The sequence below is a fragment of the Mercurialis annua genome, linkage group LG6 (genome assembly GCF_937616625.2).
Source record: "Mercurialis annua linkage group LG6, ddMerAnnu1.2, whole genome shotgun sequence".
Lineage (NCBI taxonomy): Eukaryota > Viridiplantae > Streptophyta > Magnoliopsida > Malpighiales > Euphorbiaceae > Mercurialis > Mercurialis annua.
This window is the reverse complement of record NC_065575.1, coordinates 44257362-44329450: the sequence shown is the minus strand read 5'-3', so window position 1 is coordinate 44329450 and position 72089 is coordinate 44257362. Positions and strand designations below refer to the sequence as shown.

Genomic DNA, 72089 nt, shown 5'->3' with positions numbered 1-72089 from the left:
AAAATAAATATTAATTAAATTCCGTATAAATGCACGGCCTTACGACTAGTATAAGAAAAATTGTCACTATTTGGCGAGCCACACTACGAGTCACGTGTGAAACATGTAAAACGACACTAGTATTTTAAGATGGAATAGATTGATACACAAACATAGAACCCACGTTATAAAAACTGAACAGGTGTTTGATTCAACCAGTAATTGCCGGTTTAACCGGTTAGAAAAATTATCGATAAAAATAATTTTTGTATGTGGCCTATGGTCGAAGAATAGGGTCAATCGGTTAAGTAATTATCAATTAAAAATAGATTTTATGTATGGTTTATGATTAAATTGGTTAAACAGCCGATTTAATTCTGATCAACCGGCCGATTGGATCAAAATTTTGATTTTTAGGATCAGTTGGCAATTTGACCAGACAGCTGACCGGTTATTCGAAGAAAATTCAAAGTCTTGTTTTTAAGGGTTTTTGATATTTGGGTGCCTCAAAGGCACCCAAAATTCTAAATCAGTGCCTCTTTCGGAATTAATTCCGAAAGAGTGCCTGGTCCCACCCGTTCCGCATTCTAGGAATGCGGAACAGGTGGTGTTCCGCATTCCTAGAATGCGGAACGGGTGGGCAGCTGATTAACTTTTGTTAATCAGCTGCTTAAGCACGTTCCGCATTCTAGGAATGCGGAACGTGCTTCCCCAATGATTGGGGAGACAGATTTGTCTCCCCAATCATTGGGGCTGCAATGATTGGGCACTAAATGCCCAATCATTGCAGAATTTTAATTTAAAAAAAAATACCATTTTAATATACACTATAAACTAAAAACAATTTAAAATAATAACGATATATTAATAATCGATTTAAATGCTTGTTTGATTTAACTGCTGATTTTAGCAAACATTTATAAAAAAAATTAAAAAATTGACGATTTAAATATTTATTTTATTTAATTAATAATTTTAACAGACGCTTATAAAAAAAATAACAATTTTCACAAACGATTATAATATACCGAATATAGTAAACATACAACATATACTAAAATACAAAAATCGATAAATAAAGAAAAATATGAAATCTAATCCTCATATCTACGAGTCCTCGGTCTCTGTACCCTCAAACCGTGAGTCTCTCGTCGGTGCCGCGAGCTGTCTGTGATCGAGTGAAACTGTCTGGGTACCGGAGGACTCTCGCCGCTATCGGAGGCGTCCTCGTCCTGAGCTGAATGCTGAACGTCTGCTGCTGGTGGTGCAGTACCAGTCTCCTCCTGTGTGGGCGGTAGAAGTCTAAAAGATGGAGGTGTGAGATCCGGTCGTGATAAAAGCTCCTCGTACGCCTCTGAACCGATCTCCGGACCGAATAACCATGACTCTGACAGTGTAAAATGTAGCTGTGATGGATCCTGGGCCTGGTGAGAAGAAGATGGCCGCGAATGTGACGTCGACGGCTGCTCATCCGAAGGCATCGTGGGACGGTAACACTGATCGAAAGACGTGAACGGTTGAGCATCTGTATATGGCGCTGGACGGTAATACTGATCTGATGCAGCAAACGGCGGTGGTGTGGTCTGCTGAAACGGAGACGCCGGTGGTGTGGTCTGCCGGAACTGAGACGCCGGTGGTGTGGTCTGCTGAAACGGACTCGTCATTTCTAATTAATAAACAGCAAATTTTGACACCGTTATATTTAATATGCGAATTTTAAATTAATAGCGTTAACATATCAATTGTAATTACTGTTACTTCTAATATTTTTTTTTAATATTATAAAATTAAATTAAACATATCCTAATATAATTGTATGCAATAACAATTTACAATTAATTTTTTTAACAATTAACAATATTTTAATAAACTATAATAATTTTTTTATATTAAACATACATTTCTAAATAACTATTAGGCTAAGATAACATTTTTCTACATTATAAACTTTTTTATACATGTATTTCTAAATTATAATTAAAATTTAATATTTTTCTATTATAATTAAATTTATACATGCATTTCTAATATTTACAAATACTAAAATTATTTAAAGCAATAAATAAAATAATTAAACGTACTAACCTCTTGTAGTTCTCCAAAATAATTAGTATTAAATAATATAACTCCTTAGCTCCAAAATATAGATTCGAAATAAAAGCACCTCGGTTCAAGATTTTTCCGCTCAAAATAATAACCGTCTCCCTCGAACTTTCATGTTTTAAGTATTTTTTGGTTTCAAATTGTGGTAAAGATCTACCTGCTGGAGAAGGCTTATATAGCCTTCAGAATTTAATGTGTTTCGCATTTGACAAATGCGGAACACATTAATTACCGTTGGGAGCTGTCAGCTCCCAACGGTAAAGTCAGAGTGTTCCGCATTCTAGGAATGCGGAACACTCTTTAATCAGCTGATTACACATTAATCAGCTGATTAATGTGTTCCGCATTCCTAGAATGCGGAACACCACATGGTCCGCATTTTTAGAATGCGGACCATGTGGGGTCAGGCACTCTTTCGGAATTAATTCCGAAAGAGGCACTGAATTGGAATTTTGGGTGCCTTTCAGGCACCCAAATATCAAAAACCCTGTTTTTAATTACTCCACTTAATATCTCTCCCTCCCTTTCTCCTTCACATAACAGCTCTCTAACTAACACTCTCTCTCTTCTTTAACTACCAACAATAATGAAAAGTCCCCACTCCGCCTACGGTGGTCGGAGAGCCAAGTCTGTCGCACGGTCAACGCCGGATCGCTTCCAATACTCATCCACCTCAGCATACTCCGATGCTTCCACCGTGAAAAAGCACCAGAATCCTCTGTTTTTAGCTGCTAAATCCTTAGCCGGAGTATTCATCTCCTGTTTTACACCGCCTGAGCCAGTCAGCACCACCACCTCCGATCATTTCAACGACTCTGAAGACTTTAAACCTCCTTCAGGTATATTCTAATCATACGAAGTGTTGCTAATACCTGCACGGGTTTGGTCTAGTGATTTAAGTATCAGCCATCTGGTGCGCTATGCTAGCGGATTTAAACTCCCGCTACGCCATTTCCCAATAAATAGAGTGGTTGGGACTGGGCGACTAACCATTATAGCCCGATATGCCAGATATGTGGGCTTGTAGGCAGTCCACATCCCGGGATTTGACAGGCTCAATGCAAAAAAAAAGTGTTGCTAATGTTTTTTCTTATGATCAGTGGTTTCAGATGGTGGTAGAGATAGAAGGAAAAGTTCAGGTAGAGGAACAATTTACGGCGGAAGTCCACGGAATTCGACAAGCGGAAAGGAGCCGGGGAGTCTCAGATTTACAATGAAAGAAATTTATAAAGCTACAAAGAATTTTTCACCTTCCCTCAAGGTTGGACAAGGTGGGTTTGGCACAGTTTATAAGGGTAGGCTTGAAGATGGTACATTTGTTGCTGTCAAGCGTGCCAAGAAGGTTGGTTCTTGGATTGGTTTTTTAAGTTAATAATTTTTGTGTTTTCTGTGTTACTAATAATACAATTAAACTATAAAAAAATGTGTTTGATTGAATTTTTTTTATTTTTTTTGGGGGAACAGAGTGTATATGAGAAACATTTAGGTGTGGAGTTTCAGAGTGAGATACAAACGCTAGCACAAGTGGAGCATTTGAATTTGGTGAAGTTGTATGGGTTTTTGGAACATGGAGAAGAAAGAATTATTGTTGTGGAGTATGTTTCGAATGGAACTCTAAGAGATCACTTGGAATGTGAGTTTTCCTTTTCCGTTTTTGTTTGCCTTATTTGTATCATTTCCTACGTCCTGGCAGAAAATGTTGCGCGATAAAAGTACGATATGTATCTAAGATAAATGTAGCGGAGATGAGAATGTTAAAATGAATGTGCAGTCATATAAAAAAGGATAGAGTAACTAATCAATGTATGTGGAGAAAAATAGGAATTAGTTCTACTAAGACAATTTACAAGAATATTGATTAAGATGGTTTGTAATGTGAGTCGTAGATCGGTTGATGTTCCAATTAGAAAGGTCGAACATTTTAAATCAGAGGGAGTGAAGACCAAGGAAATTTGGATAAAAATAATTCAAAATGACTTGACAACTATTGGCCTTTCTGAAGAAACTGCCTAAATCATTCCGAATAGAAAAAAAAATCCATGTAGTCTTCCCTAATTAACTTGAGATTTCGGCTATTTGATTTGATGCTTTTGAATATCCAAATTTCTTTCTCTAATAGTTGAAAAAATTGAATTCTAGCAGCAATAGGCTTTTGTAAACATGAGAATTGATTAAATAGATATCCAATGCGGATTTAATTCTTGTGTTTTTAGACTTACTAGCTAAACATGGTCCTTTTTTTTGACTTGGAAGCAATTGAATGCAGGCATGCATGGAAACGTTCTTCCTCTGGCTACGCGTCTAGATATTGTAATAGATGTGGCTCATGCAATTACCTATCTTCACACATACGCAGGTTTTGTTTTTGATTGTAACTCAGCTAGTTCACATTCATCAATTAGATTATGTAGTTCTTGTATGGCATTTTGAGAATTTGTTTGTTCTGTTTGTAGATCACCCAATTATTCACAGGGATATTAAATCATCCAACATTCTTCTCACGGAAAGTTTTCGAGCTAAGGTAGCGGATTTTGGTTTTGCTAGAATGGCAGCTGATAGTGATTCAGGTGCCACCCATGTGTCTACTCAAGTTAAAGGGACTGCTGGCTACTTGGATCCTGAATATCTCAAGACCTATCAACTCACTGACAAGAGTGATGTTTATTCATTTGGTGTCTTACTTGTTGAACTAGTAACCGGCAGACGACCCATCGAACCAAAACGGGAACTCAAGGAACGCATAACCACTAGATGGGTATGATTTGCTTCTTCCCCCTCTCTTCAGTTCCTCAATATCTATGTCAATCTCTGAGTTATAGGTAAGGGATAAGTTTGTTTAACTATCATAATTTAAAAAAATTCACAGATCCCTTGTGTGAAAAGTTGAAACCACAAGGTAGTTAAATAAACTTATCCAAATAGGTAATATGGCCGTAGCTCGGTCACAGGAACCATTGGTCTGGTAAGGGCACCTATGTTCGACGTTTTTTTACTTCTGTTCATGGAACGAGTAATTTTTTTTTTACTCCGATTTCGGTTGCTGTAATTACAGGCTATGCAGAAATTTTCCGAGGGATATGCAGTATCAACAATGGACCCAAGGCTGGATCGAACTCCTGCGAATAACTTGCTACTCGAGAAGATTCTCGAATTAGCCTTACAATGCTTAGCACCACGCAGGCAGAGCCGGCCAAGCATGAAGTATTGTGTAGAAATTTTATGGCGCATTCGTAAAGATTGCCAAGAAATTGCAGGTTCAGATTTTCGTACGTTTTCCTCAAACTCGAGTGGCCCTATCATTAGGGAAGAATAAGCAATAAGACAGGAACTTAATTCGCATATATGAAGTTAAACTCGCATCAGAAATTGGAATAAGTAACGCCTAAAACTCTAAGTGGCTGCTTTCTGATAGATGCAACTGATATAAAAGCGACGGTGCAGGCTCAGTATATGTAAAGGAGCCAAATTTTTCCCATCCATTAGTGAATTGAGCTGTATATAGAAATATGATTATATGTTCATAAATTGTATCTGATTCTTTTTCCTCTTCGACTCATGGAATGGTCTATATTTTTTTAGTAAATGCATTCACATAGAAGGATTTACATCTCATTTACCATTTATGAATTATGATTGATTCATACTTTTTTGTGTAATTTCTAATCATCCTCTGCCTTATAAGCCTATCTATAGACTATACAATGGAGATCAGCAAACGGAAATAATCGACAGTCCATGGCTTGGCCGGAAATGGTTCTGTTGATGCAATCAAAGAAGCCTTATTTCAGCACAAATGCCTGAGAACCTGCTAATTTTCTTGGAGTAGAGGCTAAATCTCACAAAATTCTCTACTCCACAGTCCCCTTCTTATACATGCCTGGAAAATGAATCTTGTCGGGTCAACGCATAGTTTCCGTCAGCAGGTCTTTCGTTCTCTATAATTACAGGATCTACTTTTGAACAGAGGAAGAAGAAGGAAGATGTGTATATGGTAATGTGCCACATGCTGGAAACCAATTTACAAGCCAAAAGTTAGCTGCGGAAAAGCGAGAGAGAGGAACAGCAAGAAGGTAAAAGAATGATCTATAATACCTGTGCCATATCCAGTAGCTTTCACTGCTTTCTAGTTTCCAGCTTATAGCTGCCATGGCCAGTGCAGTAAACCCGGCAAGTAAAAACCCCCACCGAAATCTCCTCACGAGTGTCTTCAATAAATTTTTGAACCATCCTCTAATGATTTGCCATCTATAGCAATAAGCAGTCAGTTTAATTTAGCTCGGTTTAACATTATAAAAAAATTACTTTTTTGGCTTGGTTTTGAAAGTAAAAAAATTCAGTTCAATTTCGTTACAAACCAAACTGGAAAAATAAAAGTGAACCAAACTGACAAATTTGGATCAGTGTGGTTTGATATTATAAAAAGAAAAAAAAAATTGGTGCGGTCTGATTCTGAAAGTAAAGAGTTATGTTCAATTTTACTACAAACCGAACAAACGGAAATTATAAACAGAACTGACTGTTTCGGTTCGGTTTGAATCACAAACAGTCATAAAACAGAATGGTGCCTAGCATGTGTTAGAAACTTAAGTTGAAGCATACAGCTTATAATATGTTTAAGTTGAAGCACAATTTACCATACCATACAGTATAATTAATCTAAATTGCATTTTCATTTCGAATAGATGACTAATGGAATTTGCCAATGGACAATTTGACATGAACTACATAATAACCTTATTATTACTTTAGAGAAAAGTACTCACCCGGCGGGCATGTTAAAACAGAGTTCCGTCGGAAATGAAAATGACCTAAAGTTTGTTGAGAACTCTATTAGCCAGCCGATAAGAAGACCAAGTCCCCCAATTGCCATCACAAGAATAATATTGGACGACCTGCAAAAATTTATCATGATTGGATTATTAAATTTAATTATGCCCCCATAATGCATCGCACATGCTTGAATTATGGCATACCTGGTAGCCTTAGTTATAGCCATCAAAGCTGTGAGAATGGCAACCACTGTCTGAATTGTCCGTTTATGAGCTTCATCGATAGTAGTTAGGTAAACAAAAGTACTCACCACGGCCATGAAGGAGAGCCAAAAATCCATGAACTGAAACAATAAAGTGCTGACAAATAAATAATATCACAAAACAAGTAAAAATAATAAGCATTTCAGCAATACAACAATGTTCTCAAGTTGCATTGAAATTTGTTACTGTAATTCTCATTTTGAAAGCCTTGTAAAATGCATTGCTCGACGTTGTATCGGAACAACTTATGAGCAATTCAGGTTTCTATGGGTGTCAAAAAAATGGAGTTCCACTTCACTATCATTAATTAAACAATTAATTGATACCTGTAAGACTCCGAATGATAATGCACACCAGGTGCCTACATCACATGCATGATACAATCCGCTTGAAATTCCACTACATGTGAATAAAACCCATTCCGCCAATGCCTGTATAAATCAATCAAATGTTGTTAACTTTCAATGTTTCCCTGACTAAAAAGTTAACGGGGAACTCAGGCGAAGAGATAATAATCTTCTCCGATGACATTGGAAATTACGTGAACCAGTCCCATAATAGAATTAAGAGGTTTACTGGTTCAGTGAGTGATGCAGCACGATAACATTAAGAAAGATCAATGATCTTGCTATGTCACTTACTTCTAAGAATTCTAGAGCTGGTAATTCAAACAAAATTATAATGGAGAGCTTTACCTTTTTCCGAAGAGCCCAATAAGCAGGAAGTATAGCTGCAGCATTTGATGCAATAAGAGCAATCGATTGTTGTATGTGCCCTACATTTGTTAGAGACAAAATCAGGTAAAACCTGCTATCAAATTCAGGCACATGCAAACTGAATATCTTAAAACAAGAAACTCTCATAAGCCACATCCCAAAATCATGATCAGAGCAACAAACTATCACACAACCATTTATTAGTATCTTGCGACCTCCAAAACTTAAAGGAAAGACCCAAAGCTTAAATCTAAATACAATCTAAACAAACAAACACCGAGGGGAGACATACACATAGCAAATCTTTCAAATCGTATGGCTCATATCACGAGGTCTCTGACAATATCTTACACTTTCTCTTTAAAGACGATGTTTAAGCTATAAGTAATTTGTGAACTTTCAATAGGTTCAGCTTAATTCTTCTGGAGATATTTAACAATATAGCATGGACAAACAATTTTTAGCTAAGAGTATGTACCTCGATGTGAGACAACTTGAACACTACAATCAAAACCTCCGTGAGTTCGATCACAGGAGCAAAAGCTGAAAAATAAAAAGAAAAGCATGATTCTAGGAGTAGGATAACAATAATAATAAATGCTCTAAATGAATTAGTGACTGCATACTAATTACACCAACAAGAATCTTAGGCAAAATTATTTATCAAGAAATGCAAGTTACAGATTAATGAACCAGAGGGTTATTTGCAAATAAAAGCTCAACCTTTCACTTTTTAGGAATTTAAATACGCCGTTTAAAACTTGGCAACCAACAACCCCACCTTTAATTTCTTGGCATTTCTGACCTAACGCCATAGTCCGGCATCATTTGTTCATTAAAGAACTGCCCAAATGGTGTCGCTTGGTGAAGAAAAAAATTGCTTTTGGGTGAGAAATGCAAAAAAAAGGTGGAGCTGTGGAATGCCAACTTTCAAATGTCGAGCTTAAATCGCTAAAAAGTGAAAAGTTGAGCTTTTATTTGCAAAAACCCTAAGCCAAAGTGAAAAGACTTGACAAAACCTGTATGATGTCAATCCACTCGCATCTAAAGCAACTTTGCATTCCCCATGAGAGGAACATCTATGTGGGCATCTCTCAACAGAAACAGACATGACGGTCTGGCTATTTGGACTACTGACTGTGGTATTTAAATGCCTCAATCCAAAAGTCCAAGTTCCTTCTTGAACATATAGTATGTAAAAATCAAGCTTTTCTTCACTTGAATTGTACAGCAAGAAAAACGGAGAGCTTTCGCTGCTTCTTGTTCTATCTGCGTAATAGTAATCATAATTGTCAAGAGATGGCAATCCGCCTACTCTAGCATATATTTCATGATTTATCTTCATATCTGATGTTAGTCGTACATGGATGTTTCCTCCAGCTGCACCACGAGGAATATTTAGGAGAAAATAAGTCCACATATTATCAGGTTCTCCACCATATGAGGCATTGCTTGCGAGGGGACCAATAGGAAAATTAGCCTGGAGACACTTTTCCAGTAATTGGCAAATAATAGGATTCGAAAGGGGAGGAATCTCTCCTGAGAAGTGTCTGCAGATAACAAGACTCAGACTGTAAACAAATTATACCACTCGTGTAGAAATTTCTTAGAGCATTAATAGAACAAAAAGGAGTATACAACAGAAGCTGTAATTATATGATTTTAAAAGTGAGGAAACCGACATCAACACTATGTAGTTCTAACATATAGTGTGTTATAATTAATTTGGGGAGAGCATTTATTCCTAAACGGTCTTACCTCAAGCATGTAGCTTTCTGATGTACAATTCAATCCAGCCTTCCCCGGTGGACATTGGAGCACTTGCGAAATAATGGAATAGCAGACTTGTGTACCGTGGCTTTGGCTTCCGCCAAGTGCTTTCGGTAAAATAGCAATAAACCAACGTCCAACTTTTGGTGAATGGATAACCAAAGGAATGTTATTTAATTCACCAGAATAATCATGTTGTGCTATTGTAGGCATTGCCCCATGCCGAACAAAATAAGTTAATTTAGTTTCACTAGCATTGAGAGTGTTATTTGTAGGGGTGGTACTGGAACTGACATTTTCTGCAATTATCATTAACTGCTCTGCTATCCCCAACATATCAAGCGAATACACTTTCATTTCATCTTCTCGATGGCATGAATTCTCAAAACTTTTGCAAGAAACCACACTTTCATTTGTATGAAAGTTGGCATCAGAAATATTTTCCGCAGTACTATAACTATCAGAAAGAGCACATGAAAGTGTGTCGATCGTCTGGTTGCAGTATTGGCCCCACATTGTCGAGGTTGTGCATCCTTCCACACTGACATTTGCACTGAAAGAGTATGCGGGGCTACGAACAATCTGTAACACCGGAGAATTAATTAAATATCTGAATGAAAGAATATGTCACACGGGAACTACTCATCATTGACTAGTTTGAATGAATGATACCATTTTCGATTGTGTCCTCGTAGGACCAATGCCATTGAAAATACCAAGATACCATACGCCAGGAGATATCTGAAAAGGGAAAAGTATACCAAGTGAATATTATAAAAATTATAGAAAGGAAAGAAATGACCAAAAGAAGAATCGTCACACATTGTGCATGCACGAATATGATAGAAAACCATATTGTTTTTTCAAATAAACATGTCTTCTACTGAAAGATAAGCTTGAGAATTTTGCTGTTGCAAATTTATCTGAAATCTATCACACACGGCCGAGAAAAAACATATGACAAACCTGCTCATTTGTCAACTTAACATTCATATTCTTCTGCATTGGATAGCACTGAATACTCTGCGGACCATCGGGAACTTTAAAAGATCCATTATAGAGAGGACCTAAAAAAGAAAGTTTACCATCATTTAGTTTGATTTCAACAATGCAATTTTAGTAATGTGACTGTGGATCAGCAAATTTACTCACAGGCCTAGCAATTAGCCCCGTCTTTATGGGGACAAAAAGAAAGTAAAACGATGTTCAGTTGTTAATCTAAATATTAAAATTAAAAAAGAAAAAGAGGTTCCTACAACAGAAGAAAAAAATAACGTTTTACTTATGCATCGCTTACCTAAATCAATCACAGAACTGTTTAAGACATCCGGCAAAGGAGGACTGCCGTCTCTAATGCATATCATTGGCAGATTGCTTTGAGGAACTTTTGACAAGCTTCTAGAATCCTGTACAATTCTTGAAAACATGAGCCGACGTAAAGGTGACGTAACGCGATCAAGTAACAGAAACAAATTTTAAAATCCGCATACTTCAATACATAATTAAGCCGTCGCCTCCATTTCATATCCATGATCATTAATTTGCAAAAAAAATTACTAATATTTTTTCAACGCAAGCAATTGGAATTACTAATAAACAAAAAATCTCAAAATCAGAAAACAAGATTCAGATACTCCTTTGTACTTACAATGCATACTTACAAGATCCACATCCGACTGCACTGCAATCGACACGGACGAAAACCACAGAGGCAATTCAACTGAAACAAAGCACAAAATCAGAATTCTTAATGCTGCAATAAAATTTAATTTTGACAATTATTTTAATCATAAAAAGTACACTAAAAATATCTCAGCTCATCACTGCTTATTAAGCATGAAACTAATTAATTAAAAACAGAAAGAAAAAAAAAACAATTACATTTATAATTAATTCAGCTCTACAAGACTCTGATCACATATAAAATGCTTGAAACATCATCAATTGACCATTAGAACGAGTGTGACACGCAAACATCAAATTTAAACCTTAAAAAAATTAATTAAAAACATAAAAAGACTGAATCAATCAAATTATTAAAAATAAAATATAATTGATTTCAATTGAGCTACGTACCTCTAATATAACGCAAATCATACGGCTTGACTGTAGATTTGGGGTATCTAAAACTTGAAAGAGTGAACGTATTATAATCATTTAATGGATAAGAGTAGCCAAATAGACATGAAAATAATAATAATAGAATTAAAAACTTATTACAGCAACAAGAACTGGAAGAACATGGTAAAAGAAAATTCGAATTGTCTGTTGCCATTATTTTTTTGGAGCAAAAAGAAAATTTAAAAAAAAATTAAGTAGAGATTAGAGAGAAAAAAAACTCTCCGTCATTATTTTATGATCTAAGCTTAGATAAGAGAGAGTACTAAGAGGAGTCTTTTTTCTCAGTTAAAAAATAACAAGAGAGTCCTTTTTATACCATTAAATTTTAACTTCGATGGACTTCTGTCTGGTTGATTGAGACTAGGATTCTAAGTGCAACCACGAGCATCTGTTGTGCGTGATGGTCACGCGTTTGGTACCTCTGTTTTTTCTAGAAAAAGACAATTAATAAGCTTATCAAAATATATTTTTAATTCAAGATTTGGTTTGGTAGGTGGGATTATGTGGAAAGGATTATGATGCTTATGAATTGGTGACTCATTCCATAAATACAAATTATTAATTATTATTTTCTCATTTGAATCAAGGTTGGAAATAGTTGAAAAAGAAAACAAAGTTGTTTGATACATTACAAAATAGAAAAAGAGAGTAGACCAAACATTTTATGTTGTTTGAATTAAGAAAAACAATGTAATATTATTATTATTATGAATTATTTAAACTTTAATATTTATATATATTTGAACTTTGTTTGTAATTTCTCCTACACATTTGATTTTTTTAGAATAACCCTCTTTACATAATCAATTTTTAATAATAACATTTTAATTTTATTAAATTTTAAAAATATGTCCCAGTTAATTTATTGTGTGAAGATATATTTTTATTATTTAAATAAAATAATAATTAAATGATATATGCGTTGGCAATATTATATATTATTTTAAATTGTAAAATTAAATTCTTCTACAACCGTTAAAAATTGTCCGTCTCCAAATGATGGATAAAAGAAAAGTCTATATATTGGGCGTGTAAAAGTCTCAACTAACTCAAAATTTTCAATCAAAATTATTTGAAAAGTTGAGCATAATAAAACCAATTGATATTCAAACCAAATATTTGTGAGAATTATTTATGAGAGGAATTAAACTCATAATTTAGTAAAATATTATTTAATAATTATATCACTTGAGTTGTAGCTTATGAATTATCAAAATATATATATGTGAAAAAATATTTATATGATTAATATTCAAAGTTAATCAACCCAAGCAAAATTAACAAAATTATTCGGTTCAGTTTTGACTATATGTAGACATTATTCATTGTAAAAGTTTCATATAATTCAATCTACATTCAGCCTGATTTGAAGAGAAAAAACTGCTTGATTTGCATTGAACAGACAATACTTTTTATTCAATTTTATAATTTATATTACATTTCAAATAGTTAAGTTTATTAACCTTTTTTATCAACAAAATTATTGTTATACAATGAAAAATTGTCAATTATATAGTGACAAAGAGAATGTTATTATCGATGAGATGTGGTTCGATTGGTGTAAGCGTTGGACAACAAACTATTAAATCTCACATGTCAAATTTTTTATAAACACTTCTCCTTTTCAATTATCTATATAATAAACCAGGGAACAGTCAAATTTACTGAATAACCTTTTCAAAGTTATTACTTATTGGTTATTCAATCATAGGTTTTATGGTAATTTATAATTTAATTTGTCCAATAATTATATTAATTAATTTGTGATGGAGTCTGCCTTCTGAACCGGTGAGTGAACCTGCAAAACAGGGTAGAAGCTAACCGGACGGTGGTTGTCCGATTAACTCTCCGATGCTAAAGTCAGTCTAGAGCTTTGAGCAGCGTTTTTGAGTATATCAATGTAATTGTGATTCTAGGCATACCTCGTGCTCCTTTTATAGTAGTCGAATATACCTAGTAGAGTTGTATTAGGCAGGTGAACCCTACTTTATAGGGATTCGGCCATATCGTAGAGATTCTCCTGATTTGTCGAGATCTACCTTAATCTGATAAGAGTCCTATTTAGGAACGTCTTTCTAAATAGTCTTATCTTCCTAAAGTAGAGCTTATCCTTCCATATGTAGTGTTTGTGTCCGAATAGGACAATGCTTCCATAATTAGTCGATTATCCGAATCCCGGACCTGACGCGCTTTCGGCGGATCATATGGGATTCGGTCTTTATGTCACCGATTCTAAAGAGATCCGGCATTTCCTTCATATCTTTCAGTCTTCAGGGGAGTCCGGTGTCGCCTGAGAGTGGATCTCCTGCAACTCGGCTCCATTATACTTACAGTAGGATTCGGTATCCATCATTAGCCCCCCCGCAAGTGAGCTGAAGTAGTTTGGCATTTATGCCTTAGTGGATTTTAGCTCTTTTGGAGCTGAGTTCTTTTATACGGGCGAGTCGTTTTGTATTCCGGGCGAGTCGTTTGGTATGTTTGTGGGCGACGTTTCATCTTTAGTAAGATTCTGCGTTGCCACGTGTTGTCCATCAGTAGAGGGTTATGACTGGATGAAGGACAAGTGTCTTCGTGCGCTATTAGTTGGTCCTTATTTGTAATTATGGGATCTCGTCTTTTCAGTTTCTTTGGTTTAGGCTATATAATTGTTCATTTTCTTCAATTTTCTTTCTTCTTTAACCTTTGCTTTCTCTGCAACTGCTTAAACCTTCGATTTCTTCAAGCTTTCTGTGGGTTTTCTTCTTCTGCTGTCAAGATTCCTCGTTTTCAAGTTGCTCCTTATCTTTCTTTTGATCCTGCGTATTTGCTTGCGAGGTATTTTACCTTTTCTCTAATTTAATTTCTTGGTAGTTTTTCAGTTTTCATTTTATTCCTTCTGTTCTTCTTGTTCTTCGTCTTGTTCTTCTTCTTTTCCTTTCTTTTGATCTTTTAGAGTTTTAATTTCATCATCATTCCGTGTTTCCCCCCCATTTTAAAAATTTTAAAATGTCAGAAGTAACTGAGGGGGCGAAGGGTGCTCGTGACGAGCTAGAATATACCCGGAGCTCCTTGTCAAGAGAGCAGATACTCGGTTATGCCGAGGAATTTAGCTTTCCCGAGCCGTATGTTATTCTGAGGCCGGCAAAATCGTATCGGGCGAATCATAGCACCGATTCGCCTTCCAAGATAGTAATTTTTCATGAACAGCTTTTAGCGGGTCTTAGGTTTCCCTTAGAGTCTTTAATCGTAGAGGTCTGTCATAATTTAGGTGTTCCTTTGGGAACTGCATCCGAACGCGATTCGCCTTCTTTGTTCTTTTATGGAATCGTGTAGGGTTCGGATGCAGGAGCCTTCGCTTGCTCTTTTTAATTATTTTTATGTTTTCTCCCGCCGAAAGGGTGAGGAATTTATTTTTGCTGGTGGTCGACCGAATCGATCTCTTTTTAGTCTTCCTTCTTCTTTGAAGGGTTGGACCCCTAAGTTTTTCTTGGTTCAGCACTCTTCTTTCTCCTCTTTTTCGCGGAGTTTTACTTCTAGTAAGGTTTCGCTTACTAATGTACCTGATCTGGATGATGGGGAGAAGGACTTCGCCCTGTCTTTGCTGTCGGATTGTCGTTTTGACAAGCCCAAGTATAGCGTTCTTTTAGAACAGTATTTGAGTCGCCGTGAAATACTTTTGGCGGGTCTTCCTTTAGAAGGTATTTTTCTAATCTCTTGTTGTTATGTTTTTGTTTTGTAGGATGTCGACTTCTCTGGAACATTTGCTTGACAATTTTCATGTCGATATGACTGTAGATATGGGCGAGGTCACCAGTGGCGTTCCTAATCCTTCTACAATCGCCGTGCCGAATCCGACGCCTGATTCGGTGAATCCTGATCTTGATCCTGCTTCTGGCGATCAAGTTCCTGCTGCGACTTCCGAGTCGCCTTTGCTTCCTTCGAAGGAATCAGCTCCTTCTCTGAAGGGGTTGCCTACCGGCGGTCAGAAGCGTCCTGCTGAGGACCAGGCTGGAGCTTCTGCCAAGCGTCCCAAGAAGAAGAAATCTTCTGGGGTGTCTTTCGAGGAGGCACCTCGGTTTGCGGCTTGGGCGGACGCGCAGGATCCGCCTCGACTTTCAAACGTCGCCATTCTTCATGCTTGCATGGAGAATGTTATGATAAAAGAGGACATTGAGTCCATTGATCGCGAACATGGCGATAATTTGGCTGAGTTCGCCTGTCTCGGCGGTTTTTCGGTATGCTTTTTTTTTTTCTCTTTTGTTTTATATTATGATTTGCTTCTCTTTTTTTCTTATTTGTTGCTTTCTTTCTCAGGTGGTCCAGTCCATCGCTGTTTTGGAGCGCCGCCGAAGGGATGCGGTGGATCAACTGAAGAAGCTTCAGAAGGATTCCGAATCCTGGCTCTCCGAGAGACAGAAGATGGAGGATGAGGCTGGCGAGGCGACTGGTCTGATCCAGCAGCTGAGGTCTTCCGTATCTACCAAGACTCGGGAGATTTCCGCTTTAGAGGCTCGGGTTCGAACTTTGTCCGAGGAAGTCGAGTCTCTACAGTCTTCTTCAGGTGCTCTCACTAAGGAGAGGGATGATCTGAAGAAAGAAGAGGAGCGTCTCCGCCGGCGATTGGGTGACTCTGGGAGCTTTTATTCCCAAGTCATGACTCAGTACCGGTTGGCGATCGGGGCAAAGCTGCGGGAGCAGAATCCAGGCGTCGATCTTTCTGGAGTCAATCAGTTGGATCCTGCTTCTTTGGCGAAGGAGGTGAAGGCGAAGCTCGATAAGCAGAAGCAAGATGCTCTGAAGAAGGCTTAATTTTTATTTTCTTCTTTTTTGTATTTTTTGCTTTTGCCTTATTTTTGTATTGGATCGTAGGCGGATCCTTTGTAATTTTGCTTCTGTTAATATAATGATCTTTTGACCATTGCTTTTCTTTAGTTGTAGAGTTAATCTAAACTCGTTTGTTATTTTGAGAAGTTAATCTAAACTTCTGCTGGTGTAATTTATTTGTAGGTCCGAACGGATCCTTTTATTTATTTGACTCGGACGAGTCTAAATTATTTTTTAACTAAGATTCAAACGACTCTTGTTAAATTGTATGTATTAGGTCTCGAGCGAGCCTATAAGATTTATTTCTCCAAATCGCCTTTTATTTCAAAAATGGAAATAAGTACAAGCCATGAATTTATTGATAATACTTTCTCAGGTGTTCTACATTCCAATATCTGGGTACCATGGACCCAGTTATTGTCTTTAGTCTATATGCGCCTTTGCCAGTAGCTTCTTCTATGATGAAGGGGCCTTCCCAATTAGCTTGCATTTTCTTTACTCCTGCGTTTCCTCTGCCAACTTCCGCGTTTCGTAAGACCAGATCGCCTCTTTGAAATTCTCTAAAATTCATTCTTTTGTTATGGTATTTTGCGGCTTGCTTCTTGTATGTAGCGGCTCGGGCTGCCGCTTCATCTCTTCTCTCCTCTAGTAGGTCTAGACATAGTCTTGTTCTAGCCTCATTGGTTTCTTCTTCTAGATAGTTTACTCTGATACTGGGTATACCAATTTCTACTGGAATTACTGCTTCAGTGCCGTAGGCGAGCCTGAAAGGTGTTTCGCCAGTTCCTTTTCTAGGAGTTGTTCTGTATGCCCATAGAACGCTGTATAATTCTTCTGCCCAGTTCTCCTTATACTGAGAAAGTCTCTTTTTTATTCCTTGTGCTATGGTTCGGTTGGTGACTTCTGTCATTCCGTTTGTCTGAGGGTGCGCCACCGAAGTAAATTTCAAATTGATCATTAGTCCTTTGCAAAATGCCTTGAACCGCTTGCAATTGAATTGTTTGCCGTTGTCTGCTATTACAGTGTGGGGTATGCCGAATCGGCATATTACTTCGTTCTTGAAGAATTCCTCTACTTTGGCTGCGGTGATGGTTGCGACAGGTGCTACCTCCACCCATTTTGTGAAGTGCTCTATTGCGACGATTAGGAATTTCACTTGATGTTTTCCCGTTTCGAACGGTCCGACTATATCAATCCCCCAAGTGGCGAACGGCCATGGGCTTTCCATTGATCCTTGAGGCACTGCCGGTACACGACTGATGTTGTCGTGTCTTTGGCATTTATCACATTTCTTGACTAATGCTTTTGCGTCTTCTTTGATGGTCGGCCAGTAGTATCCCTGGAGTATTGTTTTTCTTGCTATGGTGACTGCTCCTTCGTGCGCGCCGCATATTCCTTCGTGGATTTCCTTTAAGATGGATTCTCCTGTCTGAGGCGAGACACACCTAGACCATGGATGAGTTAATGAGGTTCGGTAAAGAACTCCATTGTGAAAAGAGTAGTTGGCAGATTTTCTGATGGTGCGAATGGCTTCGACTTTGTCTGTTGGTAACTCGCCGCAGTCTAGATATTTGATCAGTGGAGTCATCCAGGAGTCGGCCTCCTCGATTGCCATGACTTCTGTTTTTCTGGTGCTTGGTGATTCGAGAATTTCCTTTAGCTGCATTTTAGTGAATAGATCTCCAAGTTCTGACGCTGATTTGGCGATGGCGTCGGCTTCGGTGTTTTCCTCTCTCGGGATTTGAATGATTTCCCATTGTCCTCCTTGTGCTTCCAGCTGTTGGAGCTGTGTTTTGACTTGACTCAGGTATTCGATCATCCCTGTTTCTTTGGCTTGATATTCTCCCTTGACCTGATTTACCACCAGCTGGGAGTCGCTATAGATCTTTAGGATTTCCGTTCTTATTTCTAACGCGAGGCCGAGGCCTGCGATTAGGGCTTCATACTCAGCTACATTGTTGCTGGCGGCGAATTGGATGTTTACTCCATATTCGATCCTGATTTTTACGGGTCCTTTGAGGATGGCTCCTGCTCCAGCTCCTTTTTCATTCGACGCTCCATCTACGTGGAGTTCCCATATCAAGGCTGGTTTGGGTTGGCCAGTCTCGGTTGGAGTTATTTCTGCTACGAAGTCCGCCAAAGCTTGTGCTTTCAGAGTCGGGCGAGGTTCGTATCTTATGTCGTGTTCGCTGAGTTGGATGGACCAGTGGACTAATCTTCCGGAGGTTTCTGGTCGTTGGATCGCCTTTCGCAATGGTTGATTTGTTCTTACCACAACGTTGTGACTTTGGAAGTAGTATCTCAGCTTTTTAGCTGTGGTCAGTACGGCAAGTGCCATTTTTTCGATCTCGGGGTATCGTGTCTCCGCACCCTTCAGGACTCGACTAATGTAGTAGATTGGCTTCATCTCGTTATCTTCCTCCCTTACCAGCACTGTCCCGATGGTCTCGTGCGTGGTGTTGATGTATAGGTATAGTGTCTCCCCTTTCAGCGGTCTGCTTAGCAATGGAGGGGTGACGACGAACTTCTTTATTTCTTCAAAAGCGTTCTCGCAGTCTTCATTCCATTCAAATTTTTGTGTTCCTTTGAGGGCTTTGAAGAAAGGCAAGCATCTTTTTGCTGAGCAAGACATGAATCTACCGAGTGCTGTGATTCGCCCGTTGAGTTTTTGAACTTCATTTATGCTTCTTGGTGCCTTCATATCCATAATTGCCTTGATCTTTTCGGGGTTCGCCTCTATTCCTCTTTGAGATATCATAAATCCCAGGAATTTCCCGCCTTGTACGCCGAACGTGCATTTGTCAGGGTTCAGCTTCATTCCGAACTTATTCAGTATGTTGAATGTTTCTTCAAGATCTTTTGCATGGGTTTCTTCCTTCTCGCTCTTGATGATCAGGTCGTCTACATACACCTGGACTCGTTTTCCTATCTCGTCTTTGAACATGAAATTCATAAGTCTTTGGTATGTTGCTCCAGCATTTTTCAAGCCGAAAGGCATTGCCGTGTAGCAGTAAGTTCCTCCCTCCGTGATGAATGAAGTCTTTTCCTGGTGTTGCTCCTTCATCTGAATTTGGTGGTAGCCTTGAGCTGCGTCGGCTAGGCTATACATCGCGTGTCCAGCAGTAGAGTCCACGAGTTGATCGATATCTGGGAGAGGGTAGCTATCTTTAGGACACGCTTTGTTTAGATCGGTGTAATCCACACACATTCTATTTTTTCCGTTGGCTTTCTTTACGATAACTACGTTAGCTACCCATTCGGGGTAGTGGACTTCTCGTATGAATCCTGCTTTCTCCAGTTTTTCTACTTCTTCAGCGATTATTTTCTGTTTTTCTTCCGAGAACTTCCTTTTCTTTTGCTTCACTGGGTTCGCCGCTTCTGCTACATTTAGATCATGAGTAATGACTTGGGGGTCTATTCCGACTATTTCTGATGCGTTAGCAGCGAAGGTTTTGACGTTGTTTTTCAGCATGGCCGTGATTTCGCTTTCGATCTTTGGGTTCATGTTTGCGCCGAGATTTACTCTTTTCTCCTTGTCGAGTTGGAGTTTCTTTGTTTCGCCTTCTGGTGCTGTTTCTTTTTCTTCGATGTCGTGATTAAGGATTTCTTCTATTGCCATTGCTTCGCCTGATTCTTTTATTGCTTGCTCGTAGCACTTTTTCGCCTCGGCTCGGTTTCCTTGTATCGTGATAATTCCTTGTTTCGTCGGTATCTTCATGGTTAGTGCCTTTATGCTTGTCACGGCAGCTGAGTCGTGGAGGAATGGTCTCCCCAGTATTGCGTTGTATGGCAGGTCGATTTCTACGACGCTAAACCGTGTAGGTAATTCCTCGCTTTTCCTTGTCCTTCCTAGCTTGACGTCGAGGGTAATTGTTCCGTTGGGCTTAATTGGCAAGCCCCCAAATCCTACCACAGGTGTGGCATTTCTTTTTAGTTCTGCTAGGTCTCCTCCTAGGCTTTCGTAGGCCTTTCTTGTTATTAGGTTTATTGCGCTTCCTTCATCGATCAGGATTCTCTCAACGTTCCAGTGTTCGATGATCATGGCCACTACCAGAGCTTCGTTGTGCTCTTCAGCTATTCTCCCGAAGTCCTCCCCGTCAAAGGTTACTGGAGGAGGAGTTGAGAGTTCTGTTGCTTTTCGTTTTCTCTGTGACGTTTGGTCTTTCAGGTTTACTCTTTCAGAAGTCATCTTCTTCAATGAGATTTGTATTTGAGTTCAGAAAAGCTCCTTCTTTTGAAGTTTAGTTAAGCTTTTCCCACAGACGGCGCCAATTGATGGAGTCTGCCTTCTGAACCGGTGAGTGAACCTGCAAAACAGGGTAGAAGCTAACCGGACGGTGGTTGTCCGATTAACTCTCCGATGCTAAAGTCAGTCTAGAGCTTTGAGCAGCGTTTTTGAGTATATCAATGTAATTGTGATTCTAGGCATACCTCGTGCTCCTTTTATAGTAGTCGAATATACCTAGTAGAGTTGTATTAGGCAGGTGAACCCTACTTTATAGGGATTCGGCCATATCGTAGAGATTCTCCTGATTTGTCGAGATCTACCTTAATCTGATAAGAGTCCTATTTAGGAACGTCTTCCTAAATAGTCTTATCTTCCTAAAGTAGAGCTTATCCTTCCATATGTAGTGTTTGTGTCCGAATAGGACAATGCTTCCATAATTAGTCGATTATCCGAATCCCGGACCTGACGCGCTTTCGGCGGATCATATGGGATTCGGTCTTTATGTCACCGATTCTAAAGAGATCCGGCATTTCCTTCATATCTTTCAGTCTTCAGGGGGAGTCCGGTGTCGCCTGAGAGTGGATCTCCTGCAACTCGGCTCCATTATACTTACAGTAGGATTCAGTATCCATCATTTAGTATTTGTATAATTGCCATATCATTCAACAATCAATAAAATTATTAATATATACAAATTCTTTTTATATTGCAGGGGTTTTAGTGCTCCTTAGAGCATCTCCGGTGACACTCTTTGTAATAGAGAGTATCTTTTACAAACTAGAGAACATCTAAAATATAAAGAGTATAAATTTTAGTTTTAGTCCAATAAACTCTTCAATTCATAAGTTTTTAATTAATTTTTTTTATAATTATTAAATAATATCAATCTATTAATTTATTTTATTATTTTTAAATGTTTAAAATAAGATAGAATTATATTTTCAAAAGCAAAAATCATCAAAAATCATTTTAAAATTTAATTTTTTATTGATAAGATTTGAAGTAGAGAGTAAATTTGGCTCTCTACACGTGGAGAGCCAAATTCACTCTCTACTCTAAATCAGTGTTTTAAAAACCGGACCGGACCGGCTGGTCGGACCGGTTAAACCGCAAACCGGTCAGTGGTCCGGTCTGAAAAGGCAACAAACCGAATCTTTTGGTTGGACCAGATTGAACCGGGTTGAACCGGATTGGACCGGTATGAACCGATAAAAACCGGGTGTTGGACCGGTTTGGATCGGTAAAAAACCGGTGAACCATAATATTTTTCAATTTTTTTAAATTTATTAAACCGGTTGAACCAGTCATCAAACCGGTTAAACCGGTTGAACCGGAAACTGGTGGCCTCACCGGTTCGGCCACCGGTTCGATTTTTAAAACACTGCTCTAAATTTTAAATATAGAAAGTCCATTGGAATTTCTATTTTACATCATACTGTTTAAATTAGAGGATTTTACATTTTTAAAGAGTGCATTAGAGAAAACTCTTAAGAGTGATTACCGTGTGTTTATGCATATAAAAAATAATAGTTTTTTTCTTCTCAGGCGAGGAGGAGCTGCTGCTTGGCGAGGAGCTGCAACTCCTCTTTTTTGCGAGGAAACGAGGAGCAAATATGCTCCTCGCCTAAAGCACAGACCCACTGATTGATTCTTTATCTTAAATGAAGAACAGAACATGTAGAACAGAACATGAAGAACATATCTTTGGTCCGCTCTTCTTCACAAAAAACATACCCAGTTGGTATGTTCTTCTTCCATGAATATCGATTGACCTATTAATATTTTCCGGTCAATCTGTTGAAAAAAAAAGACAAAAGATACAAAAGGTCCATAATTTAATTTGTTATAATTCAAATTTTATTATAATTAATTAGCATTTAATTATAAAAATTAGAGTGAATTATGATTTTTATGAAACCCACTCTCCAATAAAAGCGTCACGTCAGCAAAATGAGTTTTTGACCAAATATTCATAATTCAGGCTATAAGTAATCAAGTTTTGCTATTTTGATTTTTTTTTTTAATACTTTGACACAAGTTGAGGAAGTAAAGTGATCCTTTGTTTGCATTTGAACTTTAAAATATAAAAACAAAAAACAAAAAAATGAGATTTCTTATGTTCCAATACAATTATAAACTTTTTTTAATGCTGTTCTTTTCTAAAAAATCACAAATTTTGAAATCAATTATATATACTGTCTTTCTTAGGATTGTACATCGGGCAGTTCCGTTAAATTTATTTGAAATAGGCAAACATTGACCAATTAAAATTTGCATTTTTTTAAAACTGAATTGAATCAAACTTTAGATTCGGATTACACTAAACGAAACCAAAAAGTTTGTTGTATTTTGGTTTGGTTAAAAATCAAAATGTTTACCTTTTTTATTTTTTTTATCTTAAAAGACCAATTATGTTATTTTTTTAACTTTTTAATTAATTTATTTTGTTCGTTTTAAATCTTTCCGATATCAAAAAAATGCACAAACCGAACAAAAAACTAAAATTTTTCTACCACAAACTCACCAGACTGTATTCATCAATTAACCGAGCTATAGTCGGGATCATAGTTCGGTTTAATTTTATAATCCAGATTGATTTTAACATGAGGAAGTAAATTAGTAATCTTATCTAATAAGAATATTATAAAATATAAAAAAATATTTATTAATTGTATTTTTAAATTGTCAATTGTTTTGGAACGACAAAGAATTAAAAACTGATTTAGTGTTAAAAGTTCAGCCTTTTGTTTTCTGTGGATTAAATAAAATGAAAATTGTTGGACATAAGTGAAATGTAAAGTGAAGTTTTTTTGAGAGAATCTAAAGTAAATTTGTTTTTGCAGAGAATCTAAAGTTAAATTACTGGATTGAGATTCCCTCAAGTTCATTTTGAACTTGAGGGAGTCATGTTCATGATCTACACCGTTCATTATAAAATGAACGGTGTAGATCAAAAAGGTACAATTTTAATCAAATTAATCTACACCGTTCATTTTATAATGAACAGTGTAGATCGTGAACATGACCCCTCAAGTTCATTTTGAACTTGAGAGAATCCCAATCCTAAATTACTTACACTCCTCCGTATAGGAATAGGACTTCTACAAAGTACATACTTCCTTACAAGAATTAACCTTCCTACTATTATCAAAAATAAAAAATAAAAAATTAACCTTCCTACTTTGGCAAAACTTCCTACTAAATAAATTACTATATAAAACCTAAACGCCTCTCTAACCTAAATATATTCTTCACCCTAACAACTAATTCCTCCCGCTGCAGCCGTCCACGCCACCGCTTCGCATCCCCTCACCGCTCCTCTTCCCGCTGCCGCTGCCGCCTTCCCCTTGCTGCCTGCGTCTCCTGCTGCCGGAAAACCACGCTGCTGCTTGTCTTCTTCGCCACCACTTCTCTCCAGATCCACCGCTGCCGCCTGCTCTCCAACAAGTTAGTACAATTAGTTTAATGGGTAGCGATTTTCGCACTCCATAATATTTTGAATTAGACAATACTATCCCTCACTCTTTTCATTTTCTGTCTAATACAGTAATATGTACTTGCCTTAGTCCTAACTTAATGGAATAATTTGCCAATATATATATATATATATATATATAACTTATTTTACTATCATGAAATTTTAATTTTAACACTTGTATTTTTATTTTCAAAATAACACCCTTCGTTTTGATTTTGAAAAACAAATATAGGTGTCTATGTTAAGAAAAATACATACAATATAATTTTAGAATTTTGTTATGTAATCAGCATAAGCTTTTTTTAAAATAACAATACATACAAAATTTAAAATATAGAATATGTTTCATTTTATGATATCAAAAAATTATCAATTTTTTGAATAGTATTATAATTTTATTCTTCATTCACTTGAGTAATTAATATCATTATAATTAAATATAAATTTAAATATCTATGTATAAATTATATACGGTATTTTTTATAATTTTTGCAATACTAAAATTTTATTTATGTTTACCAAAATAAAAGTGCAGACTTATAATTTTTTAAAAATAGAAGTGCAAGATCGGAAATTAAAATTGAGTGATAACATATGAATTAAATATATATTTTTCCAATTATTTTTTATTACTTAAATTCACGAAACATCTAAACAACTTTAATTTTTCAAAGAATGGGATTTTAATTTCAAGGAAAATAATAGATGAAAGAATATATCATTTTAGTTTTGTTATTTTCTTGCTGATTGAATTTTAATTTTATTTAAATCTTAATTTTTCCAAATTATTTTTGACCATTATAAAATTAAAAATTGCTATATAAATTTTGATTAAAATTCGAAAATAATGAAGTTACGATAAAAATTATGATAATTTTATTAATAAAGCTATAGTCTGGTTAGGAAATATAATATAATTACATAGAGAACGAAAAATAAAATGTTTATCGGCAGTGGAGGTTTAGTTAGGAAATTGGTGAAGTACTATTAAGGAAGAAAAAGAAAAAGTGAAGACATTATTGTCCACTTAAACCGTATTGGAGTGCAGAAATTTAAATGTGAGAGTGTAAAAATTCCCACCCTAGTTTACTTTGTCTAAATATTTTTTAATTTATCAGATAATATTTGATTAAATTAATAATTTTTATTTGTATACCTTTTTAACAATTTTGTCTGCTAAATAATTTATAAATTTTTTTATTTAGTTATTTTAAATAAAGTTAGCTAGAATTTTACTTGTTTTAATTTTATCTAGTAAATAATTATTGTAATTAACTTAGTAATCATTGTATGTTTTTATTAATAGTGTTAATTTTATTCTGTTTTTTGTCTATTTGATTAAATAAATTATATAGTGAATAAAGCATACTATAACTTTAAGTAAAGTTAGTTTTTAAATTCTGCTATGAGATATTAACATTATTGTAATAAATAATTTTGATTTTAACTTGTAATACACTATTTGACATATATTTTAATTTATATGCAGAATTCATGGAAATAATAAGTGAATTAGTTTCTCTATCTTATCCCTGGCTCCTTATTCGTTACATTAAGGACGAAACATCCATTAAAGAGAGGAATATTTTGTTCAATATATCTGATAATAAATGTTACAAAAATATTATTCCGGATGTGCAAGATAAAGTGATATGCACTAGTTTTAAAGGATGGTTTATGTTGAAAGACGATAACGAGTCAAAAGATTATTATCTTTTGAATCCTATATCAATGAAGAAACTTGAGCTTCCGTCTTTAGAATTTGGTTATGAAGATATCTATTATATTATATCATCATCTCCGCTAGATTCTAATTGTTATGTCTTGTGCATTAACAATTTGGAGAAGGCGATATGGTTTTGTCAACCAGGTGATGAGAAATTTACCAAACAAGAATTTGAAATTGCATTGCATTCTCCAACAATGTTTCAAGGAAAGTTGTACTGTTCGACTGTATGTTATCAGTTGGTTGTTATAGAGTTTAAAGGGCCAGAGCTTGAATTCACTAAAATTAGTACGGGGCATGATCATTTTGATGATATTCATGGTACATTATTTTCAAGAATGTCGAATCGAAACTATCTGATTGAGTTTCATGGTGAGCTCTTGGATGTGCGTAAGGTCTACTATGGATTTCATAATGATGATGTGGCGACATTTATCGTTTCTAAATTTGACTTGTCAAGGAATCAATGGATGAAAATGGATAGCATTGGAAATTGGACAATATTTCTTTCTTTGAGCGGGGGAATATGCTGCATTGCAGAAGAAACAACGAGTGTGAAGAAAAACTCAATTTATTTTTTAAACGACACAGATGATAGATGTCTATATGTTTATGATTTAGAAGACGAAAGTTTGTCGATGTCTTTACCTTGTGGAGACATACCCCAATATTGTATGACAGGATGTGAATGGGTAAAATTCACTGATCATTGAAGTCTTTTCATTCTTCTTCCTAATTAATTTTTTTTAATAAACATGTTTGGTTCTAATTTAATATGTTTTACTTTTATTATTTTTAAGGGGTTTTCTCTAAAATTGCGAATTGTTCATTCATATAAATTAGTCTGTAATGAATGCAATATTGGTTCATTACAAAGTTGTTATCTGTTATAATTTTAATATCAATTGTTGGAGTTCTTTTACTAATTGTTGTGATCGGGTTGATATGTGCAGGGAAATCGAAACCACTCGATTGATAATTATAAATTTGATCTAACAAATAATAATATAACAAAATAAATAAATGATACAAGATATTTATATGGATCAACAATTACGTTTAAATCTATGGACAAAAAAGAATCGAGCCATCCACGATCAATTTGTTAACAAATAGTAAATACAAATAAGGTTTCCACAAACAAATATCTTTACGTAGAACTAGTATGATGCCATCGATGATGACGTGGTGCTATATATTTAATCCATATAGGATTAATTATATCCATGTAAGCTTCTGTTAACGGAAGTTAACACTCAGATAAAATAAGGGGCTTTTCTGGCCCTTTTTAAAGTACCAGGTGCTGTTTTGCACCGTTTATAACATTAGAGGCATATCTGCACCTCACTATAAACATCAGGGGTATATTTGCCCTTTTTCATAAAGAAAGCTTCCCTGCAGACCGCTTCGCATCCCCTCACCGCTGCTTTTGCCGCTTCGCATCAGAATGGAGGTTTCGAGATGTCAAAGAGTGGACATGTTATTATTTGGCTGATATTACTAGATTTCAAGAAGAGCGAACATTCTGTCGCCGGGGAATCATTTTCTGAGTTTTTGTTGGACGATCCGCTGGCTGGTGATTTTCTTGTGGATGTTTATCGCACTTACCTGGTCAAGGGGATGAATCTCTCGGAGAAGACAAAATATTTGGAACCCGACTGCTAATAAGGAAAAATTGGTTTCAAATTTTAGATAATTATTAACAAACAATGTGTTTCCTAATTAAGATTGTGTTCCTTGTTAATGTTGCAGTAGTTGGAACTAGTCGACATAGCTTATTAGAGAGTTCATACTTTTCCTCTAAGATTGTGTTCCTTTTGTGTTTTACCAGATAGAATTAGCTTCAAATTGAATTTGCAGTCTGATTTTGCAGACAGGTAATTGATATTCTTTGCTGTGAAATTGCACCTCGATGCAACATTTCTTATATCTTCTGCTGCTGCATCATGCTTTATCAATTTAGCATTTCTATATCAGCTCAATAGCTGGTGCGAGCAATGGAAGCTCTTTAGTTGTCATGTCCAAAGGCTAGTATCTGTTTGTATAACTAGTCGGAGAGCTTGCATATTTCTATTTCTCCTTAATATCTAGGGTGCATGATTTGAAAGTGGAGGTAGTTTTTGAGTTGCTTCTCACCGACTATGGAGCAACTCATCTATCCATCTCACCAGTATTGATTCTTTGTCATATAGTAGTTCTCGTGTTGTCATGTGAATGAGATATTTTGTCCAATGATAGTTTTTTTAAGTATGCAGGATCTCCTAACACTCGGCAATTTTACAAAGTGAGTGCATCCTTTCCTTATAAGTGGATAAACAAGAAGTGGAAAGAAGGGTTTCATGTCACAACTGCCGGAACTCCTTACACTATTGGATCTTTAAATTTTCAGATATCTAAACAGATTTCTGTTTATCTTTTAGTGACTTGTGATGATTTTATGTCTCAGGCTATTCAATCGAATCCATTAGTTGGTGAGGCATGGAAGAGAAGAGGACAAGCTCGAGCTGCCTTAGGGGAATCTGTAGAGGCGAGAATAGTTTGAACTATTCATCACATCCTGGAGTCTTATTACCCGAATGAAGAATTCATTACTATCCGCTTGGCTACTTTATTCTCCTTTTTGATTTTAAATGATAACTACTGTACATGCTTACTAAATTAGCCAAAAAATAATGTGTGATTTTCCGTCATTTTATAGATTAATGGGCGTTTTTTGTCTTCCTGTAGGAAACGAATTCTCTTTCACATCCAATCTCTGGATTACTTTAATATTTTACTAGCCAAGAACATGTCAAACAAATTGGAAAGGATATCCGCAACCCTGGTGACTTGGTGTCTGTACATATTTTGTTAATCTTCAGATAAATAGGTTTATGCCTGAAATTGCTGTATGTTCTTAGTTTTTTGATTACATTAGCTCGAACTTGTCTTTATGCTAACCTTTGTTGCCTCTTCATAGTAGGCCATTCAAGATTTGACCGAGGCATTAGAGTTTGAACCAAACTCGGTGGATATTTTACATGAAAGGGGTAACTTTCTAAAAATCTAGATCCTTCACGTTATTTGAACATTTAGTCAACACTTCAAATCTGATAAACATACTTTTCTGCTTCTTATTTCCTTCTTTCTGTATAATGAACTAGTAGTATAACTAACACAGAATTACATCTTCGTGGGCATTGAATTGGAAAGACTTTTCTTTAATTGCACATTTCTCTGGTTTCCTTGTGTTAAACATGGAGGTAGCATTGAGGTTAATGTAATTACATAACTGGCTTAGTGTCTAGTTTTACGGTTATGATATTGCAGCAGTATGTGGTGATTGTGTGGTCTTATTAGTATACTCATCTTAAAAAATGTTCAATACTTTATAAAGAACAGAATGACTGCTCTTTGTGAAAAAGTGATTAACAGAAGTTCACAATGATTGCTCTTTGTGGACAAGTGATTAACATAAGTTCTAATTATGCAAGGATTGCTAATTTCTAGTTTAAGGATTTTGATGCTGCTGCGGAATATCTGTCTGCATGTGTGAAGCTTGATGACACTACACAAAATGTAATTTTATGGTGAGAAAAAGCATCTGGTTCATTGATTTCTTCGTTATACAACTTGTTTTTATCAATATGTACACGACTCTGCTGATTGCAGGTGCATGGAGAAAATAAAGTTTGTGCCCACAAATGAAGAATTTCAAACCAAACAAACATAGAAACAGAAATCAATTTGAAATTAATACTCAGATGGTAAAAAAATTATTTATAAACAAATATTATATTTACTAATGATCCAATGTGGAATTGATGAAGATTTTTGATGTATTTCAATTTATTTTACAAATTACAAAAACTTTGATCAGAAACATAAAATAGAACAAACAAAGCTTTGTCCATGGCGATTCACCACTCTCAGCGATTCGGGGCAGCTGGATCCATGTCCGAACCAGCTCCTGTCGTCTTCATCAAAATCTCTGACTCTTTGGATCTGTTTTTCGTACAAAGCAACAGCATGAGCTGCCGCGACAGCAGTGGAGAAAGGATAGTTTTTTAAGTATGCAACTCATCTATCCATCTCACCAGTATTGATTCTTTGTCATATAGTAGTTCTTGTGTGGTCATGTGAATTAAATATTTTGTCCAAGGATAGTTTTTTTAAGTATGCAGGATCTCCTAACACTCGGCAATTTTACAAAGTGAGTGCATCTTTTCCTTATAAGTGGATGAACAAGAAGTGGAAAGAAGGGTTTCATGTCACTTCCATCACAACTGCCGGAACTCCTTACACTTTTGGATCTTTAATTTTTAAGATATCTAAACAAATTTCTGTTTATCTTTTAGTGGCTTCTGATGATTTCATATCTCGGGCTATTCGATCAAATCCATTAGTTGGTGAGGCATGGAAGAGAAGAGGACAAGCTCGAGCTGCCTTAGGGGAATCCGTAGTGGTGAGAATAGTTTGAACTATTCATCACATCCTGGAGTCTTATTACCCGAATGAAGAATTCATTACTATCCGCTTGGCTACTTTATTCTCCTTTTTGATTTTAAATGATAACTACTGTACATGCTTACTAAATTAGCCAAAAAATAATGTGTGATTTTCCGTCATTTTATAGATTAATGGGCGTTTTTGGTCTTTCTGTATGAAACGAATTCTCTTTCACATCCAACCTCTGAATTTTTGTTACTTTAATATTTTACTAGCCAAGAACATGTCAAACAAATTGGAAAGGATATCTGCAACCCTGGTGACTTGGTGTTTGTACATATTTTGTTAATCTTTAGATAAATAGGTTTATGCCTGAAATTGCTGTATGTTCTTAGTTTTTTGATTACATTGATTTTTGATGTTGCCTTTCCTTTCCTGCTTTCAGTATTAATTTCCTTCTTTAGGTGTGAAAGATCATATTCATTTTTTAATCGTTACTGCTAATTGCATTATTTATTCATATGTTTTGCATTGTGAATTTTATGATTCGATCACTTCATTTGGTAACATTGCTTTAGTGCCATCAAAGAATAATCTGTTTTACTTTATTATGCAGAGTCATTGGTGTATGGATCAACCAATGTATGACCAAGTAAGCTTGTTCTCGTGTTTGGTTTTGAAAATCTCCAATAGTATGCCAATTGGTATGCGAGCTATATATATATATTTTTCTTCTCAGGTTATATGCTCTCAAATATTCTGCAGATGCTGCCTGCACCGTATTGTGAGTAGACCAGGTATATGCTTATGGCACGTACATCACTCTTATTTTTGATGTGAAGTTCAGATTTTTGTATTAATTCTTTGCTCGATCTACAATTTAATATATGTAAAATGATTCCGGCAGCGGTAAATCGTAAACTAGAGGTCAGTAATTGACGAAATGTTAAGACTGCTCATAATAGTGACAATAGATTAGCAATAGCCGAATTTCGGAGCCTTCACAATTTTGTTTATTGTCTAAGAAATGTTAAGACTGCTCTAGTCTCTTCTGTATTTTAATTTCAGAAAGAAGAGAAAACTTGACGAAATGTACGATCAACTAAGGAGTAAGTACGAATCATAAAAGATTAACTAAGGAGTAAATACACGAAGAGATGGCCTGAGGCAGCTCGTGCTACAGGATCAAAATTGAAGATGGCGGGGCACTTGGAGCGTATGACGGGAATTCCTCATCATAGGCTGTGATGAGAGCCAAAATGCAGTTAATTTTGCCAGTAAAGATGTGGTGGATGAAGCTTTGTTTATTGTCTGAAGCTTCTCTACGAGAGGGCTAATTGAGATGTCTCAGTAACTGAAGCCCCTATAACATATTTGTTGCTTTCTATGTATTGAATTGATAATTATTTTTAAGACACTCTAAATATAAGTGGGGGGCAATACCCATAAACAACGGTGGAACCTATTTTTTTTTTAATTGCCATATTAGCATTATTATTACAACATTATTATTGGTGTATTAGTAATCAAAATTTTGTTTAAAGTTTATTTAGATCAAACTTGTGAAAAAACTAGAAAAAAAATTTAGAAACACATGTTGTAATCAGCCGAAAAGAGGTTGATGATGATTAGTCTCACCGAATTTTTATATTTTGATCCACTTTGTACGAGATCATACCCCAGTTCGGGTTCACAGTTTAATAGGATGGTCTCGGTCTATTTTTATATCAATAGTTTAATATGCATGTTATTTTTATTTATTAAGTTATACATTTACTACATTTTATATTTATTTTACAATACAAATAAAAAATTGAATTATTTTTAATTTAAATATTTAATTACTACGGAAAGTTAATATAAAAAGTAAATAGAAAAAAGAGTGGATTGATAAACATTACATATCAATTCTAAATTTGTTGAAACAATTTGAAAGAGTATTATACTATACATTAAAACTGAAGAAAAACGACATAGGTTGATAAACGACACAAATTATAAATGAACGACAATGATTAGAAGCAAAAGATAATAAAACGCTAGACAGTCAGATACCAACACTTTTAACTTTAGGCAATACTTATCCACTATCGCCGTATAAAGTCAAGAATTGGAATAGTAATGGTTAAGCCCTTAGTATATCAATACTTATCTGCAGTGCTCAAAAGAATTGGAAAAGTTTTTTGTGATTCTTACTTCTTACTATGTTTTTTTGATAAATAATACTCTTATTCAAAAATGGCAATGGGAAAAATAATAATATGTGCGCGTGATGTTTCAAAAAAAATAATTTTTTTAATTACAAATATTAAAAAATGGAATTATAACAAAAAATCATATATTTAAATATTTTTAAATTATATATATGTATATATATATATATATATATATATATATATATATATATATATATATATATATATATATATATTATATCCTTAGAGTCAACAATTATTAAGAATTCAAGATTTCAATTAATAATATTTTAAAAATTCAAATATAAAACTATACTATATACATTGATAATGAAATACTTTAGTTTACCATTGCTTTAAGTAGTTAAATTTATATTTTTAAAAAGACTATTATACTATTTTAAAAAAATTATATTAACTGATTAAAATTTCTTTACATTTGTAAAGTTTTTTTTTAAAAAAATTAAAATTTAATATAAAAAACATTTTCTATTGCATTGAAAAAAAATAAAAGATTATCCAATATTTTTAGAATAAGTTTCTTAAAATTTTAACGTAGTGTATATTTTTTTTTTAAAATAGGTCAATAATTGCTTTCCTAAGAATTAGATATTGAGTAAATAATTATATTTCTCTAATAGTACAAACTTCTTTATTTATATAAAAAAAACATTTTTCATTACTAGCATTTACATATTGTTCAAAAAAAATTAGATCTATATATAATTACAATAATTTATTATAAAATATAAATATAGTAAAATTATAATAAAAAATAATTCAATTCAGACTATCAAAAAAATCAATGGTTGATTGAAAAATTGGATGAAATTTAGCTTAATTTTTTAAAAAATATAATCATATTGTTTATATTTACCATCAAGTTTATTATATTTTTTCCGTGTTCATTTTCATAAATTACTGTTTAGATGACCAATTTACTTATTTTATTTTCTATATTCACAAATTTTAAAAAGAAAAGCAATTAATTATGGTGGATAATATTGATGAAATTGAAAATGTTATTAAAATGTTATTTGTTTTTTCAATAATTATATTCATAATAAAATATTGAAAAATCTATTATTTTTATCAAGAAAATAAAATGATAAACTTAAGTAATAGAAATGATATTTGAACTTAACGACAAAAATTATTATTAAATTTATAATAATTATATATATATTACAATATTCCGCTGCATCGCGCGGATAATATGCTAGTTTCAATTAATTTGAAAACCATGCTATAATAGGATACAAACATACAAATTCAAACACGCAAAGGAATGAAAAATATGTGGATGCATAAAAACATAAAAGTTTGAAAAGTTGGGGCACCATTGGTGTATGTTTTCCATTGAGTAAATAAAGCCATCAAAGATAAAAGATAATACAAAAATTGCAAACCCTAATTCAACTATCTCCCCTCTTTCTCGGCCTCTCAAGCCTCTTTCGCATGAATCTCAGTATGAAATTGATATTGCAAAGGTAGTTATCTCAATTATAGCTTGTGAATTTTTTTATTGAGAAAAGATGGAATCTTTCCACTTTCAATTATGTTTTTTTTTTTTAAATAAATAATTTTCTGTGATGTGTAGATTTTGTTTTAGTATGAGTTTGATTTCTCATGTATCTGCAATGGTGATTATCTCAATCCTAGCCTGTGAATTTTTTTTTTTTGAGAAAAGATGGAATCTTTCCACTTTCTATTATGTTTTTTTTTTTATATAAATAATTTTCTGCTATGTGTAGATTTTGTTTTAGTATGAGTTTGATTTCTCATGTATCTGCAATGGTAATTATCTTAATTATAGCTTGTGAAATTTTTATTGAATAATGATGAGATCTTTCTTCTTTTTATTGTGTACAGATTTTATTTTAGTGTCTAAAATTGATATTTTGTCTTTTAAATTTTAAAAATCTAATTTTTGTTTAGGTGTAACTTGTAAGTTTTATTCTTTTCATTTCCAACATTGTGGTATGAGAGCTTAGTTCGTTTGTAACTCATGGCAGCTAACGGCAGTGCTGTAAATATTCCTCAACCAGTGATTCCCATCTTCAAAGGCGAATGCTTTGAATTTTGGAGCAAGACATTTTTTACGTCTCAACATCTGTGAAATTTGGTGGAGGAATAACAGATGGTGCCTTCCAGACCCAATAGATGATACTACTCTCCAAGCTTGGGAGTATCTGGAAAATTTCTGCAAAGTTAATCCAAATGAAGCTGATAAAGTTACTTGGAAATCTCAAAAGAATGGTGTGTTCACTGTTAATAGTGCCTGGAAGAATATGACTACTAATCAGGATAGGGTCCCTTGGCATTCAATTGTCTGGTTCCCTGGTCAAATCCCTAGACACTCTTTTGTTACATGGCTTGCTCTTCTGGGTAGATTAAACACAAAAGACAAGCTAATAAAGTGGGGAGTTATCAATAGCAATGTCTGTTCCTTATGTAATCAGAAAGCTGAGGATATTGAGCACCTTTTCTTTGACTGCTGTTTCTCCGCTCATATCTGGGACAAAGTTTTGAGGAGTAATGATGAGTCTAGACAGAAGTTTTGTTGGAGAAGAGAGGTTAGCTACCTTTGCAGAAGAGCTAAGGGCAAGTCTGCAAAAGCTAAACTCAGAAAGCTTTGGTTCAATGCAACAGTCTATCACATTTGGGTAGCTAGAAACAACATCATTTTTAATCAGGGGACCATTGATGCAGATAAGATCTTTTCTAAGATTGAGTTTGATGTAAAGAATAGAGCCTCTTAGTTTTTCCTTTGCTGCTCTGTGGTGTGTTAGTTCCCCGGCCTCTAGAGGTTGAGCTTTTTTGGCTTGCTGTCCAGCCTAGCAAGCTTGGTTCTCTTTCTGTTTTCCATTCTCTGGATGGTGTATCCCTGGCCTCTTTTTAGCAATAAATTTTGCTTCTTTTGGTGATTGACCAAAAAAAATTTTTTGGTGGAGAATGGCTATGCTGATCCAGAGAAGTGACGAGGCTGAAAGAGAATAAAAAGAGACACCAAAGAATTCTTTCTTCAGCAAGCAGTTTTTTTCAAAAATCGCAGCAGCGGAGACAGCCAAAGAAGCATGGATGACTGTGCAGACAGCAATTCAGGGCTCCTCAAAAGTAATCACGGTGCAACTGCCCAAAGAAGCATGGATGACTGTGCAGACAGCGTTTCAGGAATTGATTTGTTACTATACATTTGGAGCCCGACTGCTAATAAGAATAAATTGGTTTCAAATTTTAGATAATTATTAACAACCAAGGTGTGTCCTAATTAAGATTGTGTTCCTTGTTAATGTTGCATTAGTTGGAACTACTCGACATAGCTTGTTAGAGAGTTCATATGTGATACTTTTCCTCTAAGATTGTGTTCCTTTTGTGTTTTACCAGATAGAATTAGCTTCAAGTTGAATTTGCAGTCTGGTTTTGCGGACAGGTAATTGATATTCTTTGCTGTGAAATTGCACTCCGATGCAACATTTCTTATATCTTCTGCTGCTGCATCATGTTTTATCAATTTATTAACTTTAAATATCAGGGTTGCATTTCTATATCAGTTCAATTGCTGATGCGAGCAATGGAAGCTTTTTAGTTGTCATGTCCAAAGGCTAGTACCTGTTTGTATAACTAGTCAGAGAGCTTGCATATTCTATCTCTCCATAATATCTAGGATGCATGATTTGAAAATGGAGGTAGTTTTTGAGTTACATCTCACCAGTATTGATTCTTTGTCATTTAGTAGTTCTCGTGTGGTCATGTGAATTAGATATTTTTTCAAAGGATAGTATTTTTAAGTATGCAGGATCTCCTAACACTCGGCAATTCTACAAAGTGAGTGCATCTTTTCCTTATAAATGGATAAACAAGAAGTGGAAAGAAGGGTTTCATGTCACTTCCATCACAACTGCCGTAACTCCTTACACTATTGGATCTTTAATTTTTAAGATATCTGAACAGATTTCTGTTTATCTTTTAGTGGCTTCTGATAATTTCATGTCTCAGGCTATTCAATCAAAACCATTAGTTGGTGAGGCATGGAAGAGAAGAGGACAAGCTCGAGCTGCCTTAGGGGAATCTGTAGAGGTGAGAATAGTTTCAACTATTCATCACATCTTGGAGTTTTATTACCCAAATGAAAAATTTATTACTATCCGCTTGGCTACTTTAATACAGGTCAGTGTCATTTTTCTCTCTTTATCTTCTCTAAATATACTAGCAATACTACTTTGTATATGTTTGTTACTTTGTTTACATGCAAACTTATTACTCTTTAATCTTTATATGTTTGTTGCTACTGTAGTATTATAATACTATACATACTCTGTATTACTATTCTTGCTATTCTTTTGTTAGTTCTAAATTCTGATCTCAGAATGTTTTATCTTGTCAAACAAACAGAATAATGGGAGATAATCAAGAAGAAAACTTATCAAAAAAGAAAGACCCGGGCTGGAAATATTGTTTTTTGGCAGACAAAAACAATAGTAATAAGGTTACATGTAAATTTTGTGGCAAGATAACAACTGGAGGTATTTCTAGAGGCAAACAACACTTGATTGGGAACCACAGAAACTCTACAAAGTGTCCTAAATGTCCTCCGGAAGTGAAAAAGGAATTGCTAGAATATAATACTGCAAAAGCAAGAATCAAGAAAGACTATATTTAATTTTATATTGTGCAAGTTGTCACCGACAATGGAAGTAATTACGTTTCAGCTGGTAAGTTATGTTTCAAAATTCTATTTGATATGACTATATTTAATTTTATATTTGATGACTTACATTTTATAATTGTTTGCTTTTTAGCAAAATTTTTGATGGAGAAGAGATCCAATCTGTTTTGGACTCCATGTGCAGCCCATTGCCTAGATTTGATGTTAGAAGACATTGGCAAGATTGACAAGATTAAAAAAACACTTAGAAAAGCTATCAATCTAGTTGGTTTCATATACAACCATGGTGGTGTCTTGAATATGATGAGGAATTGCACTAACAATAAAGAGCTTGCAAGGCATGGAGTTACTCATTTTGCCACATGTTTTCTGACATTGCAAAGTGTACATAATCAGAAGCAAGCCTTGCGAAGCATGTTCACATCAATTGAATGGACACAAAGCAAATGGGCCAAAGAGGAAAAGGGTAAGAGCATCTGTCTGCATGTGTGAAGCTTGATGACACTATACAAAATGTAATTTTCTGGTGAGTAAAAGCATCTGGTTCATTGATATCTTCGTTATACGACTTGCTTTTATCAATATGCATGTGTTTATTTACTTTTAGGGTTTCTGATTGTATTAATGCACGACTCTACTGATTGCAGGCGCATTATCTTTGTTATGCTGACCTGCTGAAAAAAATGATTTTGAAACTGCTATTGCTCATTATTCTAAAGCAATAGAGCTTGATGAGGAGGATATGTGATGCAGCATCATAGTACCTTCACCGCCAAGCAACTATTTTCATATTTCAGTTTTTATTAGTTTTCCTTTTCCAATTATAATTTCCTATTATTAGATTTCCTATTGTTAAAGGAGTTAGGATATTATCAAACCTCCTCTTAAGTCCTATATAAGGCATTATAGGTTAGCTTTTAGTTGTCAGTTTGTTTTTAAAAGATAATAAACTAGAGTTTTTCTCTAAAGCCTTGCATTGATGAAACCCTCACTGTGGAGAAGAAAGGAAATAATGAAACCCTTTGTTTAGTTTTTAGGTTTTTCTTTTAATGATTTGTTGGATAGAGGTTTAATCAACGGTGTGGATTGGTTTGTTAAGAGAGATTAGTAAAGTAGATTTCCCTTCACTTTTTAATTCTTTTTCTCCATAAATTATAACAATAGTATCTTTTAAAATTAATAAAAGAAAATTCTTTTCATTTTTATTTATTTGCAAATCAAATGATATCATTTATAATTCTTTTTATTTAAATTAATAAGAAAAATCAATTTAACTTTTAAATTTACGTCAAAAGTGTACATTTCATTTATGGATAAAAATACCCTCTTTATAATTTATAGAATTTAACTATTAAAATTTTCCTTAATCCAATTAACCACTAACAATTACATAGAGATAAAAAATTCTCTACATATCTTCTTAACCTTAACTATGTAAAGCTTTGCTAATTATAATCAACAACTTGAATGTTTTTTCCTAATCCTATAATCAAATACACAATATTGTAATTTATGAATAACATACAAATTAGAAAATCACGTTATGAATAACATATAAGTATAAAAATTAAAAAATTACATTCGACAATTTCAAATATAAATAATAAATTATAAATATATATATCTTAATAAAATTTATATATATGATAAATCATACAATCTTTATATTTATTTTTATAAATAATAAATTAACGGACCATATTCTAATCACTATATTAAGTAACTATGTATATTACACCTAAAATAAAATTAGATAAATTAAGAGTATAATTTTAAATAAATAAGATCCAATATGTTCACGGATAAATTTTGGAAGCTGCAAAAATGGATATAAGAATCATACGCAACTAATAAATTTTATGTTTTGTCATTTTTGTATGATCATATATATTAGATTATTAATATATAATTGATTTAACTTTTAACTTTTATATTTAAATAATATTAAATATAAACGACAATAAATGTAAAAAAAATACCCGTAATAATTTTAAATATAGAATCTTAATACATATATAATTGAAAAATTACATTCAATAATCTCAAATATACACCAAGAAAATTATAAAAAAATTCTGGTTCACCGGTTTTTTACCGGTTCAATCTGGTCCGATCCGGTTCAACATCTGGTTTTTTACCGGTTCAATCTGGTTCAACCGGTCCAACCAAAAGATCTTATTTTTTGCAGTTTCAGACCGGACCACTGGCGGTTTGCGGTTCAACCGGTCCGACCGGCCGGGCCAGTCTGACCGGCCGGTTCGGTCCGGTTTTTAAAACACTGATGATAAGTAAAAATATATATTTAGAGTAAAAAGTTAATAAAAAATAGGTATAATTATAATATAAACATGTTTTAGAGTAAAAAAATAAAAGCATTAAAACGATGAGGTATTTTATCTATCTTTTCTGTATTGAAGTAGGAAATTAAATTATTTTTGAAAATAGAGTATTATCCTAATCTTCTCTAATTTTATTTCTATTAAATTGTAGGGTAAAGTGATTGGTTTTATGCCAACCTTTTGAATTTACATTTGAATATCACCTTAATTTAGTGAATACCAACTAATTGGATAATTTGGCTCATATTTTATATTATTAGACTCTTGAATCTTCTTTTCATACATTTAAATGTCCTCTAAAGTTTCAGAAAACAAAGCTTAATACTCAATAAGATTGTATATAAATTGTTTTTCAGAAATTTTGGATACTTTTTTTATTAAATATGTGTTTTTGATGTTATATTTTAGCGATTAATTCTTACATTCATATGTAAATGCAAGTTTCAAAGAACTTATGTTGATAAGCAGCCAATCGTGCAAATATATATTTATCTTGTTACATTTTAAAAGTTTTTATTTTATTTTGTTATTTTGTTTTATTTGTTTGTAGATTAAATCTCAACGTTAATTTATGAATTTTCATTTATGATTGTCTAGAGCTCATTGTTTCTCACCATAGCTAGACAGGGATAATGACAATTGACAACTGTTATATTTATTTTGAACAAATTGGAAATCAATATTGAAAAAAGATGAGAAACTTATTATTTAATGAAAAAAATTGAAAATTAGACGTGTGCACGGATCTTGGATACCTTCAAAATCGAACCGAAAACCGGACCGAAAATATCGAGGACCGAAAAATATCCGTTGACCATTGAATTTCTCTGAACCGAACCGTACCGAAAACTTTATTGGTACGGTTCTGGATCTTTTATATATATATATATATTACTCTATTTTCAATTTGATTATTATATTCGTATTAATTTTGAATTACTAAACAATAAAATTGCTCTATAAAATTAAATAATATATATTAAAATTTAGTCTATATCTATAATTTATAATCTATAATAATTCTATTTAAAAGTGCATTAGCGGGGGGAACAATTTCATTTATGGATAAAAATACCCTCTTTATAATTTATAGAATTTAACTATGAAAATCTTTCTTAATCCAATTAACCACTAACAATTACATGGAGATAAAAAAATTTCCACATACCTTCTTAACCTTAACTATCTAAAGCTTTGCTAAGAGAGATTAGTAAAGCAGATTATAAACTTTAGCTGACCCTTCAATTTTTAATTTTTTTTTGGATAAATTTTAACAATAGTATCTTTTTAAATGAATAAAAGAAAAATATTTTCAAGTCCTTCATTTTTATTTATTTGCAAATCAAATTATATGATTTTTAATTTTTTTTTGTTGAAATTTTAGTTTTTCCGCTTAATACCGGGATTAGTTAGCCAAATAAGAAAAATCAATTTAACTCTTAAATTTATGTCAAAAGTAGGGGTGTAAACGGGCCGAGCCGGCCCGAGTTAGGCCAAGCTCGAGCTTCAGATCGAATGTGTTTTACAGGCTCGAGCTCGACCGAGCTTAAATTTTGAAGCTCGAGCTCGAACAACATTCGAGCTACTCGAGCTCGAGTTGAATTTAATAAAAATAAAAAAATAATTAAAAAAATCAAATTTGGTATATTTTAATTATTTTTCACTATATATTATGCAATCTAACTAATTTTTATGATGCATATAAATTTAGAGGTGTAAAAATTTAATATAATGATAATAAAATTATTGTTATTTTATAACAAGCTCGTTTAGGCTTCCGAACCTCACGAGTCTCAATAATTGATACTCGAGCTCGGCTCGAGATGGAGCTACTCGAGCTCGACTCGAATTTTTCGAGCCGATCTCGAGCTTTTTTCTAATCGGTCTCGAGTAACTCACGAACAGCCCAACTCGTTTACGTCCCTAGTCAAAAGTGTATAATTTTAGATAGTTAAGTGTTTGACTATTATTTAATTACATTTTGACCTTAAATCAATCTATCTATTTATCAATAATCGATAACTATCTTATATTGGGGGAGAAGGGGGGGGGGGGAATTATGCTTATAGGTCTCATTAAAGGTATAATTGATAATTTAAAAAATAAAACTAATAAAAAATTAATTTAAAATATATAGTATAAAAAAGAATTAGTATTTAGTTAAACTTGAAACACTAAAAGATAAAGTTGAGTGTAAGTCTACTTCTAACTAAACTATAAGTATTATAAAGCAGCTATTAGCACATATTAATTTATTATACGAAAAACTGTAAACAAATTGGCTTCGTTATACGAAGAATTGCAAACAAATTGGCAGATGGTCGCAGCTATTGCATGAATAGAAGAATTGCCTTTAGAGATGATCAATATTTGGTTAAAAGACAGAACTCAAAAGACAAGTAATTAATTGATACATGTAGCATGTCCCTACAAAAATTATTAATTAATTTCCCTTAATTAACAATTAATATTAATTTGTATCACTTAATTCTAACTTTTGAATATTTCCAGTAATAATCAAACCTAACTTTTTTAAAATTTAAAATTATTTAACAAAATTAAAATAAAATTAACAAAAGAGTTAATTAAAACAAACAAAAACCAAGCCAATATACTAAATAAAAAAATCCATCTAAACTACACATTTATTCTTAATACAGTTGACCCTCTAATAGTTAATATTCAATAAATTAATAATTCTAATAATTAATAGAAAATTAAGAGAACCAACTTCGTTCCATGTCGGATAACTAATAATTCTATTATTTAATAATTAATAAAATTTAAAATATATTCTATATGAATATTAATTATTAGAGAGATTTTTTTTAAAGAAATATATAATAAATGATGATTTATTTGAGGCATTACTAACCTTAATTCATAAAGTGAAAGCTAAAATACATTATGATTTTTTTATTCGTTTGAGAAATTTCAAGGGAAGTTATTGGATGAACAAGTCAAAATAAGTGAAGCATCTCTAGTATAAAAAGATATTAAAAACTATTTTACTTTATGAATACAACTTCTTGATAATTATTTTTTAATTTGATATCAATTGATATTTTTAAATTAAATATAAAATTATTATTTTTTTAAATTGAGTGATTGTAAAGTGTATTTAGTTAGTTTTTTTTTATAATATAATAGTAATATTAGGTCTATTAATATAGATGCTTTAAAATATTTTTTATATTTTTTATAATTTTTTTATACAAATTCAATAAATTAATAATTCTAATAATCAATAATTTTTGATCCACCATGTGTATTAATTATCACAGGACGACTGTATATGTATTGGTCATGACCTAAAGATTTGAACATATTTAAAAATAAAAATTAATAAAATAATTTCAATTTAAATAGATATAACTTTAAATGATTTGTTTATAGTTTGATAATATTTAAATTAAATAACGGGTCATGTAAGTATCGCTCACGTATGCAGCACGTGGCGAAAAAGTGTGAAGGGAAACAAATTTACAACATTTGCCTTCATGAAATATTAATATTAAGTAATTTTAAATAATAATCTGCTTTAAGACATAAATCAAGAATGCATGCAAAGTTGCACAATGTACGATTGAAGACACCTAAAGTCTGTCAGCTTGAGCTAGCCTCGGGATGAGGTTTACACTAAAATGATTTGTCATTTCTAGTCGAAAAAGAAACTATGATGCGACTATGGCAGAGTATCAGATACAGGGAAACATGGATAAAACCTTCAGCATAATGAATCTCATTCATCTGCAACGTCACCTAGTGGTGTAATCCTGCCAGGTACTACCCAGTGAAGCACCGTGTTCCTTCAGAATCCGGACCGACTGCAAAAGAATGTCTTGTTCTGTGGAGTACAGTTCATCTTTGCTCTGTATTCATGTGTATTATAGCAGGAATAAGAAAAATGACAGCACCGGCCGACTCGGTGGAATTGTATAAAAAAGACAGAAAAATCCAGCATCGAGCATACATAGAAGACTTTGAGGAAAGGATAGCATTTATTGAGTATATGGAATAGATTTGAGGAATCGAAAAACATATCAATGCCTAGGTATAGAATTACTATGACATGTATAGAAAATGCATTCAGCTCTCAGAAAGCAAAATACATATGCATATATAAAGACACAAAGACGCACACATACATGAATTTTGAATATAATCAATTCATTAAATTTGTAGGGGCCGACCTATTCTGAACATACAGAGTTTACTCTCTTTAACTCGACGGAACTGCAGAAGTTTTTTAAGCTGCAAATGATTTTGGATTATCTAAGAATATTGTGACTATTGAAATTGTACAAGTATACAAACAGCACAGGAAAAATTGAAAGAGGCGCTCTCCTTATCTTTTCCTTTCTCAGTTGATTTCCTTAACTGTTTTACCAAATGCAGCATATAGTTTTCCAAAGAATGATAGGCTAGATCGATTATTACAGACTGACATGCGTAGGGCTTGGACGTTTATCATAATTAAGGGAGCATCACTGATATAACGGCAAATTATGAGGTGCATTCTTACCCCTGCCAAAACTAAAGTACTGTAAAATGGAGAAGGGGGAGATGTAGCACTCACCATGAATCTGAGATTGCATCCAATCGTCAATTCTGCAGAAGAGCTTTCTATTCTAGACAAATAGCAATATGGGGCCTCCTTTCCCAAGAAAACTTTTGGGTTCAACTTTAGCATGCTTTTAATGTCAGTTGTTATCTGAGGCATCTTATCCAGGTCTTCAAAACTCACAGGAATTGTAGTGATCATAGCACGCCATTGGGCACGGGATTTATTCACTATTACCTACACAATAACAAAGCATGTGAATTAGAAACTCTTCCGAATAAAACTACCTGAAATTTTAGCTTATTGACATTATTATAATTAGTTGATGTGCATGATTACAGATGAGAGATAAACAGACAACGGATCCTTATTCTACATGTGTGCACAACTGTTCATATTGTTGCAGTTTCTTTGGAAAAAGAACCCTCTTGTAGATGTTTTGGCCAAAAATGTTGCATCTCCATTGCATGTTATATTTTTTATGCTATTTTTAGCATAAAATAAGATAAAATACTATATATAGCACATATTATTGAAATTCACTCCATTGCAAAATGCTAACTAAATGCTAAATTTGTAATTTTGTAAGTGATTATCATAATTGATGGCAAATCTGTAAATAATTCAGATATAATAAAGTTTGGCATATGCTAAATTTTCTAACAAATTTGGCACAAAGTTTACATATGCTAAATTTAGCACATGAAATAGAAGTGCAATGGAGATGTGTTTTTTTATACTAAATGCTAAATTATAGCATTGTGAGGTATTTTTAGCACTAGAGTGGAGATGCTAGCTTGCTTTAAAAATTACCAGAGTCAATGCCATTGCTTTTTCAAAAGTAAGTGGGATAAAAAGCTAAACAAAGAATTATTTTCAGCAAGACTCATGCAGCTATGAAACAGACTAGAAAATAACATCAGTTGCTCTCACATTAGTATTAAATATTAATGTTGAAGCACTAATGGATTTCTAAAAGCATTACCACCATGAGAAGTAGGATCATGAATTAGAACAGATAAACCATGGTATACTTATTATGTACAGGATAAGTAGGGGAAAAAGGGCCGACCTGACTGGAAAATAATGAATTTGGAACTATGACAGGAAATTTCTCAGCATTCAGTAACATTGTAGTAGTCAGTCCCGTTTCAACTACTTGGCCTTCTATAGATATCCAGCCTACAAAATAAGAAGATTCCAATGAACTACAACAGAAACAAAAACAATAAAGAATGGAGCACAAATTAGCAGCTCTTGAGATTTTAGCGTTAGGGTTAACCACTTTGCTTGATAAAAAAACAACCATGAAGATCCCTTGGTAAATATGTACTATAAAATTTTAAAAAATAATTGTTTGCTCCTGATGTGGTTGAAGATTAAAAAAGTCGTAGCATGCAGAAAATAAAAGGAAAATAAGAAAAAAATAAAGCATTAAAAAGTTTAAACAAATGCCATTACAGATAGTTGGCAAAGAGAGTGAATAAAAGCATCCCCTACAAAAACGAAAGTTCAAGGAGCATTTTGTAGCGTTTTTTAGTTCAACAACATGAGCTGCCAGGACAGCAAGCGGCACCGCCGAGGAAGGACAACAATCCAATTAGAAGTATAAACATAATCTTTTTAATTTTGTTAATACTAAAATTACAAAATAAAGCACACAAATGAAAGAAATTGAAAGTGCACCGTATTTTTGCAAGGGAACAGCGCGTGTAGGGATTTGACAGTGTTGGATGTAATTTCCTCTTGTTTTTAAGGCATTAGGCCTTTTAATAAAATGCTTAAAGCTATTTGTTATTCTATTTTCTGTACCTGACCTGACATGTACAAATAGTTCAGGGCATAGAAAACACTATAACGAAATTTGCTTAATTCTAGTGTAAAAGACCGGCCAGTGTATGAACAGAGAAAGTATACAAATACCTCAAATGATGAAAAGCAAGCTTTGAGTTTGGATCACAATAAAATCGGGCACTCTATGCTCACCTCCATTTGCCACTGCAATATCCTTAGCATGCAATACACCTCTGAAGCTTGAGGGTGGCATTTATCACCGGACACAAACATGTGTACGGCGCCATGAAGTTCCGTCCAGCTGCAGCCTGGTACTTTGTGATCACATTTGTTCTTTATTAGTTTGCGCATGCTTGCCACATCATGCCAACGACCCTCATAAGCATATATATTGGACAAAAGAACATAATTCACAGTATTATTTGGTTCCAACTCCAGAAGCTTTTTTGAAGCCAATTCAGCTAATTCAACATTTCTATGTATTTTACAAGCCCCAATGAAGGCTCCAAAGGTGTCTGCTCTGTGGTCAATTGGCATTGAGGTTACAAGATTAAAAGCCTCATCCAAAAGTCCAGCGCGACCAAGAAGGTCGATAAGACAAGCATAGTGTTCTACGTCTGGAAAAATATGATGATGTTTAATCATTAAACCAAAATAATGAAGTCCTTTCTTTATCAAGCCTGCATGACTACAGGCAGAAAGAACGCCTAGAAAAGCAATTGAGTCTGGCCGTATACCGGCAGATAACATCTTCTCAAACATCACGATACTGTCTTCTGGAAAACCATTGAATGCATAACCACTGATAAGGGAAGTCCATGTAACAAGATTAGGCTCTGAAACTGAGTCAAAGGATGCAAGTGCACTAGCAGTTCTGCCGCATTTAAAGTATGCACTAATCATGGCATTTCCAACAGATAAAAAGGACTGAAACCCAAATCTCACTACATAAACGTGAACTTGCATAATTTCAAAATCGGCTGATGCATTGCCGCATGAGCTAAGGACGCTAGCTAGAGTAAGTTCATCTGGAAAATAATCCTCCCGCAACATTTCTTTTAGAAGTTTAATAGCCTCCTTATCATCTCCCTGATGCACATAAGCCACCACCATAGTATTCCAAGAAACTACATTTTTAAAAGCTATGGCATCGAAAACCTTGCGAGCATCATCTATGTTTTCAATCTTTGCATACATATGAACAAGTCCACTAGCAACTAAAACATCTAAATCACAAGATAATTTAAAAACTAAACAGTGTATTTGCCCGCCTAGTCCACAAGAACCCAAAATCGCACACGAATTGAGCAAACTCGAAAAAGTAAAACCATCCCCTGTTAAATTTTCCTCCCGCATCAATTTAAAGACTCTTAAAGCCTCTTCTGTCAATGAATTAAATGCATAGCAAGACAACATCACATTCCACAACACCAAATCCTTGTACACTACTCTATCAAATACACACCTAGCCTCGATTATCAGTCCGAATTTTCCATACACATCAACAAGAGCACTACTGATAAAATAACTCCCCTCATATCCAATTTTCAATACTAAACAATGCATTTGTCTACCAATCTCAACTCGATTTAGCTCAAGACAAGCGCGGAACAAACCGTTCAATGTTATAGGATCAAAACCTACCTTATCTAGCATCATTCTCTTAAAAAATTTAAAACACATGTAGAGACTTGGTTTGTAATCACTACCACAGTCAACAAGCCCGCAAATTACAGTATTCCAAGTGACCACGTTTCTCACAGTCATTTCATCAAACAGTTTATGTGCGTCGTGGAATTTTTTACATTTAACATATACATTCAGAATCTGGTTTTGGAAAGACAAGTCATTGTGAAACCCTAATTTTATTAAATGTGCATGTACTTGTTTTCCACCTTGAAGAAATTTCCTTGTTGCGGTGAGGTTGAGGGATTTTGAAAGAGTTGCGAGGAGAATCGTCGTCGTTTCGGGAGGCAACGGCATTGTTTATAATGTGATTGATTAGTTAAGGCGATGGAGAAGGAATTGGCGGGAATTGTACCAGATATTTGAAATGGACGGTGGGGGATTAGGTTGATAGGGCTGGGCATTTTCAGAGCGTCTGATTTTTTTATGGAAAATTAGGAAGTTTGATAGTGAAGCTAACTGTAGAAGGCCAGTAATTGCTCCTCGATTTTGTAAGTTGGTGGTTTAATATTGAACAAAGGGTCCACAGTCCCTTAAACCTGTGATAGGGGGTCAGCTAATCCAATTTATCTTTTTTTTAAGCAACTCTAATTTTTCTAATTTTAGCTCAAATAATCCCATAATTATATTTTTAAAACGTGTAAAGTACAAATCGGAAGTGAGGGATGCAAAAAAAATAATTAAATACTTCGCTAATTGTTGCGATATAATTATTTTAAATCTATATTTTAAAATAAAAATATAAATTATGGGGTTATTTGACCAAAAAATGAAGAGTTTTGATGTTAGTTGCTCAAAAAAGTATAAATTGGATTAGATAACTCCCCGTGTCACAAGTTCAAGATGCGCGTTAACCTTTTGTTTGATATTACATAATTTATTTGTAAATAAATTAATAAATTAAAATAACAACAAATATAGGGCAAAAAAGATTTGAGAGAGAGAAAGTTGTAGAGAGAGAACCAAATTTTCCCCAAATTTAGGCTTAATCACAATAAAATGCCAAACGTATGCGCGGGAGGTCAGTTATAGCCAAACGTTTAAAAATCGGCAGAAATAGCCATTTTTGACTATCTCAGATTCTTGACTTAAGTAGCAATTTACCCCTTCAACTTATAAGTAATGAGCAATTAACACATAAATTAATTTTGTTGGCAAATCAATACACGGACTTGATGATTATGGGCAATTAGCCCATTTTGGAAAATTAATTTACAAGTTAAGGGGACAAATTGCCAATTTAAGAGACTATTAACTTACAAATTGAGGGGACAAATTGTCAAAATGGGGCAAATTGCCCATAATCACCAAGTTCGTGTACTAATTTGCCCACAAAGTTAATTTGTGTGTTAATTGCCTATTGCTTACAAGTTGAGGGGGCATATTGCCACTTAAGTCTAGATTCTTTTATAGCCATTAGTGAATCAAACCGAATCTTATTGCCACCATGGCAGCCACGTCATTGCCAGCATCAAAAATTATTAACATGGCAGCCTTCCTAATCAAACCATATTATAATATGACCAAACCAAACCCAACTTTTAAAACAAATTAATATTCTAAAAAATTAGCTCTAATTAAATTTAATTAAAACACCAATTAATCTGTTTTAATTTAAAAATTTAATTAATATAAATTTAAAAGCTTTTTCTACTTTTTTCCCTAATTAAATCTAATTACTCTCATAATCAATCATAATTTACTAAACCATAATTTACTAAACCCTAAAATACAAACACTCTGCAATACTAACAAACAAACAAACCGCCGCCGACCGACCACTGACGGGAAAAAATCCGGCCACCCCACCGCCAAAATTTTGACGAAGAACAGATCTCATATCCCCTGAGATCTGTTCTTCTTCGTGAAGAACAGACCCTTGGGATATGTTCTTCTTCGTGAGTCCATAGACTGAAATAGAAGCTGCCCATTCAATTGCAGGTTGTGGATTCACCGACTTGCAAACTTCAAGTAACGAAACAAATCCACCAACATTACTATGAACATAAGAAGCATGATATTTCATTGCATTGAAGTTATCAACGCCAACAACGCCGTTCCCCGCTACCGTAATGCTCCACAGAAATGGGTTCCGACGAAACCCGCCGCTCCGGTGACCAGAACTTTAATACCGCCGGTACGTAATATGGGTGTTGCAGATTTAATAACTAAATGCCAATCAGAATCGCTTAGAAATCAGCGGCCATTATTACTGTGATTGAAAAATGTGGAGAGTGGATAAAGAAGAGGACAATCAAATTAACCCAAGAAAATGCAGGTCCATAAAATAAGTTTTGTGATTGAAAAATGGTAACGAAATCAAGTTCAGGATTTATCCATCAAGAAATATAAATTTTTTTGGGGAAGTTTCAATCTTTAATTAATTTTTTCGGGAAAGTTTCAATCTTTACATATGGGTATTGTAGTTAGGGTGTAATAGTGGTGGATGATGATAAAAGAAGATTCTGATAGATGATGATAAATAGGATTAATTGGTATCTTAATTAAGGTTGATTTAGAGGGTGGGTTTGGTTTGGTCGGGTCATAATGTGGTTTGGTTAGAAAGGCTGCCATGTCAACAATTTTTGATGTTAATAGTGACGTGGCTGCCATGGTGGCAATAAAATCTGGTTCGATTCATCAATGGCTATAAAAGAATCCGAAATAGTCAAAAATGGCTATTTATGCCGATTTTTAAACGTTTGGCTATAACTGACCCCTCACGTATACGTTTGGCATTTTATTGTGATTAAGCCCCAAATTTATTGGATTGGAAATTTCAATTAGGGTTCGAGAATCCAAAATCTTAACTTTATTTTCCCTATTGTTGATCTTAATTATCAAAGCTATCCCTAATAATCATACTTACAGTAATTATAATTACCAACCCCATTTATTGATAGCCTAACTGCGTTTTACCTTTTCTCAAACCAGTAGCCGTTTTTCCCTTATTCACGTTTCCTTGCATGGCAAAGATGATGATCCTTTTAATTTCCCCAGATATCTGGGAGGCATTCCCCGGACAACAGTAAAGACGATTGGTTCCAGTAGACAAATTATAATCTAGCTTATCGGCGCAACTCTTGAGTACTTCCAGTTCCCTTAATCGATCAAAAGCAGTTCTAATCATTCTTTTTTATCCTTCGAATTCCAAGATGGACACAAAGGCAAAATGTAGCTATAAAAAGCAATGGAAAAGGAAGGAAACTAAACAGCAGACCCTCCAGAACAAATACCACCAAAAAAACTCTACCTTCTATTGATCTTCATCTTACTCCTAATAATTACAGTAATTATAATTACCAGCTCCATTTATTGATAGCCTAACTGCGTTTTACCTTTTCTCAAAACAGTAGCCGTTTTCCCCTTATTCACGTTTTCTTGCATGGCAAAGATGATGATCCTTTTAATTTCCCCAGATATCTGGGAGGCATTCCTCGGACAACAGTAAAGACGATCGGTTCCAGTAGACAAATTATAATTTAGCTTATCGGCGCAACTCCTGAGTACTTCCAGTTCCCCTAGTCGATCGAAAGCAGTTCTAATCATTATTTTTTATCCTTCGAATTCCAAGATGGACACAAAGGCAAGATGTAGCTATAAAAAGCAGTGGAAAAGGAAGGAGACTAAACAGCAAACCCTCCAGAACAAATACCAGCAAAAAAACTCTACATTCTACTGATCTTCATCTTACTCCTAATGGCAGACCCAAAAAGACCTCAACCCCCCTGTTTAGAGGGAAAAACCAGTGACTAAAAGAAACCCCATTCTAGAAATGATACATGAAGCTGAGAGCACACGGCCCTAAAATGACAACCAAATCCTCCACAACAACCCATTCAGAGCCTTAACCATTCGAGAACCAGACCCACAAGCCCAACAAGTAACGAGAGCTCCCCCTTCCAAAGACAAAGGCATACAAAAAATGTTCCCTGAAGAAGACATGACCAGGATAAGTGAAAACACTGAAAGCAATTTCAATGGAGATAATGAAGGCTACGATCTAAATCAAAGACATATCAACTAGGAAGCATCATCTTCAGCAGGAGTCAGACCAAGTGGCAATACTACCTTTGCATGCCCCATCACATATATTATATCCCAGACCAAGCAGATGAAACTTATAGAACTAACTCTTACTCTCCATGTGAAGAAGGAGAAAGAAGGAGTAGCTAGTGGTTGGTTGCTGGCAGCAAAAGTGATGTCCAAGAAGGTGTTTGGGCTTACCAAAATAAAAGAAGACATCACAAAGGAATGAAAACTCAAAGGAGCATTCGCTTTAGCCCGGTTCTCTGAGAAATGCTTCTCCATTAACTTCCTTCTGAAGGAAGATTATGATAAAATCTTTGAGGAGCGACCATGGAACATAGCTAATCAACACATCAACATTAAAGAGTGGCATGGAGACACTCCTATATCCAGAATCGACTTCACCTCTTCCCTCTTTTGGGTGTAGGTAAATGGTCGTCCCCCAAATCAAGTAAATGAGAAGAATTGTAGACAAAAAGCCACATTATTCAATGAATTCATTGAGATAGACATGGATCTCAGGGCCACTTTGTGGAGACAACATTTTCTCAGGATTAGAGTGGAGCTGGATAATTCTGGACCCCCTTTGGCAGGCTTCCATAACATCACAGATGCTAGAAAGAAAGAGTGGGTCAGATTCAGAGACGAAAAATAACCTAACATCTACTTTTTCTGTGGAAGAATAGGCCATACGAGGATCTTTTGTGAAACAAGAATGACTGATGAGGAAGCGGCATCTTCTATGCTGGAAAATATAGGTATGGTCTGTTCATGAGGGCCAACCCTAGCTCTTGGAAGAGCGAGGGATATGATCACAGGCTTGGACTCCCTATCCAGATTCCAACCTACTGTCCAAACGGATGCCAGTGCGAACCTAGCCAATGGAGGCATACAAAGCATCAACATTCAAGAGATTAGAGAATAGCTGAACCTGCAGGGCACATATAAATATGGGTTAGAGGAATAATTGGCAAGAATAGAAAATGTGATCATAGTCCCAAGCTTCCACACTTTCTAAGATGTGCTAGGCAACGATTACATCAACACTGGCTACAATGACTTTAATCCTTTCCCAGTACTAACATTCTCAACATCCATGCCAACCTTCTCAACACCCATGATAACTACTAAAGTACTTAGCGAGTTCAGCTATGACATGAATTTTCCCACTAGATACATTCCCTAGTATGACAACAACAACAACAACAACAACTAAAGAGTGCCACTCACAATTTTATAAAAATGTGTCTCAAGAAACAAGGGAGAAGTATGCAAAAATGGAACAACAAAACCAGCAGGCACTGGAGCAGCAAATAACAATGATTGTTGAATTTTTCTATGGGAAAAATAACAAGGGCAAACACAGCCAGATAGTTTCAAATAAAGATATGGAGGAAATCAGAGCTCTTTTTGCTGACACCAACCCTTCAGATGGCCTCCCAAATTCATTTGCTGATTTTCAGTCTGAGAAGGAGAAAACCTGCATCAATCAAATAGAGAAAGATGTCAAGGCGCGCACATGGAAGAAGAAGCCAATGAAAAATGCAAAGACTCCTAAAGAAGGACCAGACCAAAATAAAGCTCCAACAACCAGAGGAAGAGGAAAAGGGAAGAGGAAACTGAACACTACTGAATTCGAAAAAAAGGGAGATATTCCAGTGATGCAAATGGCCAGAACTCAGGGACCCCTACCAGCCTTCGACATGAATGTCCTCATGAATACAAGCCAACTGATCCCAGAAACTAGGAATGAGCAAGTGAATGGAGCTGAACAACATAAATAAACAAAGGCAAGAGACAACACAAAACAAGACACAAGATGTTGCAGGTGGGGAGGCCAACCTTAAAGAGCCTCAAAGGCCAAAATGAACTTAATGTCATGGAATTGTCAAGGTTCGGGGAATGCCTTGACAGTAAAGAACCTTAAACTACTATGTAACTCAAATTCTCCTGATATTATATTCCTTATGGAAACAAAAAAACAAATAAAATAAAATAAGGAAAATGATTAGTTATTGTGATCTTCCAAATATTTATTGTGTAGAACCAGTGGGGATTTCAGGTGGTTTGTGTTTGGCTTGGAAGGATGATGTGGATATGGCAATCCAGTTTATCAGTTCATACTTTATCATATGTTCAGTTGGTATCCCAAATGTCCAAAGTTTGATATAATCTTTTGCCACTTACATTGCAATTACAACATAAGAGCTCAACAACTGAAGTTCTTAAGCAACATACATCACAAGTTATTGAGTGAGTTTGTTATTACTGGAGATTTCAATGATTATCTCTTCCCTTCAGACAAGAAAGAAGGGAATCCCTTTAAATTTGAGAATCATTATGAATTCTATGATTCTTTTCAGGAGAATGCAGTTGACAGAACTGGATTTTATAGGTCATAAATTTACCTAGTGTAACAGATGAAACCCCCCAAATATGATCCAAACTAGACTGGATAGAGCTATGGTGTTAATAGAATGGGCAAACAAGTTCCTCAGTGCTCAAGTGGAACATTTAAATGATCTGGGATCAGACCACGTGCCAATACTGATCAGAATGAAACCAAAAGGAAAAACCTTCATAAGAAAATCTTTCTTTAATAAAAGATGGGGGGAATAAACCAGAAGTAGGAACAATGATATAAGTGGGATGGAGTCAACCAATAAAGGACAGTCCAATGTATCAGATTCACAACAAGTTAAAGAATATCAAACAGATACTTTTCAAATGGAGTAATCAAAACAGCTCCAATGCTCAAAATGACATCCATAGACTCATTCAGAATATTGAAAAGGAAAAGGCAAAGCCTGATTTTGTCATAAAATGAGATGCAATTAGAAGTCAAGAGAAACAATTTCTAAAGGCAATAATAGAAGAAGAGAGGTTTTGGCAGCAAAAAGCCAGACAATCATGGCTGAAATTGGGGAGACATAAATACAAATTTTTTCCATGAAAAAACAAAACAAAGAAGGAGAAGGGACTTGATATCAGGGCTCTAGTCTGATTTAGGGGTCTGGACGACAGAGAAACACTAGATGAATAAGATCATCAGCAACTATTTCAAAGAGATCTTCACCAGTAATCATCCAAGTACAGTCCAAGAATTCCTTCAGGGATTTACCCCCAAAGTGACAGAGGAAATGAATTTCCGATTGACAAGACCTATATCTCAACAAGAGATAAAAGATGCAGTTTTCTCTATAAATCCCTCCAAAGCACCGGGACCTGATGGATTCACAGCATTCTACCAAAGCTATTGGCAAATAATTGGTCCCTTAGTCACAAGCTCAATTCATGAATTCTTCCAAAAAGGCAAAATGCTGAAAAACATGAATCATACCTTGATGGCCCTAATCCAAAAAGTTCACCATCCACAAAAGGTATCTGACTTGAGACCTATTAGCCTCTGCTCGGTGTATTACAAAATCATATCCAAAAGCCTGACCTAGAGACTCAATCAAATCTTGCCCCTGATCTTGGAACACCACCGGAATGCATTCATAAAAGGGAGATCAATCTTAGACAACATTTTCCTGGCACATGAAGTGCTGCACCACCTCAAAAATAGGAATTATGGAAGACAGAAACATATGGCTATCAAGCTTGACATCAGTAAGGCATATGATAGAGTAGAATGAGACTATCTCTTCAAAATCCTGAAAGTTTGAAGATTCAATGATATATTCATTAATTGGATCAGAGAATGTGTTTCCACAGTCAACTACTTTGTCCTGATAAATGGAGAAGCTTATGATTTTTTTAGCCCAAGAAGAGGATTGAGACAGGGAGACCCCCTATCTCCTCTTCTTTTTGTCCTATGTGCAGAGGGATTATCTCACCGTTTGACCCAAGCTGCTTAGAGGAATATCATCAATGGAATCCAGCTCTCAAGAAATGGTCCATCAATAAGCCACTTACTTTTTGCTGATGACTCAATCATATTCACTCAAGCATCTATGCAGGCAGTGCAAGGCCTCCTCAGAGTTTTAGCAGATTATGGAGGTGCAAGTGGCCAAGTCATAAACTATTCAAAATCTGTTGTTTTCTTCAGCAATAACATAGATACTATAGCAAGGAGAATTATTTCCTCACTTCTGAAGGTGCAGAACACTGACAGTGAAAGCATATATCTAGGACTTCCTCCAATAGTTATGAGATCAAAGAAGCACACTTTCGAGGACATAATCCACAAAATAGAACATAAGTTGCTGGGGTGGAAAGAAAGTTTCCTTTCACCAGCAGGAAAAGAGGTTTTACTCAAAGCAGTAATTGCAGCTATCCCATTTTTTTTGCAATGATGAGTTTCAGACTTCTTGAAAACTTATGCAATAGAATCAGTAGCCGAATATCAAGGTTTTGGGGGGAAGTAATGGCCAAAAAATGAAAATAAGTTGGATAGCTTGGAATAAAATGTGTAAAGGTAAGTGGGAAGGGGGTTTAGGGTTCAAGGATATCTCAGTTTTCAATCAAGCCCTTCTAGCAAAGCAAGCTTGGAGAATTATGCAAAACCAAGAATCTATTCTTTACAGAACCCTAAAGGACAAGTATTTCAAAAATTCCTTCATTTGGGATGCCCTAGGAAAAGCTAATGCCTCTTGGGGTTGGGAAAGCATCCTTCATGGCCTGAAATTGCTTAAATTAGGTAGGAGAATACATGTGTTATCAGGGGAGAGTGCGAGAACACTTCAAGATCTTTGGGTTCCCTCTAGTTATCCTTTTCAGCCACGTCTGAGAGCTGAGAGTCAGGAAAATCTGATCCCAGAAAAGGTCCAAGGATTGAAATCCCAGGACGGCAGCAATTGGAATGAAAACCTCATCAGATTACTTTTTGTGGAGGAAGATGCACAACTTATCTTATCTAACCTAATCCCTATAACAAGCCTTCATGATAAGCAAATCTGGCATTTCACTAACTCAGAAATATACAGAGTAAAGTCATGCTATTACATAGCTCTTGAGAATGATCCAAACCAAAATCATTTGAATGAAATCCTAAACTCAACTCATCTTTCAAGAGGTCAATGGAAAGAGTTATGGGAGCTGAGCATCCCTAACAAACTTAAAGTTTTTATGTGGCGTATACTGCTGAATGGTCTTCAAATAGCCCAAAATCTAAATGTTAGATTGGCAGGCAACTTAAGATGCCCCAGGTGTGGGGCAGAGGAAACCAGGGTTCACCTCTTCTTCCATTGTGACTTCTCTAGAAGAGTATGGTTCTCCTCTCCTTTACCTCTTCTATCAGGCATGATCCAAAATTCCAACTTCAATCATGCCTGGATCTTTACTCTGAACTCCCTCAAAAGCCTAGAAGATTCAGATTTAAGCATCATCTTGATGTGTTATTTGCTCTGGAAAATTTGGAAAGCTAGAAACTCTTTAATTTTCAAAGATTCAGAGTGGTCGGTGGAAGATACCATTCAGAATGCAGCACATATAAAGAAGAGCTTGATGTAGCCAGTGAATTAGAAACAAGAGAATCCAAAGCAATCAATAAAAATGCAGGGCAGGTTCCTGAGGAAAGACAAGGAAGTTCAACATCCCAGGCCAACATGATCATAATTCAGTATGATGCTGGAACCTGCAAGGAGAAAAAATTTAGGTCCATTGCGGGTGTTGCAAGCATATCAGGCTAGACAATTGGCAAGTTCTCAGGGATCTATAGAAATATATGGGACTCAGGCATCTTGGAATTCCTTACTTTTAGGGAAATAATGAATTGGAGTATCAGTTTATATTGGAAATCTGTATGTTTTGAAGACGACGCCGCGCTGGTCTCTTAGACTATAAATTAGGGAATTGCTCCTCCAGTGTTAATTGGGAAACCTGTCAAGATATTTGGCGATTATCGTCGTTCTAGTTTCTGTCATATCAATAGAAAGGAAAATTGTGAGGCTCATTTGTTAGCTCAGGAGGCGAAGGCAAAAGTTATTTGCTAATGAACTCAAATGGAGGCATGTAATTAGCCTTTCAAATATATCTACTTCTACCTTGAGAAAAAAAAAATTAGAACAGACATTGTACTATATTTTTGACAAAAATATAAGTATATTGAAAAAAAAAATTAATGTTGATTTTTTTTTCTAACATTTCTTAACAGATTCCGAAAAAGTCATATTCGCTATTTTACAATTTTTATTGAAAATATAATGCAACAACATTAACCCACCACAAATACTTATTATCATACATCAAATTTTTTTTGGTAATATTTTTTTAATACTTGTTAGTCTCATAGTTTTATAGTATTATTTTTAATTGATTCTTTCATTGCAAACATGTAATAAAATAAAGTAAAAGGTACAAATATATCCCTCATATTTATATTAAGATAAACATTTCTTTTTGTCATATATAGTCATTTGACATGAGAACTACAACTGTAATACCAAAATATGAAAGTACTATAAAAGAGTAAAAAGAGTACTCACTTGAACAATAATGTAAGATTCTCAAAAAGAAAGACATTTGTATAATAATTAAAAATTGATCGGAAAAGCAATAATAAGTATAGCCTTGATTCTTGATGATTGTTTATAAGGGATTAGACTTTTGCAAATTATTTGGCTGGTGTTTTTTTTTTTTTTTTTTTGAAGTTTCAGTTACTTCCCAAACCATAAGAAGATTAAATTTTGGTAAAAGTTATTCCACATTGCCTAGTGGATTGGAGTACAATTTTTATCTTCAGACCGCTATTTAAAAGGGCACATATTCCCTAGTTTGTTAAAGTTAGGTGTGTTTTAGAACTTTAAAATAGATTTAAGTGGCAATATGCCTCTCCAACTTATACGCAATGGGCCATAAACACATAAATTAATTTTATGGGCAAATTATTAGTACATGAACTTAATAATTATAGGCAATTTGCCCCATTTTGGCAATTTGCCCTCTTAATTTGTAAGTTAATTGTCTCCTAAATTAGCAATTTGCCCCCTTAACTTGTAAATTAATTTGTCAAAATGGCATAATTACCAAGTTTATGTATTGATTTACCAACAAAGTTAATTTATGTGTTAATTGACTATTGCTTACAAATTGAAGAGGCAAACTACTATTTAAGTCCTTTAAAATACATAAAGGGCACATGTGCCTTTCCCCATAATGAAACAATAGCTAAAGTTTTGCCTTTTCTATTGTTACTTTCTTTTTTTTGATGAAAATTGTTATTTTTTTTAATTTACCTTTGAATGAAAATAGTAATAATAACCCTAATAAACTTAATAAGTTTTACTTTGAAAAAAAAAATAGGTCTAGAATTCACTTAAATTCATCTGAATTTGAGGGGGTTATGTTCACGATTTACACCGTTCATTTTATAATAAACAGTATAGATTAATTTGATTAATTTTTTTTTTGATTTACACCGTTTATTTTTATAATAAAAATGAATGGTGTACATCGTGAACATTACCTTCTCAAATTCAAAATGAATTTGAAAAAATCTCAATTCAAAAAAGTAAAATAATCATGGACAACTTTCAAAAGTTAGAGTAATTTGTAGGGGTGAGCAAAAACCGAGTCGAACCGAAAAACTGAGTCGAACCGAACCGAAAATATCCGAACCAAAAAATAAATGGTTAAAACGGTTTGGTTTGGTCTTAGACATATTAAAATTGCGGTTTTCGGTTTTGGTTTGGTTTTAGTGTTCGGTTACCGAACCGAACCGAAAAAACCGAAATAATAAATAAGGCCATTTTAGTCATTTTTGGAGAATAGTATATATACTCCCTTTTAACCTAAAAACCCTAACACTTAATAATTTACTGCCGCCTCCTTACATCTTCTCACCCTCACTCTCTTATCTTTTTCCTTCTTACGTCCTTTCTCCCTTTTCATCTTTTTTATCAACCTTAAATCACATCAAAAATTTATTTTTCATTTTTCATCTTTTTTATTAATTAGTGCGACATGGACAAGATTAGGCGGGTAATCAGTTTCTGTTGAAGGCTGCTGCTTCATCATTTGGTCGGTGTCGACAGTGATGATGATGAGTGTAGATCGGCTAGCTAACAATGATAAGGGCTTCCGCTTCATGATCTCCGGCCGGCTGGACTTTTTATTTAGAATATCTTTTTTGATTTTAAATCTGTAATCATAAAAAAAAAAATTTTGTTTATATATTTACATATTAATTTTGTTCTTTAATTTGTTGATATGATTCTTGTTGATTTGGTTTATGGTTTTTGGATTTGTATTTTTCATTTCAAATATCTGTTCTTATTGCAGCTTTTAATTTTTTTTCGAAATTTTATGCTTTTGGAATTTCGGTTAAACGGCTCGGTTCGGTCGGCTAAAACCAAAATTTCGGTGTACCGGACCGAAAAAATCGTTGACCGAAATGGGTGGTTTGGTTTTTATTAATTAGGGGTGGTTTGGTTCGGTTATGGCAAAGTGCACTCCAAACCGAACCGTGCACACCCCTAGTAATTTGCATTAGGGAACGGATTTTCGCGCTCCTCAATTTATAACCGCGCTCCAAATGAGCTTTATATTGACTAATGTACCCTGTATTTATTCCCAAAACAACAATACGAGTCCTTGAATTTTGAAGTTATACCAATATACATTTTATTCATTTAAATTATATTTCTTTATTACTCTCAACAACATATATAATTTTTTTTGATAAATGATGGGTATATTAGCTCTACCACAAAACAGTGAAAGGCGAAAAGCTTAAAAGAGCTAGAAATCGTTACAGAAAACGAGTAAATTTCTGAAAACATCATTTGCAGAATAAGAAAATCCACAATGATGATCTTTATAGAAGGTTACTGCTCTACAAATACCCATATAAATTAAAGTATCTCTTGCCTCAAATTCATGTCTGAAAATCCTCTTGTTCTCAGTTTTTCAGATCTCCCAAATGCAGAAAAACCAAATACATTGCCATAAAGGACGATGTCTCTTGCGAGAAAACGAACTTTAAAAAACGAAAAAACCATGAATAGAAGAAGGAGCCACCAAAGAGATATTGCACAAATTGAGAATAAAACTCCAAACTGCCCAAGCAACTTGACAGCGAATATAATTAGTTTAATTAAAATAAAAGTACTCAAAAAATATATAGGTTGTTGGATCGAATTTGCACATTTATATTTTACATAATCCCGACCCGACTCTGATATTAAACTTTTTTTACATGGAATTTAGTCTATTATAATCGGTTTAATTTTAATACACACTCAAAAAATATGGTTTGAACTTGCATAAATTTAATATATGTGGCGGGTTTGGATATAAGTATTAGCCCCGAGCCGGACAATAGCCGAGCTTGGACTTGTATTTAAAAGAGTCAAGCTTATTTACTCCCAATTCAAAATCACCCAAATCCGACATATGGATAAGTATAAACATAAATAATGATATAATAATTAAAAAAATAATTTAATACAAATAATTTTATAAATAAAATAATTTTATTTTAAAACAGGTACAAAATAATTTGTTATTATGCAATGCAGAACATTATATTTATTTTTTTAATTTTTAATTTACTATTTTAATTATTTTTTGTCATTGATTTCCTCATTAGTTTCTTGTGTGAATTTAAAGCTCATTACTCTTTTTAACTGAATTATTTTAGAATAATAATAGTAATTTCATTTCGTTATCCTTTCTCGCTTTTCGGAACATTATTTCTTATGATACTATTGGCTGTGATATTTGTGGAGCTCCGGAAGATTTAGAGCATATTTTGATGCACTGTTCTTTTGCTAATTATGTTTGGAACTTAGTGTTATCGAAATTTGATTTGAATTGGATTATGCCAAGGAATTTTGATGATTTCTTACAGCAATGGAGACATTTGATTCAAGGGGGGAGATACTTCAAATTATAGTGCTTGATTTGGGAATCGATTTTTGGGAAACTATAGAAAGCTCGCAACAAAAGGATTTTTCAGTCAAAGAACACGGACATCCTTGTAATCGTTCAATGGAATTTTACTAGGGCGGTTTTCTTTTTTAAATGTAATGATGTTAGATTTTCCTATTTTAGCATGGATTTATTTCAAAATCCAGATTGTATTGTTTTGAACAATTCTTTGATTCCTCCTAATTCAAAGACTAGCCTTTAATGTGCAATTTTGTGCGTAATCTCTCGAGTTAGGTGTTTGCCACATCTTGTGGCATTTTTAATACAATTTCATTCATCAAAAAAATAAAAACTCCCACAAGCGCTTTTTCCTCCCCAATTATCAAAAAAAAAAAACATTCATTTCATTATAGCTTTATGTTTTATAACTAATTATAAACACATTAAAATTGGTTTCTTTTATAATTACCTAAACAATACTACTTTAATTATCATTTAGTGTCACATTAAATTTATTTAACATTATAAAATGTGAAAATATTTTATAATCTGTATTGAAAAGTTAATTTTATAAAAAGAATTAATGATATAAATTAATATAAAAAAAACTAATACAACAGTGGTATAAAAATATGCTTTGAAACGAAGTCTATTTAATTTTATAGTCCATGACTTACCAAATAAAAAGAATTTCCTAAGAAAGAAATAATAAGGGTATATTATTAGTTTAACTAAATACTTTTGGATGTGAGTAGTAATAGTTAGAGTGGGAAAATCGCGGCTTAATACATTATTTAACCCTTAAATTTTACCATTTTAGTCCATACGACCTCGAAACTAATTTTTTATTCTATTGGACCTTTTAACTATTTTTTTGTTCTATTTAACCTCTAAACTTTACCATTTTGTTCCTTGCAACCTCTGAACTAATTTTGTGTTCCATTAGACCTTTTAACTATTTTTTTGTTCTATTTAACCCTCAAACTATACTATTTGTTCTATTTAACCCCTTAACTATTCTTTTTGCATATTGCACATTTAAACTTTTAATTTTTACCCGTTTAACCTCCTCAAAACTACAACTATTTAATTTTCAACCATATTATGTCTAGAATAAATTCTTAAAAATAATTACATTAATTTACATACAATGATACATGATTTTTTTAATAATATTTTCATAAATTGTTGACGATAGTATAAATTAGAAATAAAATGGTAGAAATAAATAAAAAATATTTAAAGTTGATCAAATAATTAAATGTTATTACTTCTTGAACATGTAAATGTTTTTTTACATTTCAACAATGATAAAAGGATTTGTCTCTTTTGGTTAACGATATTTATAAAATACATAAATTTATTATACTTTGATAATTAATGTTTAATTGTTAAAAAAAAATATAAATTTTAGTGTGTTTCGTAAATTTATCTCAAATTTTTAATTTTAGAAATTTTAAGATACCAACTTTTAATTTTTTATAATTTCAAACTTTTCAAATCAATTACGAATCTTTTAAGTTTGTGTTTAAATTGTAAAACACGCTAAAATTCATGATTTTTAAAGTAATTAATCCTTAAATATATTTTTAAATAATATTAAGATACATCGCTCTTTATTTTAAATGTAAGAAACATATTTATATATTTTGTAAAATCAATATATTGTATGAGAGGTTAAATGGGTAAAAAAAATAGTTTAGATTTATTGGAAAAAACATTTAGTTGAGGGATTAAATAAAATAAAAAAATAGTTAAGAGGTTCAATGGAACAAAAAATTAGTTTATAGGTCATATGAAATAAAATGATAAAGTTTAGGTGTTAAACAGAACAAAAAAATAATAATTAAAAGGTTCAAACTTTAATGAAATAAAAAAATAACATGAAATAAAATGGTAAAATTTGAAGGTTAAATAATATATTAAGCCGAAAATCGCTACCCATTTCACTTATGTGCAACAATTTTCATTTTATTTGATCCACAGAAAACAAAAAAGCTGAACTTTTAACACTAAATCAGTTTTAAATTCTTTGCCGTTCCAAAATAATTGACAATTTAAAAATAAAATTAATTAATAAATAAATAAATTTTAATATTTTATTAGATAAAATTACTAATTTACTTCCTCATGTTAAAATCAATCTGGATTATAAAATCAAACTGAACTAAAAGTCCAACTATAGCTCGATTAATTGATGAATACAGTCTGGTAAATTTGTGGTTAGGTAAATTTTGGTTTTTTGTTCGGTTTGTGCATTTTGATATCGATTTTTTTTAAACCAAAATAAATTAAGTAATTAAAAACTTTTAAAATAATACATATATATATTTGTTCTTTTAAGATAAAGAAAATAAAAGAGGTAAACATTTTGATTTTTAACCAAACCAAAATACATCAAACTTTTTGGTTTCGTTTAGTGTAATCAGAATTTAAAGTTTGATTTGATTCAATTTAAAAAAAAATTGCAAATTTTAATCGGTCAATGTCTATCTATTTCAAATAAGTTTAACTAAACTGTCCGATGAATTTCCTCAAAAAAAAAAAAAAAAAACTGTTCAATGTCCAATATATAAAAAAAATTAATTTCAAAATTTGTGATTTACTAAAAAACAGTATTTTAAGAAAAATAATAATTGTATTGGGACATAGGAAATACTACATAATAATATTTAATTAATACAATATATGATCTATTTATTGTAATTTATTCCCGATGTACAATGTATAAAAAAAATAATTCTAAAATTTGTGATTTACTAAAAAATACAGTATTTAAAAAAATTACTTGTATTGGGACATAGGAAATTTTACATACTAATATTTAATTAATACAATATATGATCTATTTATTGTAATTTATTAGTTGTTTGGAACTCTTTTCATATCTGAATTTTAAGGACATGACCCTACCCTATTCTCGAACCCTCTGCCGAACTTAACCCCACCCCCGCATTTCCTTTTGAAAGAGGGCCAAAGAAAGGTCTCTTTCTAATAAAAAAATTATTGATTATGAAACAAAACGAGAATTTTGTACCAATATCAATTAATCTTTTCTAAAATTGATTATATATATATATACACACACCATAAGAGACGATCCTAGGATATAAGTTACTTGATCATTGTGAAGAGAGATTAAATAAGAAAAGAAGATATATAAATGACATAAAAATAAAATAAACTTACATGTTAATATCGGACGGTATGACCGACTACTTAAATGCAGAAATATAAAATGCAGAAATACAAATTACAATATAAACAAAGAAATGAGGAGAAGAAAGTATAGAGGAAGAGAGAAGAAGAAGTAGAAATTTTCTAATTTTGAGAAAATTTGTTGCGTCCTCCTTTGGAGAAGAGGGTCATTTTTATAGGAAAATTGGAGTGAATATTGCAGCATGAATAGTAGTCTGTATGCCATGAAATTTCTATAGATGAATAGTACTTTATCTGTCACACTACTGTAGCATGAATAGTACTCCGTCGGCCACGAGATTCTTGTAATAATTAATACTGATAATATTAATATCAGTATTATAAAATACTATATATGAATTTAATTCTTATAAGAAAATATAATGTAATAGAAATAGGTTAATTTATATATAAAATATTTACCGGATTTTGCGATTTGAGCATAATGTTTAAATTTGTATAAAGAAAATTGACCCTTCATTTTTCAACATAAGAAAACCTTATTTTTTTATTTTAAAGTTCAAATGCAAACAAAGGATCACTTTACTTCCTCAACTTGATCAAAGTATTAAAAAAGTTCAAAATAGCAAAACTGAATCACTTATACCCTGAATTTGTAAATATTTGGTCAAAAATCCATTTTGCTGGCGTGACATCTTAGTTGGAAAGTGAGTTTCATAAAAATCATAATTTACTCTAATTAATCATAAAAAACTCTAATTATATCAAATTAAATTATGGACTTTTTTGATCCTTTGTTAAAAAAAATTCAATTTCTTTAACATATTGGCTGAAAAAAAATTATAGTCAGTCGTTATTTGGAAAGAAGAACATACCAATTAGGTCTGTTTTTTTGCAAGAAAAACGGACCCAAGGTATGTGGTATGTTCTTCATCTCAAATGAAGAATGAAATACTTAAAAGGAGGGTGAATTAGGTATAATGGCTGAAATTAAAATTTGATTAGAAAAAAAGTGATGAAGTTAGAGTTTAGCAGAAAGCACAAACATATTTTAGAGAGGTTCGAATTAAACACCGGTCTTACATCCATTACTCAATCAAAGATTGATATTTTTCACTAGAAATAAACTTGATTACAAGTTATAAAAATGATGCTTTAAAGCTAAACACTCAACCTGAAGTTTTTTCAAAACTAAACCCCTAACTTACAACTAATTGATTTTAACAAGATTTAATCAATAATCCACAATCAAAAACAATCAATGCTCTAACTAACTAGAACACCAAGCAATTGATGCACAATAAATTTGAGAGAGTTTTGAGTAGTTTAGAGCTTTAAAGATTTACAATAATTGTTCTAACTAAGTTCAAAGAGTTAGAACAAGTCTTAAAGGCTTCTTGCTTATGTGACAAAATTCTATTGGCTTTTGCAAAAATCTTCCCGTTATAAATCCTTGAGAAACTTCAAAATTAAGTTGTCTGCAAACGACAGACGATCGTCATAAAAATATAGACGATCGTCTGTCTCCAACGGCTATAAAAAATCAAACTTAACCTTGACATACGATCGTTTGTTCATGATAGACGATCGTCTGTCTGATTGTCGGTAGTACGTAAATTTTTGCCAAAATTGCCAGAATTCTTTCAGTTTCAAAACAGTGAGTTTTGAAGTGATAAACGATCACCTATTAAGACAAACAATCATCTTTTACTTAAAAAATGCACAAAAACTGCTTGTAAACTGCAAAAGAACTGGAGACGATATTAGAAAACGATTACATGCCAATTGATTGTTAATATCAAAATTAAGACACAAGTTTTAACAAAGAACATGACCTAATATATGTTCTTCATGTAAGATGAAGAATAAATTGGTGGGTCTGTTCTTTAGGCGAGGAGCAACTCTTATTCTCACGTAAGCAGAAGGAGCTTCTCCTAGCCTAGAAGAAAAAAATTATTATCTTTTTTATAAAAAAACAAAATAGTCCTTTATATTTTTAATTAATATTAATTTGATTTATAAAATAGTCATTTATATTTCTCCTTGGTGTTGTTACTATTTCCTGCCTGGACTAGGAATATTTGATTTTGGACTTAAGTGCATCAAAAATTCAATAACTTTTCTTATTATTTAACATAAATTTTAATTTTGACAAAAACGTACATGAACTTTTTAATATTTGCAATTAAGGACACGTTTGTGTTTTGTTTGAAAAAATGGTGCCGTTTACATCCAAAACAGTGTCGGTGTCTTAATTGCAAAAACTGAAAAGTTTGTGCCAAAACTAAAAATTTATATTAAATATGTAATACACGTAAAAGTTGATGATTTGATGCATTTAGTTCTTTTTACTATTGTGTGTCTATCACACTATCATTTGATGCATTTAGTCCTTTTTACTATTGTGTGTCTATTAAACACTATTATATTTGTCTAAAGTGTTAACTAAAAATAGACGGGGAGTATTTTCTTATTATATTTCCATTATATAGAATATATTTCCCACTACTTGCTCTAGCGTACCACACTGATCCAGTACACGCATTACATTCCAAATTAATATAAACTCTTCTACCATAAGATCAAACTTAGTGAAGCAAAACGAAATTAATGAAACTCATAAACCTTAAGGTGATAAAATGCTCACGCATTACATTCCCTAATTTTAACTCAATTTTTTTGATTCTTTATTTAGCATTACTCTTACTTTTAAAAGTGCTATAAATTATAAGTTAGAGTCATATGTCTATTATTTTCCTTTTAATTTTCTTTTTTTTATTATTTTTCAATTAAAATAAATTTATTTTTACATTATATATTACTATAATAATATTTATTTTAATATATAATAATAATTTTACAAATTTTATATTAAATAAATTTATATATTATTCCAAGTAATGATTTTGAAATTATGTACCTCCCACTTATCTAATAAATCACATAATCAACAAACTTAATAAAAACATCTTAAACATAATCTCATTTTTGTTTACCTTTAAAAAAAAATTCATACAAGAAGTCCAATATGCATAAATCGTATTATCTAACTGGACATAACTGTTTGAAGCGAATCATCTTTAGTTTCTATTATATTAAAAAAATCAGCAAGACACAATAAGTTAAATCAACTAATCAGAAAAAACAAATTCAAAAGATGAGCAGAGCATGCGAGCAACCAAACTGATGCACATCCAATAGGCGAGCAACCAAACAAATGAACCAGTTAGAGAAATCACCAAAAGCAATACCGAACAATCACCAATTGCAACAACTGCACAATTAAAAGAATTGCCTAACAATATTTTGTAATACTGTGTACCGTAATGTGGACGAGATCAATTCAATGATTAGAGTAGGAAATTAGCTTTGACATCATGATAATATTAAAGGAAGATTAAATATTCTATTAACTGAAAGAGAGAATAAGATGTAAAAGAAGGTGTAAGTTAACATTAGAACAAAAAGTCTTAAACTCTAAATAATAAAAAAAGAATTTATATAGGCTAAATTGAAAAAGTAAAAGACTATTCTATTCTTATATAATAATACACATAATAACTATTTAACATTTATAATTCTGATAATCTCCTCCCTAAAGACTCTGACTGACATCATAAACATTGTCACCTTGAAGGTTTACGCCATTAACGTGAAGAGGTAAAACATCAAAAAATATCTCTTATTATATCTTGTATTGTTTTGGTTTGAATTTCTCTACCTTTCCTGCTAGAATTTCAAAATTGATGTGCTTAACTTATTTCGTGTTGTGATGGAGTAATTATTTTTTCAATTGTATGTATAATTTATTTGGTATAAATAGAATTATTTTTATAAAATCGAAAAAATAAAATTTTAAAATATTATATTTATGTAAAAGTAGATTTCACATAGAATTTATTTTTATCAAACGAATCTTGAGGAAATACACTTATGCAAATTTGATATATTACACCTCAAATGTGTAGTTTTAAATATAAAGCACAAATAATATTACCATTAATTTAAGTAATGGATAGAAAATACCCTTCAGAATCCATTGTCATAGACTTTCAAATTAACATAAAGAAAACATACCCTATATGCTTTCTAATTCTTTTGTGATTCTTTTTGAATGTTTAAGAAATAGCTCAAGTGAAATAGGCGAAGAGACGGAAAAATGACTGATTTAAAAGAGTGTTTATCCCATGCGTTGGTTGTGACATGTTATATTTACGACAAGCTAATGAATATTTGCGATAGAAAATCTTTTAATTATTATTTAATTTTTTTATTATCAATTTTTTACATGGTTAACGTATTAGGTTGTTGTACGAATGACATAGCGCAACAGTTGCGTGTAATAATTTTTCGATTTTAAGGGCTGGTGGTAGAGTTTAAAGGCTATGACAAGGTGACTGGTGATCAATCTCTCATAGTGCTGCTTATTCATTATAAAAGAGTAAAACTTTTCATTCGGTTTCGCTAATGCTCCGCAAGATGTAAAAAGAATTTTCCATAGGTTAATAAGAAATTACGGAACCAACTTGTTGCTTTTCATTAACTTAATATCTAATGGTGTTGAAAGCCAATTCTTTTGACTTTTTAAAAATATATTATAATGCAGGAAATTTGTCTATTTTTTTAAATTGATTTAATTATATGCCTATCATAGCAATTGGATGTATATTTTTATAAAAAGTAAAAAGAAAAAAAGTCGCTCATTAGAATATCACATAGTTCAATGAAATTAATTTTTAAAAAATGCTAATTTGATTATGGAAAATTAGACAGATTTTAAACGAATCTATCTAATTGAATTTACAATTTTTAAACATAAAAAGATTTGAATAGTTAGTTAGTACTAGTACCATTGGGTCTTTACTTAACTAGAGTTCAACTGGAATGTAAATATTGAACGCGCCTCACCCGTCCAATTATCTCCGTAGCAAGTGTTGCATTTTGGCAAGTTAGAGGTTTTGTCTTGTGCTCCGACGACAAGTGGTATTTGAAGTCTGTTAGTGTTTCCTCTATTTCTTTACCTATTCTTCTATTGGATTTAGGTTTCTTACTTTTACTGCTTTGCCCCACACTTTCTTGTACTCCAATTGGTTCCTTTTATCCCTTTCATGAGTTCGGTGTTTTTGGGAGTTTAATTTTGTGCAAGTGTGATATTTCTACGTACCTGGGACTAACGTCATGGCTAGAATAAACGATGTGGTTGATTTTAACTCTCGTCTGACTATGGAATAAGAGGATGATGAAGCATTGGACTTCTGTGATGTAGAGACAAGAGATGATTCTGAGAAGTATAAGTGGAGTTTAGTAGGCAGGTTTCTTACTGAGAAACATGTCAATTGTGTTGCTATGCAATCAATTTTACTTCCAATATAGAAGCCAGTGAAGGGTGTTTGTGTAACCGAGCCGGCGCCAAATTTATTCTTATTTCAATACTTTCACGAAATGGATATGAGAAGAGTGTTGGATGATGGTCCTTGGACTTTCGAATTTCATTTGTTTCTTTGTCGTCAGTTGGTCGTGGGTGAAACGGTGAAAGAAATAGATCTTTGGGAAGCGGAGTTGTGGGTGCATTTACTGGATATTCCTCTTGGATTAGCTTCAAAGAAATTGAGAGAGGATGTTGGAAACTTCTTAGGGAAATTTGTTTGTCAAGATAAACGAACAATTAAACCAACAGAAGAGAGTTCGATGAGGATTCATGTGAGCATGGATGTTAGAAAGCCATTGAAAAGAAGAAAGAGGATTAAGAAGAAGTGAGAATTTATGGAGTTGGATCAATTTTCAGTTTGAAAGAATTCCAATGTTTTGTTTTTATTGCGGTATAATGGGACACTCGGAAATTTTTTGCGAGAAGTATCTTGATAATCCGGTGGCGAAGGAGTTGTTGCCATACGGGTCATACATGAGATAAATCTTGAAGAAACAGCTGTTTCCAAAGTCTAACAAGTGGGTGCGTAGCGCAAGTCCGGTGAGGGAGGAGATCGGAGAAGAAGAAGCTGACGTGGAAATTTTGGACGAGAGAATTATTGAAAATCTGAGCCTAACAAGATCGAATCGGATTTTTGAAATTCAAAATAAGAAGTTAAGTGAGAAAGGAGTGTTTGTAGGAAATGCCACTGATCTAGTGGCTAAGGTGGGAAATAAATCTTCTTAAATTATTTACAAAGGCGAGAATTCTAGATTTGCTAATTTGATGGATGATGAGCTGGCGTGAGATTCAAAAAGAAAAAGATCTAGTCTGGGTATGAGCGGTGTTCATGCAGATGGTGGGACAATTTTTCAAGTCCAGGACATAATTGTTGATCCAACAATTTACTGAACGGCAGGCCTTGATAATAAGGCCGGCCCGAAGGAATGAGTCTCTTAGGTTGGAACTGTCGCAGGATGACCAATCCGTGTTCAGTTCCATAGTGACTTGGCAAGAAAGCTTTTTATTTTTATTTGTGGGACCATGATATCTGATACTAGAGTGGAAGTGTTGAAAAGTGCTATGGGTTTTGGCAGTTGTTTTGAGGTGGACAATGTGAGGATGAGAGGAGGTATGGCGTTTTTCTGGATAAAAGAGTATGAAGTTTCAGTTAGTGATTTCTGATAATTTTATTGATCTTAAGGTGAAGTTAGAGGGTGGACAGCCTTGAAGATTGACGGGATGCCATGGTTTTCCGGAGAGAGGGAGAAGGAATTCGTGCCTCGTGGAATATGCTTCATAGTGTGAGGTGATTCTAGAGATTAGAAATTCGAGCCTTATCGAGTTGGATATTTTGATTGATGGTTATTTGTGTTTAGAAAAATAGTTATGTAATGTTTTTTTTTATTTTCGTGAGGCGCTCTGCGAATCAGACTGTACGCGTTTTAGTGTAACATGTCTATTCCATGTCAGGTCATTTGGAGTCAGGGGCGTAGGTACAGGGACAGTAAGAGGGTCAATTGCCCCTCTTATTTTAAAAAAAAATATTAGGTATAATTCTTAAGGGTCTAGTTTATTTATTTTTAGTCCAATTAGTTAGAGCCCAAATGATAAAGTCCAAATATCAATGATTTGTTTGTCATACGGATTTTTCAATTTTTCACTCTTAACTTTTCTTCCTTTCTAACTTAATATACTAAAAGTTAAAATTCAAAACCCTAGACTATTGGCTTCTTCTCCACTTTCTCAAAATCTATACTATTGGCTTCTTCTCCACTTTCTCAAAATCTATCTGGCAAAAACAAACAGAAATTACAGGTATCTATTGATTACTTCATCTCCATTTATCAAAGCTAAGATTGTACATTTTAATTTTTAGTAATTTTCCGTTGCTTGTACTGTTGCACGTATTGTTAAATTATTTGTTAGATTTATGCAACTTTTAATAATTCATAGAACTCATTGGCAAACAAAATACTTACAAATATTTCTCTATTTATAATTTAAAATTGTTTATAATTTATTCATCTTGAAATTATTGATATAAAT

At 33.5% G+C, this 72089-nt stretch overlaps 3 protein-coding genes, 1 long non-coding RNA gene and 1 pseudogene across 14 annotated transcripts; 2 read left to right on the top strand and 3 right to left on the bottom strand.

Moving 5' to 3' along the window:
• Positions 1-966: 966 nt before the first annotated feature.
• On the bottom strand, positions 967-2343 carry LOC126686545 (uncharacterized). Its single transcript, XM_050380652.2, has 2 exons — positions 2065-2343; positions 967-1645 (listed from the first exon to the last, which is right to left on the bottom strand). The coding sequence occupies exon 2, from the start codon at positions 1641-1643 to the stop codon at positions 1074-1076; it is 570 nt and encodes a 189-aa protein (XP_050236609.1). The 5' UTR covers positions 1644-1645; positions 2065-2343; the 3' UTR covers positions 967-1073.
• Positions 2344-2584: 241 nt separating this feature from the next.
• Positions 2585-5694, top strand: LOC126686544 (calmodulin-binding receptor-like cytoplasmic kinase 2). 2 transcript variants are annotated; one of them, XM_050380651.2, is made up of 6 exons: positions 2585-2921; positions 3192-3424; positions 3547-3715; positions 4349-4438; positions 4536-4837; positions 5135-5694. In XM_050380651.2, exons 1-6 carry the CDS (start codon positions 2669-2671, stop codon positions 5393-5395), a joined length of 1308 nt encoding a protein of 435 aa, XP_050236608.1. In that variant the 5' UTR covers positions 2585-2668; the 3' UTR covers positions 5396-5694. The 2 variants fall into 2 exon arrangements, with proteins under 2 accessions (XP_050236608.1, XP_050236607.1); XM_050380650.2 differs by having other exon boundaries at positions 2586-2921; positions 3183-3424.
• On the bottom strand, positions 5676-11990 carry LOC126686543 (uncharacterized; annotated as a pseudogene).
• A 21968-nt stretch (positions 11991-33958) lies between these two features.
• On the top strand, positions 33959-38454 carry LOC126687599 (uncharacterized). 8 transcript variants are annotated; one of them, XR_008790934.1, is made up of 8 exons: positions 33959-34070; positions 34596-35840; positions 35968-36013; positions 36380-36486; positions 36580-36750; positions 36976-37295; positions 37383-37775; positions 37897-38454. It is a non-coding gene; the product is annotated as an uncharacterized LOC126687599 (long non-coding RNA). The 8 variants fall into 8 exon arrangements; XR_008790935.1 differs by having other exon boundaries at positions 36373-36486; XR_008790931.1 differs by having other exon boundaries at positions 36116-36486.
• Positions 38455-45230: 6776 nt separating this feature from the next.
• LOC126685850 (pentatricopeptide repeat-containing protein At2g46050, mitochondrial-like) lies at positions 45231-48096 on the bottom strand. 3 transcript variants are annotated; one of them, XM_050379827.2, is made up of 2 exons: positions 46139-48096; positions 45231-45334 (listed from the first exon to the last, which is right to left on the bottom strand). In XM_050379827.2, exons 1-2 carry the CDS (start codon positions 47927-47929, stop codon positions 45320-45322), a joined length of 1806 nt encoding a protein of 601 aa, XP_050235784.1. In that variant the 5' UTR covers positions 47930-48096; the 3' UTR covers positions 45231-45319. The 3 variants fall into 3 exon arrangements, with proteins under 3 accessions (XP_050235784.1, XP_050235782.1, XP_050235783.1); XM_050379825.2 differs by having other exon boundaries at positions 45245-45334; positions 46076-48096; XM_050379826.2 differs by lacking the exon at positions 45231-45334 and adding an exon at positions 45896-45969 and having other exon boundaries at positions 46076-48096.
• Between the last annotated feature and the right edge of the window lie 23993 nt (positions 48097-72089).

Coding starts and splice junctions, on each gene's coding strand:
- LOC126686545 (XM_050380652.2), bottom strand. CDS start 1,643: ATGACGAGTCCGTTTCAGCAGACCACACCACCGGCGTCTCAGTTCCGG.
- LOC126686544 (XM_050380650.2), top strand. CDS start 2,669: ATGAAAAGTCCCCACTCCGCCTACGGTGGTCGGAGAGCCAAGTCTGTC. Junction 4,439..4,535: donor CTATCTTCACACATACGCAG/GTTTTGTTTTTG, acceptor TTCTGTTTGTAG/ATCACCCAATTATTCACAGG. Junction 4,838..5,134: donor AACGCATAACCACTAGATGG/GTATGATTTGCT, acceptor CTGTAATTACAG/GCTATGCAGAAATTTTCCGA.
- LOC126685850 (XM_050379825.2), bottom strand. CDS start 47,929: ATGCCGTTGCCTCCCGAAACGACGACGATTCTCCTCGCAACTCTTTCA.